Source organism: Oncorhynchus nerka, linkage group LG7 (genome assembly GCF_034236695.1).
Source record: "Oncorhynchus nerka isolate Pitt River linkage group LG7, Oner_Uvic_2.0, whole genome shotgun sequence".
NCBI classification, from domain to species: domain Eukaryota; kingdom Metazoa; phylum Chordata; class Actinopteri; order Salmoniformes; family Salmonidae; genus Oncorhynchus; species Oncorhynchus nerka.
The window spans coordinates 44,809,651-44,873,362 of record NC_088402.1 but is presented as its reverse complement, the minus strand read 5'-3'; the positions used below and the strand labels follow the sequence as shown (position 1 = coordinate 44,873,362).

Genomic DNA, 63,712 nt, shown 5'->3' with positions numbered 1-63,712 from the left:
GTCTGGGCGTATTGTCAAGAAATGGGTTTTGCGAGAGATCGCTTGAGCTGACAGTGACTTGGTGATAACCTACAGCTGGCATTCCATAGACAATATGTGGTGTGTGTGACCCGAGATGGAGATAGCCTGGAAGTGTTTAGAACCATCCCTCATTGTCTCATCTTCATCCTTGCATCTGGGAAACTAAGCCGGGTTGGGAGTAAAACAACATCCCATGCAGATAACCAGGAGATGAACCCAAGGTGGCTTGTGGTGCCCCCCACCTGATCAGCATGGGAGGGATGGAACCAGCCATGACTAAGCAATTTTAGTGTCAGCTATATAAGAACTCTGCATTGTCTGTAAAGGTTAAGCTCTCGGCAACACACCTTCGTGTGCGGTCGACTGCTTCATTATTGCAATAATTAATAGATATTAAATAAAGATGATTGTTTGAAGAAATGACAATGTGTCTCTCAGTATACATGAATTTCCACGACACAGTACAGTAAGTCTTTGGTCTGGCAGCGGCTGGAAGAGTGGGGTTGTTTCAGTAGCTATGTTTCCATTAACTTTATTAACATTTATTTTGTTGAAGACATTTAGAAAGTTTGCATAGAAAATAGAAAATAGACAACTGCCTGGTAGGATGCGTTTCCAACACGGTAGTGGTAAAAATACTGCAGTCCAGACGGATCATAAAGTAATAGGGCTGACTGTAAAAATGTGCAGTGATGAGAAGTTCCCACTGATGGTTATTAGAAATGGAATAATTAATTGTTATTGCATGATTTAAAATGTTTAAAGAATATAAATTATGTTTATTGGAATTTAGCTACCTCTAACAGAATATGGGAAATATTGGGAACTGACATTTTAAATCTGTACAGCCTGTATTACTTATGGGGAGCAGCTTCCTTTTAAGGTGTGAGGTAACTGAGCTCTCTGATATCACGGAGATTGAGCATCTTGATCTTAATGAGAAGGGTAAATTGAATGCTTTTACAGCAGTGGTTCCCAAACTTTATAGTCCTGTACCTCTTCAAACATTCAACCTCCAGCTGCGTACCCCATCTAGCACCAGGATCAACACACTCTCAAATGTTGTTTTTTGACGTTATTGTAAGCTTGCCACACACACTATACGATACATTTATTAAACATAAGTGTGAGCTTTTGTCACAACCTGGCTCATGGGAAGTGACAAAGAGCTCATATAGGACCAGAGCACAAATAATAATAATAATGTTGCTCTTTATTTAGCCATCTTACATATAAAACCTTATTTGTTCATCAAAAATTGTTAATAACTCACCACAGGTTAATGATAAAGGTGTGCTTGCAAGATGCCAATAACTCTGCAATGTTGGGTTGTATTGGAGAGAATCTCAGTCTTAAATCATTTTCCACACACAGTATGTGCCTGTATTTAGTTTTCATGCTAGTGAGGGATGAGAATCCACTCTCACATAGGTACAGTGGGGCAAAAAAGTATTTAGTCAGCCACCAATTGTGCAAGTTCTCCCACTTAAAAAGATGAGAGAGGCATAGGTACACTTCATAGATACACTTCAACTATGACAGACAAAATGGAGAAAAATTGAGAAAAAAAATCCAGAAAATCACATTGTAGGATTTTTAATGAATTTATTTGCAAATTATGGTGGAAAATAAGTATTTGGTCAAAAACAAAAGTTTATCTCAATACTTTGTTATATACCCTTTGTTGGCAATGACAGAGGTCAAACGTTTTCTGTAAGTCTTCACAAGGTTTTCACACACTGTTGCTGGTATTTTGGCCCATTCCTCCATGCAGATCTCCTCTAGAGCAGTGCTGTTTTGGGGCTGTTGCTGGGCAACACGGACTTTCAACTCCCTCCAAAGATTTTCGATGGGGTTGAGATCTGGAGAATGGCTAGGCCACTCCAGGACCTTGAAATGCTTCTTACGAAGCCACTCCTTCGTTGCCCGAGCGGTGTGTTTGGAATCATTGTCATGCTGAAAGACCCAGCCACGTTTCATCTTCAATGCCCTTGCTGATGGAAGGAGGTTTTCACTCAAAATCTCACGATACATGGTCCCATTCATTCTTTCCTTTACACGGATCAGTCGTCCTGGTCCCTTTGCATAAAAACAGCCCCAAAGCATGATGTTTCCACCCCCATGCTTCACAGTCGGTATGGTGTTCTTTGGATGCAACTCAGAATTCTTTGTCCTCCAAACATGACGAGTTGAGTTTTTACCAAAAAGTTATATTTTGGTTTCATCTGATCATATGCCATTCTCCCAATCTTCTTCTGGATCATTCAAATGCTCTCTAGCAAACTTCAGAAGGGCCTGAACATGTACTGGCTTAAGCAGGGGCACTGCAGGATTTGAGTCCCTGGAGGCGTAGTGTGTTACTGATGGTAGGCTTTGTTACTTTGGTCCCAGCTCTCTGCAGGTCATTCACTAGGTCCCCCCGTGTGGTTCTGGGATTTTTGCTCACCGTTCTTGTGATCATTTTGACCCATCATGGGGTAAGATCTTGCGTGGAGCCCCAGATCGAGGGAGATTATCAGTGGTCTTTGTATGTCTTCCATTTCCTAATATTTGCTCCCACAGTTGATTTCTTCAAACCAGGCTGCTTACCTATTGCAGATTCAGTCTTCCCAGCCTTGTGCAGGTCTACAATTTTGTTTCTGGTGTCCTTTGAGTGCTCTTTGGTCTTGGCCATAGTGGAGTTTGTAGTGTGACTGTTTGAGGTTGTGGACAGGTGTCTTTTATGCTGATAACAAGTTCAAACAGGTGCCATTAATACAGGTAACAAGTGGAGGACAGAGGAGCCTCTTAAAGAAGAAGTTACAGGTCTGTGAGAGACAGAAATCTTGCTTGTTTGTAGGTGACCAAATACTTATTTTCCACCATAATTTGCAAATAAATTCATAACAAATCCTACAATGTGATATTCTGGATTTTTTTTCTCATTTTGTCTGTCATAGTTGAAGTGTACCTATGATGAAAATTACAGGCCTCTCTCATCTTTTTAAGAGGGAGAACTTGCACAATTGGTGGCTGACTAAATACTTTTTTGCCCCACTGTATGTGGTTGCAAAGGGCATCAGTGTCTTAACAGCGCAATTTGCCAAGGCAAGAAACTCTGGGCACAGCTCTATCCAGAAATCTGGCAGTGGCTTCTGATTAAGTGGACTGGAGGCAGGGCATGAAAGGGATAACGAATCCAGTTGTTTGTGTGGTCTGTTTTGGGAAGGAACCTGCGTAATTGCGTACCCAGGTCACCCAGGTGCTTCGCTATATCACATTTGTCTGTAAACTTGAGTTCATTTGCACAAAACAAAATCATACAATGATGGAAAGACCTGTGTTAATGCAGACAGAAAAGAGCTCCAACTTCTTAATCATAGCCTAATTTTTGTCCTGCACATTGAATATAGTTGCGGAGAGTCAATCCTCGATTCAGATCATTCAGGCAAGAAAAAATATCACCCAGATAGGCCAGTCGTGTGAGAAACTCGTCCTCATGCAAGCGGTCAGACAAGTGAAAATTATGGACAGTAAAGAGAACTTTAAGCTCGTCTCTCAATTCCAAAAAATGTGTCAATACCTTGCCCTTTGATAACCAGCGCACTTCTGTATGTTGTAAAAGCGTTACATGGTCGCTGCCCATATCATTGCATAATGCAGAAAATACACGAGAGTTCAGGGGCCTTGCTTTAACAAAGTTAACCATTTTCACTGTAGTGTCCAAAACCTCTTTCAAGCTGTCAGGCATTCCCTTGGCAGCAAGAGCCTCTCGTGGATGCTGCAGTGTACCCAAGTGGCGTCGGGAGCAACTGCTTGCACGTGAGTTACCACTCCACTATGTCTGCCTGTCATGGCTTTGCGCCATTAGTACAGATATCAACACATCTTGACCACCAAAGTCTGTTTGATGTAACAAATCTGTCCCGTACTTAAAAAATATCCTCTCATGTTGTCCTTGTTTCCAGAAGAGGATGTCTTCCTTAATTGACCCCCCATAAACTTAACGGACATTCAGTTGAAGTCGGAAGTTTACATACACTTAGGTTGGAGTCATTAAAACTAGAGGTCGACCGATTATGATTTTTCAACGCCGATACCAATACCGATTATTGGAGGACCAAAAAAAAGCAGATTTTTAAAAATGTATTTGTAATAATGACAATTAAAACAATACTGAATGAACACTTATTTTAACTTAATATAATACATCAATAAAATCAATTTAGCCTCAAATAAATAATGAAACATGTTCAATTTGGTTTAAATAATGCAAAAACAAAGTGTTGGAAAAGAAAGTAAAATTGCAATATGTGCCATGTAAGAAAGCTAACGTTTAAGTTCCTTGCTCAGAACATGAGAACATATTTTTCTACAACTTGGAGTACACCTGTGGTTTATTCAATTGATTGGACATGATTTGGAAAGGCAAACACCTGTCTATATAAAGGTCCCACAGTTGATGGTGCATACCAGACAGAAGCCACTCCTCCTTTGCCTAAAGGCACCTGAAGGACTCTCAGAACACGAAAACCAAATTCTTTAGTCTGAACTTTTTGGCCTGAATGCCAAGCATCATATCTGGCACCATCCCTACATAAAGCATGGTGGTGGCAGCATCATGCTGTGGGGATGTTTTTCAGCAGCAGGGACTGGGAGACTAGTCAGGATCGAGGGAAAGATGAACGGAGGAAAGTACAGAGAGATCCTTGACGTAAACCTGCTCCGGATCGCTCACAACCTCAGGCTGAAGGTTCACCTTCCAACAGGACAACGACCCTAAGCACACAGTCAAGACAACGCAGGAGTGGCTTCGGGACAAGTCTCTGAATGTCCTTGAATGGCCCAGCCAGAGCCCGGACTTGAAAAGGCACATGACAGCCCACTTGGAGTTTGCAAACTTTCTTTATTGCCACAAATTATGATTGCCGAATACTTTAAAACTATAAGCTCAACTCTACATTTAATTGTAAAATGCCTACTGCTTGCAACATTTAAATGTAAATGTTTAAATGTGAATCCCAGAAATGTCCCATACGCATATCAAGAAGCTGATAAAACAAAAACAGCATGATCATTAAACCGGTGCACCTTGTGCTGGGGACAATAAAAGGTCACTCTAAAATGTGCAGTTTTGTCACACAACGCAATGCCACAGATGTCTCAAGTTTTGAGGGAGTGTGCATTTGGCATGCAGACTGCAGGAATGTCCACCAGAGCTGTTGCGAAAGAATTTAATGTTAATTTCTCTACCATAAGCCGCCTCCCACATAGTTTTAGAGAATTTGGCAGTATGCCTAACCTGCATCACAACTGCAGACCACATGTAACCACGCCAACCCAGGACCTCCACATCCGGCTACTTCACCTGCAGAGAACGTGTATGGTGTCGTGTAGGGGAGTGGTTTGCTGATGTCAACTATGTGAACAGAGTCCTCCATGGTGGGGGTGGGGTTATGGTATGGGCAGGCATAAGCTACAGACAACAAACACAATTGCATTTTATCTATGGCAATTAGAATGCACAGAGATAACATGACGAGATCCTGAGGCCCATTTTCGTGGCAGTCCACTGCTGCCATCACATCATGTTTCAATATGATAATGCACGGCCCCATGTCACAATGATCTGTACACAAGTCCTGGAAGCTGATAATGTCCCAGTTCTTCCATCGCCTGCATACTCACCAGATATGTCACTTATTGAGCATGTTTGGGATGCTCTGGGTCGAAGTGTATGACAGCATGTTACAGTTCCCGCCAATATCCAGCAACTTCGCACAGCCATTGAAGAGCAGTGGGACAACATTGCACAATCAACAGCCTGATCATCTCTATGTGAAGAAGAAGTGTCACGCTACATGAGGCAAATAATGGTCACACCAGATACTGATTGGTTTTCTGATCCATGCCCCTACCATTTTGTTGAAGGTATCTGTAACCAGTCATGTGAAATACATAGATTATGCCTTCATTAATTTATTTAAATCGACTGATTTCCTTATATGAACTGTAACTCAGTAACTCAAATGTTGCGTTTATATTGTTGTTCAGTGTAGATAAGAAATTTAACAATCGTTTCTAAAGGGATATTTACTACAGGAAATCAATTCCTTCTGCCATATTTAGTTGGGCTTCATGGTTTGACGTGAACTGGCGCCATGCTTGTCTCACTCCACAGAAATGTACGGTGACCAACAAAGTAGAGGAGATCTCCTTTAAGATTATCCATAGATTCTATCCGTGTAATAGCTTGATTTCTAAATATATTCCTGATGTTACAGTGAATGCAGTTTTTGTGAACTAGAAACAATCTACTGAACACTTATTTCATAATTGTTTGTATTGTGAGCTGTTCTGGACAGACGTGATGCTATATCTTGGAAGCAAAATGAATACAACCATTGAAATATCTAAGTTTGACATATTATTTTACACTGACTGAACAATTGAATGTCAGTATGTCATTAATCTTTTTTTTATTAGGAAAAAAATGTCATACACACCTAAATTTATGAAGAAAAAGCCTTCATTTTTACAGATTTTGACAAATTATTTAGAATATTTGAAACGTATGCAAAACAAAATGTCTCATGTATTCGCTAAATGTCTGTATTTGATTTTATATAATGTGGATATGTTTTGATTTAATTATCCTCTTTGTAATGTCTATGTAACCTGCCTGGCTGTTCTGTCTTTTGTGTTTTGTATGTTACTGTTTAATTTAAAATGTTTCCCTTACCCATTTAGAGGCAAATTTCGCAATTTGCGGTCCTGTAGATCTGATCTGAAAAAAATATTGTCCTGTAAAGAAACATTATTTTTTACCCGACATGTTTTTAAAAGTTGCAAGGCAGAGGATGAGCGCTAGTAGCGTTTTTACTAACCATCATGATCTCGCGAGCTTACGTTCTGTCGGAAAACAGACGTAAGCTCGCGAGACCGTGATGGTTCGTATGAGGCTACATCGCTAGCAACAGATATAGATAGGATTCCAATAGTGACAAGGGAAGCCAAAACGAGCAATTGCCAACACGGATTTCCTGTGGGATAAACACACAGGCCTGGCTGCTAAAACGGTAAACAATACATTGTAAATACACGTGTGCATGTAATTGTATTCGTGTTTCAATGACAAGGTAATCCATGCGAGTCAAAGTACAGTCAGTTAGAATCAAAGCTAACAAGTAGCTAGTAAGATGGCGGTCAAAATTAGCTAGCATTAGGGAGCTAGCATTAGCTAACGTTAGCGGCATATTTTCAGAAATAGCCAAACAGTTATTTATTTCGACAAAAATGACAATTTATGCCATTCTTCGCGAAAGCAGTTCGTGTGAAATGGGAGCATTTCTGCGAAATATCAGGTCATCGTTTAGTAGCGAATTTAGCATAGCGTTCGTTATGCAGCCAACTCGACTGAATTCTGACGTCGTAGTTAGCTATATTTGTTCTGAGTCAACACATTGCCATTTGTTGTCATGATGGCTAGCAAACTGACTTGGTTGTCAAACTACACATTTGTCATCCCATGTCTTTTTTTAGTTATCATATTTAGTTAAACTGTCAGTGATTAACCCACGTCATTAAGTTACTTATCTAACGTTTGCATTTAGCCAGGTAACATTAACCAGGTACGTCAGCTAACGTTTTTCTTAGCTACTGCTGTTATTCTAAGGCCATCCCAACCTAGCTACGTTTTTGTTATTGAGTGCAGTAGGCTAACGTTACTGTACTCTTGACATTTGACTGGCTTAACACTTGTGATCGTGAATACTGCCTAACCACCAGTATTTTTATTTAACATTTGTTTAACTAGGCAAGCCAGTTAAGAACAAATTCTTATTTACAATGACTGTCTAGGAACAGTGTGTTAACTGCCTTGTTCAGGGGCAGAACGACAGATTTATACCTTGTCAGCTCGGGGATTTGATCTATAAGCCTTTCGGTTACTGGCCCAACGCTACCTGCCGCCACAATATAGAGTTTGTTTCAAAGCCTTCAAATGTACAAATGCAAGTCCTGTTTAATTGTATACCTCCCCACCACCTGTTCCTCACCAGGTTTGCGTTGGCTACTTTTCTTCCTTTTCCCCACAATGCAGCTGTTTATGTATCCCCCACCCTCCTTTCTGAGTGTAATCCAACCCCTCACCAACTGCATTGAGAATACCAAGTAACAACTCTTGTCTTATCACAGATGCCACACTCAAGACGGTACCCGTCCTCAGAACTGGCCAGCCGGAGCAGCTATCAAGACCGAGACAGAGGACGCAAGCAGAGGCACCGCAGATCGCCCTCTTTTTCCTCTAGCAGTGACCGGGAAAGGGACAAAGACCGAAGGGGGCGGGGAAACAGACAGGAGGGAAGCTATGCTCGCTCTAGGAGGTGTGTTTTCTATGGTTGTATTATATTTGTTCACTTGCATGCTTAATGATTTGGTATGATAGCTTTTGTACTGTATGATACTTTATCTAGTAGAAATGTTTTTCATAGTCTTGAAATCTCAGTAGATTAATCTACCTGTATGGCATTCATTTAATAATGTGTAACTGGAGTTTAAGCAATGTGTCTTCTTAAATGGTCAGGCAGCATTGCTCTAACCCATTGTGTTGGCCCACTTTTGCAGCTACAATAATCGCTCGGCAGACCGCAGGCCGTACGACCGACGCTACTGTGAGGGCTATCGGCGCCTGGACCAGAGCCGCGAACGAGACAGAGATCGCGGAAACAGGGAAAGGGAACATGGAGGAGCAGCAGTTGATAGTTACTACGCACCTGACTTATCACCGAGCATGTGCGACTACCGGCGGGGTCGTGAGAGGGAACAGGAGGAGTCATACCGAAGGAAGGGCAGCAGGCGTAAGCACAAACGAAGGCGGCGTAGAACCAGGTCCTATAGCCCATCCTCGTCGGTGAGTACAGCCCGGCCCGAGCTTGTCCTTTAACCCTCCTACTCTTTCTATCTTTCTCTTCTCTCTCTCCCTCATGTCTTTCTCTCTTCTTTCTCTCCCTCATGTCTTTCTCTCTACTTCTCTTTAACCTTCTCTTGTCCACAGCTCCTGGACTTGGTAAGTAGTACAATCTTTTTTGTTTTGTTTTTGTCAGCAGGATTTTAGTTTTTTTTGGTTTTAGTAATTAAATCCAAATGTACTTTCTACAGTCTTTTCATAAAATGAGTTATGTAGTGAGACATTGTGGATAAAGCATCAGCCACATTTTATCCTTCTGCATTAAGTAGACATGCGAGGTGACCATAGGTTGGGATGTATCACTGATTTTTAATCTCAAACTATTTCTGCTTCATTTTCTTATCATTCTCAGTTTATTTGTTTTCTGGGAAGTACTCTGCTTAAAATTAAGTGAGCAATATTATAATTTGTAGATATTTTTGCTCTTTTATGAATTGGCTTTTTATTCATGAATGGATATGCAGGTTGCTTCCTTATTTGTAAGCAGCACGAGTTAAAAGGTAGAGGGGGAGAGAAGCAGAGGACGAAATGTGATCTTTGACTTGTTCCCTTGCACTATATCCCTATCGTTATATATTTCCTCACGTGGTGTCATACGAATCGCCCAATGACCACCACAACCACTACGTCAACTACAACACCACCCTCCTCCTCCCTCCTCTACCTGTGCCGCCTTCCATCGCCGTGGCTACGGCTGCCCCTGAAAACCCCCTGTCCCCCTGTCGGTCGTGTCGTGACCTGCTGATGCCGTGGGGGCTGCAAACAGCGGAGCGACAGCCGGACGCGGGCACTGAGTGTGAGGGACGACGAGGAAGGGCACCTGATCTGTCGGAGTGGGGACGTCCTGCAAGAGAGATGTACTCACTGCCACTACTCTATCGTAACCCTTCTCCATATGAGTATTTAAAACCATAGAGCATTCACTGACAGGGGAGTGCCTGATGATGCCATGGTAGAATGTTGCTCGCTCTAGCTCAAAAAGCAGGGTGGATTGCACACAATGTTGAGGATAGCGGTTTTAGATAAATATTGCTCGTTGTGTTGAAGATATCTAGCTGTGGTATGTTTTTATATCGGAGATATTCAACAAACAAAAAAATATCTTCCCCTACCACCGCATTTCCTCAACTTCTTAATCATCTCTTGCGCTTTAGTTTAAATTCAAGTCCAGATCTACATTTTTTTTTTTTTTTATGCATTTAATTAGGCAAAGCAATTATGAACGTTTTTAAATATTTTTTCCAATCCCTCATATCTAGCCCTTTCCCTCAACTAGCATGTGTATCTAGTAAACATTCATTGGGCTTCTACAACTTAAGTTGTCTGCAGTGTTGCAATTTTCTCCTTTGACAGTTGCATCTTTCTAATGCTACACTTCATAGTAAATTTAAGAGCATGATAAAAACCAGTTATCATGATCTCATAACACCCACACAATTAATATAGTTTTACCACTTTCTAGCTCATATCCCTTGCATAACTTGTATGTTATCTTCAGTGATTCCTGTTTGGAACCACTCCCCCCCACTAAGTCTACACATTCACACTTATTTCAGGAAAAGTTTAGCTTGAGTGTGTCTTTTTAATTACATAGGTTAACCAGTAAAACAAAATGCATTCCTCACACTCCCTTGCCCTAAAATAGGCACACCACCACATCTGTAGGGAATATACTTTTGTTTTCCTTCCTATAAGCTGCTGGGGGGCACTCAAATTTACTCCCTCATATTTTTTCCCCCCTGTTAGTATGTGGACCCCAATTATCATAGGTTATCTAGGACTGTGGAAAATTAAAAACATTTTTTTTATAGACATCCCATTTATCCACAACCTGAAAAGGGGAATGGGTGCTAGCATTGAAACGCCTAACTTTTTTGCCTTGGTTTCCCTGCTTCTGTCCACATGTCTAATTCTTCTCTTCCCTTCTTTCCCGCTTTCTCCCTCTCTCTCTCTGTCTTCCAGATGAGATTGTCAGCACTCTGGGGGAAGGCACCTTTGGGAGGGTGATGCAATGTATTGACCATCGCCGGTATGTATCTGCATTAAAAATAACTGCTAGAGATATAGACCTCTGTGTAAACTCTGAGTGTGTCCCAAATGGCAGCCTATTAGCTAATCTAGTGTACTACTTTTGATCATAGCCTTGTGGGTCCTGGTCAAAAGTAGTGCACCATAAAGGAAATTAGGTGCCATTTGGGACACAGCCTCTGCCTATATCACCCTCCCATGTATTTATGGATGAGTGGTGTGGCTCTGTGAGTTTAGCTGGCTGGGCAATTATACCCCATGCAAATGTGTGCCATGCTAATGTCCCTGCCTGGGCTCCCTGAAGCATGATGTGAGTTTGAACTTAAATGTGATAAAAAAACAAAAGTCATTATGGGAACATAAGATGTTGCATAATCAACATGAAAAGACAAGAATTTACACATCACAATTGTTTTCTTCTATGAAATAAGGTGGACTTTCATAGTTATAGAATTGGACAAATGTATCATGTTTAGAGATTGCTTTTGAAACCTGCTTTTTCAATCTTAAGTGTATCTGTCAGTCTTATTTTAGCTACCAAACCTGTGACACCAGGTTTCCAAGCAACAGTACTCTTGGTTAATGTAGATTAACCTCTAACAAGACTCACTTCAGCCAATAAGAGCTTTGTGCCATAAGGTATTCCCTAATGTATTGTGTGTTAGGACTGCACCTAAATTGTGACATTGACATGCGCAATACTTTTGATTTATTGCTCAATTGACGGTGTTCTCTCTCTCCTTCTTGCCGCCTCTCAATCCCCCACACACATGTAGTCCCGCCCCCTGTTACTCAAGCAGGCAGTTCCTAGTGCTAGAGATTCACTCTGCGTGCATTGACCAAAGAACAGCATGCAGTCAACAGATTTTTCCAAACCCTAGCTTTCCACTTTGTTTCTTAATATAAGTGCAAGTTTTTGATATTCTATTTGCTTGTGCTCTGTGCAACACGCTAGTTAGTGGGTCTTCGCAAGCTGTCAATGTGCCTAAAACATTTGTTAGGCTAGCCTTTATTACTAATCGCTAGCTAAATCCACTGAGGTAGGGTATATCTTCAGACTTTTGCTCTAATATAGGGTGGTACCAGTGGTCAAATCAAATTTATTTATATAGCCCTTCGTACATCAGCTGATATCTCAAAGTGCTGTACAGAAACCCAGCCTAAAACCCCAAACAGCAAGCAATGCAGGTGTAGAAGCACGGTGGCTAGGAAAAACTCCCTAGAAAGGCCAAAACCTAGGAAGAAACTTAGAGAGGAACCAGGCTATGTGGGGTGGCCAGTCATCTTCTGGCTGTGCCGGGTGGAGATTATAACAGAACATGGCCAAAATGTTCGTAAATGACCAGCATGGTCGAATAATAATAAGGCAGAACAGTTGAAACTGGAGCAGCAGCACAGTCAGGTGGACTGGGGACAGCAAGGAGTCATCATGTCAGGTAGTCCTGGGGCATGGTCCTAGGGCTCAGGTCAGTTGAAACTGGAACAGCAGCATGGCCAGGTGAACTGGGGACAGCAAGGAGTCATCATGTCAGGTAGACCTGGGGCATGGTCCTAGGGCTCAGGTCCTCCGAGAGAGAGAAAGAAAGAGAGAAGGAGAGAATTAGAGAACGCACACTTAAATTCACACAGGACACCGAATAGGACAGGAGAGGTACTCCAGATATAACAAACTGACCCCAGCCCCCGACACATAAACTACTGCAGCATAAATACTGGAGGCTGAGACAGGAGGGTGGTGGTGGACAGACAGACAGAGTGGTGGAGTGTATATCAGAGGAAAAGCCTGAAGAATATTCAAAAATCTTTGTCTGACTGTACCTAAGGTTAGTGCTATGAGGGATCCTTGGGACGTCCATACCTGTAGCCTTACCTTAACCGTTTATCTTTCTCATTCATTGTGTTTTACAGGGGAGGAGCCACTGTTGCTCTGAAGATCATAAAAAATGTGGAGAAATACAAGGAAGCAGCTCGTCTGGAGATCAATGTGCTGGAGAGAATCAATGAGAAAGACCCGGAAAACAAACAGTGAGTATACCTACTACTTTGACCACTGGTGTATTGTTCATTACCAGTGAAGGGAAATATATATTCAACAATTTAAGATTTTACTGAGAACCAGTTCATATAAGAAAATGGGTAAATGTACATTTCATTAGGCCCTCAAATATCGATTTCACATTACTAGGAAAACAGATATGCATCTGGTAAGGGGAAAAAGTAGAGGTGTGGATCAGAAGACCAGTCAGTATCTGGTGTGACCATCATTTGCCTCATGCAGCGCGATACATCTCCTTCACATAGAGTTGATCTTGGCTGTTGATTGTGGCCTGTGGAATGTTTTCCCACTCCTCTTCAATGGCTACGTGAACTTGTTGGATATTGGCAGGAACTGGAACATGCGATCGATCCAGAGCATCCCAAACATGCTCAAGCCCTTAATTAACCAACAATGCTGTTTTCAGAAAAATACCTAAACACCATAGGGCCCTCTTTGACGTATAAAGTATGTCAAAGATAACGGACCTATATATTTTTAAGTAATGTCATCTTTGACCACCAACAATCACCAAAATAAAAGCTAGCCAGTTGGGGGAGAATTAAATTCCCAAATCAATGAATTTAGCAGGTGTGAGAAAAAGATCAAAGCATTAGCCATGGCAAAATGGAAATGGAAATTTGCTTTAAAACGGCAACATTTTCTTGTCTCGGCTCCATGGAGAAGTTTGTAAAATTGCAGGAAATTGGCTTACCAATGTAAAACATTGGGGGGGCCTCTAAAATGTTCTCAAATCAAACAGTGCTGAACATGCCCATTTCCACACCCACCATCTAAGCCCTTTTTTAATCAGAAAAAATGCCCTGTCTCGATCCTGTATCATTTCGTTGTTGTTCGATTAGCTTTTAGTGTTATTTAATATGAAACTCCTCTTTACTCCCAGCCTGTGTGTGCAGATGTATGACTGGTTCGACTACCACGGACACATGTGTATCTCCTTTGAGTTGCTGGCCCTCAGCACCTTTGACTTCCTCAAGGAGAACAACTACCTGCCTTATTCCATCGCCCAGGTCCGACATATGGCCTACCAGCTATGCCTGTCTGTCAAGTGTAAGTTTATATATATATATTTTAAATAGCCTTTTATTTAACCCGCTAAGTCGTTGAGGGCATGCTCTCTTTCACATTACCGGCCTGACATAAGTACATTCAGATGCAATGATACTACCAGTCATCTAGTCATAATTCTTATTAAAACAGCCTGGCTGTCAAGTGTACGTACACTACAATATTACGCTACTGTCTTGTTTGTTTGGCCTTTTATTTAACCAAATGACTTATCAAGAACACATTCACTTCAGCAATTTCAACATGACCTACCGTCAACTGGTCATACAGTGGATTTGCAAAGTATTCAGACCCCATTTACTTTTCCACATTTTGCATTTTACAGCCTTATTCTAAAGTTTTTTTCCCCCCTCAATCTACACACAATACCACATAATGACAAAGCATAACAGGTTTTTAGAAATGTTTGCAAATAAATTACACTTTTTAGTAAACTACTACATTTGCGTAAGTATTCAGACCCTTTTACTCAGTACTTTGTTGAAGCACCTTTGGCTGCAATTTCAGTCTCGTCTTCTTGGGTATGACGCTACAAGCTTGACACACCTGTATTTGGGGAGCTTCTCCCACTTTTCTCTGCAGATCCTCTCAAGCTCTGTCAGGTTGGGTGGGGAGCATCACTGCACAGCTATTTTCAGGTTGCACCAGAGATGTTTGATCGGGTTCAAGTCCGGGCTCTGGCTGGGCCACTCAAGGACATTCAGAGACTTGTCCCGAAGTCATGCCTGCATTGTCTTGGCTGTGTGCTTGGGGCTGTTGTCCTGTTGGAAGGTGAACCTTCGCCCCAGTCTGAGGTCCTGAGCGCTCTGGAGCAGGTTTTCATCAAGGATCTCGCTGTACTTTACTCTGTTCATTTTTCCCTAGATCCTGACTAGTCTCCCAGTCTCTACCACTGAAAAACATCCCTACAACATGATGCTGCCCCACCATGCTTCACCATAGGGATGGTGCCAGGTTTCATCCAGACGTGATGCTTGGCATTCAAGCCAAAGAGTTAAATCTTGGTAGCTCCTTCAGTGACCATTGGATTCTTGGTCACCTCCCTGACCAAGGCCCTTCTCCCCCGATTCCTCTGTTTGGCTGGGCAGCCAGCTGAGTTCTAGGAAGAGTGTTGGTGGGTCCAAACTTCTTCCATTTAAGAATGATTGAGGCCACTGTGTTCTTGGTGTCCTTCAATACTGCAGACATTTTTTTGCCACGTTTTCTTTGGCAACCTCAGATTTGTGCCTCGACACAATCCTATCTCGTAGCTCTGTGGACAATTCCTTCGACCTCATGGCTTGGTTTTTGCTCTGTCAACTGTGGGACCTTATCTAGACAGGTGTGTGGACTCCAATCAAGTTGTAGAAACGTCTCAAGGATGATCAATGGAAACAGGATGCACTTGAGCTCAATTACGAGTCTCATAGCAAAGGGGCGGAATAGTTACAGTACCACTCAAAAGTTTGGACACATACTCATTCAAGGATTTTTCTTTATTTGGACTATTTTCTACATTGGAATCATGTAGTAACCAAAAAAGTGTTAAACAAATCAAAATGTTTTATTTTAGATTTTTCAAAGTAGCCGCCTTGATGACAGCGTTGCACACTCTTGGCATTCTCTCAACCAGCTTCATGAGCTGGTCACCTGGAATGCATTTCAATTCACAGGTGTGCCTTGTTAATTTGTGGTATTTCTTTCCTCAATGCGTTTGAGCTAATCAGTTGTGTTGTGACAATGTAGGGGTGGTATACAGAAGGTAGCTCTATTTGGTAAAACACCAAGTCCATATTATGGCAAGAGCGGGCTTCATTGTCGGATTGCTGCAAATAAACCACTAATTAAAGGACATCAATAAGAAGAGATGCTTGGAACAAGAAATGCAAGCAATGGCCATTAGACTGGTGGAAATATGTCCCTTGGTCTGACTAGTTCAAATTTGAGATTTTTGGTTCCAATCACCATGTCTTTTGGAGACGCAGAGTAGGTGAATGGCTGATCTCTGCATGTGTGGTTCCCAACGTGAAGCATGGAGATGGTGTAGGGGTGCTTTGCTGGTGACACTGTCTGTGATTTTATTTAGAATTCAAGGCACACTTAACCAGGATGGCTACCACAGCATTCTGCAGTGATGCGCTATCCCATCTGGTTTTGGGCTTAGTGGGACAATCATGTGTTTTTCAACAGGACAATGACCCATGTCGTGGATATTTCCTCTATTTACCTAATCATGAGAGCAAACCACACACAAGTCAGAGTTAGTTATCAAAGTCCATCTTTAATTATATGAGCTCAATCACAACCCTGTGACTCTCAGATCAATTCAGTGTCTATCAATGAATTCTCTGAGAGTCCCTCACACATTGCAGCTGAGATCCTTTAATAGCAAAAGACACACATAGCCCGACAGCATAGGCATAATTTATCGTTCAGCTTTGCTCTCTTCTCTTCTCAAACTCGGAACCATAAACAAATCCTCCATATCAACAGGCATATATCAAATCCATCCTATCTTGACAAGATCACAGAGACGCATTGACTGGCACACAGACATTGTGGAGCCAAGAGATACACGCTTGATCTCTCTCCGGCCCAAGCAACTTAGTCTTGACATAGAACAGATACTGCAACCCCGCCACAGTATTATACAAAAACAACATTCTGATGAGAAGTAACTTACAAACATATGATGAATATAAAACATCTTACCTATGTTACCAACCAATTCTGATTATTCCCCAACACACCTCCCAATTAGTGTAAGGGCTATTTGACCAAGGAGAGTGATGGCATGCTGCATCAGATCTGGCCTCCACAATCCCCGACCCCAACCAAATTGAGATGGTTTGGGATGAGTTGGACCGCAGAGTGAAGGAAAAGCAGCCAACAAGTGCTCAGCATATGTGGGAACTCCTTCAAGACTGTTGGGAAAAGCATTCCAGGTGAAGCTGGTTGAGAGAATGCCAAGAGTACAAAGCTGTCATCAGGGCAAAGGGTGGCTACTTTGAAGAATCTCAAATATAAAATCGATTTTGATAACTTTTCTTTTTGGTTATGACATGTTCATAGTTTTGATGTCTTCACTATTTTTCTACAATGTCGAATAGTACATTTAAAGAAAAGCCATGGAATGAGTAGGTGTCAACTTTTGATTGGTACTGTATGTAGAGAATGTATTAATTTTTTTAATGCATTTGCTAAAATGTGTAACCTGTGTTCACTTTGAAATGTTTTATTTAATACATTTTAGAATTAGGCTGTGGAAAACGGACAAGGTCTGTATACTTTCCGAATGCACTGTAAGTCTCACTCCAACAACCCCTATATAGATCTCCCTTTGAGACTGAGAGGTTGGAATGAAAGGCCACCGTTGTTTACAATAAAAGCCTTTAGCCACATGAGGGCATTGTTGGTTCAAACACCTGTCAGAAGAGTAGTGCTCTTTTCATTCACCACCATCGAATGTGGATGTCTCGTTTGTTAGGATATTAACTGGGATTTTCTCCTCACAGTTCTTCATGATACCAAGCTGACACACACAGACCTGAAGCCAGAAAACATCCTGTTTGTCAATTCCGACTTCACCATGACCTATAATGTAGAGAAGGTGAGACGAGAAGTCATGCCTCAGGATAATGGGCTTTCTTCAGAGCCTGTTTTGCGTTCACCAAGCCTGCATCCCAAATGGCACCCTATTTCGTAATAGTGCACTACTTTTAACCAGTGCCTGGTCAAAAGTAGTCTACTTTATAGGTTAAAGGGTACCATTTGGGATGCATCCTGAGTGTCATAGCAGGCCTTAAGTGCAGATGATGAATTGGCTTAAATGTACCAGAGCAAAACAAATGAAGCATTTTCTGTTTGGATACAGGTATGGTTAATGTCAAGGTTACTAGATATCAGAAATGGAGTAATCAAGGCACACTCACTGGCCCTTTCTAAAAGTTGACCTTTTACTTGTTTCATGAGGTTTGAAATGGTGTAAACTTTTATTTATTTATAGGATGTTTTCTGTTTTTAAACCATGTCCTTTTTCACCTTCCTCCCTACAGAAGCGCGAAGAGCGGACCGTGAAGAGCACGGATGTACGGGTGGTGGACTTTGGCAGTGCCACGTTTGACCACGAGCACCACAGCACCATCGTCTCCACACGGCACTACCGCGCCCCAGAAGTCATACTAGGTGAGTGACTTCCCACTTCAGACTCCATTCCTTCAGGCCAGTTGGCTGATCAATTGGATGAGGACTAGGGCTGTTACAGTGACCGTATTACGGCCACACCGGTGGTCACGATTCACGACGGCAGTCAAATTCCACATTACCATTTAGTCACGATAATTAGGCTTCTCCAAGCTCTGATACTGCCGATGTTAGGCTACTAATGACCAAACTTGCTAACTGCCTGGTACTCAGCACTCTATTGGCCCTCTAATCACTCTGACATCAATGCAAATGTTTTCAAAAATGTAATCAAACACTTCATGAGAGCCCATGAACTCATGTTGTGCAACATTTTTATAGGCTATGTGATGGCCTCTTAAGAAGAGGGTCCCATCAGCTTTCTAGGCAAGGCTTACTATATTTATTATTCAACTTTCCTAATATTAAGCACATCGTAAAGAGAAGCAACAGGAGTATAGCCTACCTGGCTGGCATGAAAATGAACCACAGGAAAAGCGTGCTCAATTCGCTAATTAAGTGCATAGATGACATATTTCTTCGAGACCGATCCATGATAATGGGTCATTCTAAATCTAAACAAATTTCACACATACAGTGCAATCAGAAAGTATTCCGGCCACTTCACCTTTTCCACAAAATGTAGAAAGTGAAGGGATCTGAATACTTTCTGAATGCACTGTATATTATTTAGTGTATGTAAAGAAAATATTAAATTAAGAAAAGGCTAATATTCACCCATCACATCATGATGATGATGATGATTAAATGTCATGGTCAAAACATATTGATGCAGTAGTAGCTAAGATGGGGAGAAGTCTGTCTATAGTAATGTGATGCTCTGCCTTAACACTATCAACAAGGCAGGTCCTACAGGCCCAAGTTTTGTCACACCTTGACTACTGTTCAGTCGTGTGGTCAGGTGCCACAAAAAAGGACTTAAGAAATTTGCAGTTGGCTCAGAACAGGGCAGCACGGCTGGCCATTGGATGTACACAGAGCTAATATTAATAATATGTATGTCAATCTCTCCTGGCTCAAAGTGGAGGAGAGATTGACTTCATTACTACTTGTATTTATGAGAGGTATTGACATGTTGAATGCACTGAGCTGTCTGTCTAAACTACTGGCACACAGCTCAGACACCCATGCATACCCCGCAGACATGCCACGAGGTCTCTTCAGTCCCCAAGTCCAGAACAGACTATGGGAGGCGCACAGTACTACATAGAGCCATGACTACATGGAACTCTATTCCACATGCAGTAAAATTAGATTTAAAAAACAGATTAAAAAAACACCTTATGGAACAGCGGGGACTGTGAAGCAACGCAAACATTGGCACAGACACATGCATACACACACGATTACATACACACTATAAATACACATGGATTTAGTACTGAATATATGTGGTGGAGTAGGGGCCTGAGGGCACACGGTGTGTTGTGAAATCTGTGAATGTAATGTTTTAAAGGTATTATCAAGTGCTTGTCACATTGTGAATGAGAGACTGATGACGTGTGTACAGCCTGCGCGATAAACAAAGCCGAGCTAGTGCCTTTTTGTGACTTTTTTCAAATAATTATTCTCATGCAGCTTTAGTGTATTAAAAATCTAAACATATAGCCCAACATTTTGTCACAACTAAAGTTACATGGATAACTCTAAATTAAGCATATAGGAGTACCTATTTCTTTGTTAACCGCTTAACATAGAATAGCCGCATGTGTGCACTCAAATTGTTTAGAGAAAATATTCTATTTAATTCCATTATGTTCAATTGTATTCTTCGTATTATAAAATAATGCCATGGAATTTTAATCAAATCATGTCTGCTAAATGAACTAGTGTAGCCCACAGCCATATGGCATAACCAGATCCGGGCTTAACATGGACAACTAAGAGTATGCTATTCTGTTCTTCTGAAATATACATTTTCTTCATATCATGCTTCTTTAGACCGGTCTAAAATAAATAATTGATTTATTGGGAAGGTGTAGGCTATATTACTTGGATTTATTAGACTGTTTAATGTAGATGTTCTAAAGGTCAGCATCAGTGGCTTGTAGGCAATGTTTGGAAGCCAGGAGATGCCAAATGTGTTTTGTTAATTAATGGTCAAATTACTGTGACTGGCAGTTATTTGCTTGACAATTTCATGACCGCCACAGCCCAAATGAGGACTATTCTAAACTAAGGCTGGTGTAGCCACTACGTTGGCATTGAACTGCTATAGTCTGTCTGGTTGGGTGAGGAGGGCTATTCTGAAACAGAGGGGGGGTGTTCCTTGGCAGTCGCGTTGAACTGCCATACCCTGCCAGTTCTGTTCCAGTCAGGTAGACACTGAACTACTCAGTCAGACACTAAGTGCAGTTGATCGGCTTAACCTCGCTCAGTAGTGCATGAGAATTAGTTGAGTGTGCTTTGAGCGGGGTTGATTTTGTCTTTTCACGTCATTTTAAAAGCTCAAGGTGTACGCTTACCCTTGGCCATGTTATGTGGCTTGGGTAAGGCCTCCCTTGTTCTATCTAAAGAAACTCAAAAGCTGCACACTCACCCTCTTGATCCGAAGTGCTAGTTGTGAAGTGACGGACAATGTTTAGGCAGAAAGCTGCGTGTTGTAATTTGAGTTGTTGCTTTTGATAAATCAAAGCACTGGCGCAATAGTGAGGCTAATGTCTTAAATTGAGCTTTTCCTGCTGTTTTTATTAGGTTCCACCAGCCTACACCAATTCAATATGTGTTGAATAATAAGGGGCCATTTCCTGGACACAGATTAAGCCTAGTCTAAAAGACGAGCTAAATGGAGAATCTCAATTTAAATACTTTTAAATCCAGCATTAGGCTTAATCTGTCTCCGGGAAACCACCCCGAGAAATGTTACTTTCCACCCATTATGTGTTTTGTCCTGCAGAGCTGGGCTGGAGCCAGCCATGTGACGTGTGGAGCATCGGTTGCATCCTGTTCGAGTACTACCTAGGCTTCACCCTGTTCCAGGTAAAACCCCACTTCACTTCCCAACCCATTTCTGTCTATGGCGACAGCTGCCTTCCTAGATTGGTCGATTCAGGTTGACAGGAAGGACTGAACAAAGCCCAGAATAGCTTGCTGCCTGGTCACTCGGATTGGTCAGCCTGGAGTCGGACCAGTATCACACAAACATGTGTACCCACAAATACATTTGCACACGTGCAAGAAAACACGCACATGTTGAGTCGGAGAGAGCAGCAGGGAGAGACAGCTGCTAATCCTATTGAGGATCAACCCTTGGTTGAGGTTGTCCTCCGTGTTCTGAGTTTTGCTTGGCTGTGCTTCTAACACCATAGATGCTAGCTCACACATTCTATTCAAAGCTCTCAACTTCAGCCACACTTTACTCAGCGTTTATTAAAATTGTTTCAAGATAGGTGAGCACTCTGATAATGGTCTGTTTGCATCTAATATCCACAATCTACTTTTATGGCTATTTTATACATTGAATGAGAAATGGGGATGAAATTAAGATTCACCATGGCTATCTTGTTTGTTCATCCCTCCCTCAGACTCATGATAACAGGGAGCATCTGGCTATGATGGAGAGAATACTGGGGCCAGTGCCCTCCAGGATGATACGCAAGACAAGGTCAGAGCTCACACACACACGACCAGGTGCATCTGTGTAGTTAGTTGCAGATCAAAAAGCAATCCAACACACACCCCTATAGCGTCTAGTTGTTGACGCAGAGCATCAAAGTGAAGTTTGGTCCATGCCACATTTTAAAGGGCCTTTTTGTTAGCGATGTTTGTCATTGTCTTGCGTCGAACCCCGTGGCAACTCTTTCCAGGGTGCTGCCCCTGCATGCACGTGCAGACACAAACTGTTCTTCAGAGGATTTTTATTTCTGTACGCCACGCCTCAATCTTTGACAATTTCTCAACTCAGGAAGCAGAAATATTTTTACCGCGGCCGTCTGGACTGGGACGAGAGCTCGTCAGCTGGGAGATACGTGAGGGAGAACTGCAAACCCTTACGGGTAAGAGAGCAGCTCCTTTTCCCTCCTTGTGTAGCACCCCACTACTTTATCTTCCTTGACCTCTATCTCTCATTCACCCTCTCATATCGGATTAACCAGGAATTTCTAAAATCATTCTCTCTTTAGACAAATTAACCCTAACCCCGACTCTAGTATCAACGGTTCCTGATTTTCATTGTTATGCTAATCACATCTCTGTATACCATCTCTCTTTCTGTCTCTCTCTCTCTCAGAGATACCTGTTGTCGGAGGCTGAGGAGCACCATCAGCTGTTTGACCTGATTGAGAGCATGCTGGAGTACGAGCCCACTAAGCGCCTGGTTCTGGCCAACTCCCTCAGACACCCGTTCTTCGAATCAGGGACAGCAGGCGATGCAGTGGGGGGGAAGAGCTGGGAGGGCAATCGCGACATCAGCCGGTGACCCAGGGCCTCCATACTCTTAAGGATAGAGGGATTTAAGGTGGAGCAGACAGATATGACCGCTTAAGGTGGTGTATCACAGCATGAACCTGTTCCCTCCTGCTTACTATACTGCCCCACCTCCACAGCCAGGAGAGGGGCTCATGCTGGCAGCTAGAAGAACTTCAGAAAAAGGACAGTCCTCTTAGTCCTCTCGGCTTCTACTCCCAACAGAAGACATGACGAGATTATTTTTTTTGTGTGTGTTTTTTTTGCCCAACCTTAAACTACCCAGCTCCAGTCTTCCGCATGTAAAGAAAAGGACCGGTCTGGTCTAGGTCCGTTTAAGTGGAACACTAGTGCGAGCAAGAGGGACCCTCGCTACGTAATCAAATATTGTGACCCTTTCGTTTGATGTCAGACAATTGGTGAAGAGGGGCATTGTAACGTGGTTAGTTCTTCCATTTAAAGAGCACTATTTATTTGGAAACCATCGATCTGGACTAATATTAGCCAACTGGATGACATCTTTTGTCACATTGTTTATATAGGCCTCTCCTATTGCTATATTTATTTCTGTTACATAATGCTTTCGAGGAGAGGGATTATGCTGCCATATTAATGTAATAATAGTACTCACGCCTAGACGTGTTTTCGCAGCTGGTCGTCTTGTCTGGGGAACTGACCCACACACACAACGCAAACTGCCTTTTATACTTTATGATAGGCTCAGGCTTGTGATCTGAGAGCGCACGTACCCACAGGGTCATAGTAGTCATGTGTGGCATCCTAATGCCACATGCACACAGCAGCACAGTTTACAGTATTTATTATGAGACGCTGCTGCTGGTCATCTCCCTGTACAGTACTTTTTGTATGAGATTTAAATGTGTAAGACTGTATATATGTATGATTGTTTAGAATTAAAGTTAAGTCCTCCTTTGCCAAGGCTTATAGTGCTGTTAATGTCAGCTTTGGCCTATGGCACAGTTATGCGAAGGCTTTTTGTCTTCGATGCTTGACTGTGTCTTTGTATCCCTGATTTATCTTGTGACTGTAGCCCTTAGGAGGACTTGTGTGTGTGTCTGGCAAAACTAGTGTTGGCATAAGATATAGCAGGCTGTCAGGAAACCCCTTAATAACCCTGGCCTATTGCTCTATTTCATAGTATTTTATTACCAACTCTACTACTACTAACCAAATTAGTCTAGCGCTACAATCTTCATTTTCCTTCATTCTGATCTTCTCCCCACCTCAACCCTATTAGAGGAGGTCCAAGGTCCCTTCCCCTTCAGATGTTCTCCGCCAATGTGTTTTGAGAAGGAATAGGTAGAATGCAAGGAAAGATTGAGGTTCACTCTTGGAATCTCTTCTGAAGTCTGCCTTCCAGATCTGACAGAGCAGGCTCACCCACCGGAAGGGCCAAGGACAAGAGGATCCGCTGTGGCAGCCGCCTGGCAGGTGTACTTAACGTCATGGGTACTCCTCCGTCTGTCACTAACTTGTCATCTCTCTACTACCTTAGTCTCTTTGCCTCTGTCCCTGGCCTGCTTTCCCTCGCTCCATCTGTTTCTCCCATCTGCTACCATAAAAGTTAGAGCAAAGCTTAGCAAAGCAAGAATCTGTAGATATATGCTGGTAAACTAAGGCAGACAAAGTTCATTCAGACCCCTTGACCTTTTTTACATTACATCCTTATTCTAAAATGTAACCCCCCTGCCCCCTTCCTTATCAATCTACACACAATTTTAATTTTATTTTACCATTATTTTACTAGGCAAGTCAGTTAAGAACAAATTCTTATTTTCAATGACGGCCTAGGAACAGTGGGTTAACTGCCTGTTCAGGGGCAGAACGACAGATTTGTACCTTGTCAGCTCGGGGATTCGAACGTGCAACCTTTCGGTTACTAGTCCAACGCTCTAACCACTAGGCTACCCCATAATGACAAAGCAAGACATTTTGCAAATGTATTTAAAAAAGAAAGAAGCCTGATTTGGTGGATTGCTGCAGAGATGGTTGTCCTCCTGGAAGGTTCTCCCATCTCCACAGAGGAACTCTGACAGAGTGACCATCGGGTTCTTGGTCACCTCCCTGACCAAGGCCCTTCTCCCCTGATTGCTCAGTTTGGCTGGGCAGCCAGCTGAGTTCTAGGAAGAGTCTTGGTGGTTCCAAACCTCTTCCATTTAAGAATGATGGAGGCCTCTGTTCTTGGGGACCTTCAATTATGCAGAAATTTGTTGATACCCTTCCCCAGATCTGTGCCTCCTGTCTCGGAGCTCTACGGACAATTCCTTCAACCTCATGGCTTGGTTTTTGCTTTGACATTCACTGTCAACTGTGGGACCTTATCTATAGACAGGTGTGTGCCTTTCCAAATCATGTCCAATCAATTGAATTTACCACAGGTGGACTCCAAGTTATAGAAACAGCTCAAGGATGATCAATGGAAACAGGATGCGCCTGAGTCTCATAGCAACGGGACTGAGTACTCATTTACATAAGGCATTTGTTTAAAATATATATATTTATCTTTGCTAAAAAAATTCTCAACTTCTTTCGGTTGGTCATTATTTAGTATTGTGTGTAGATTGAGGGGGAAAATGTAATATATTTTAGAATAAGTCTGTAATGTAACAAAATGTGGAAAAGGGAAGGGGTCTGAATACTTTCCGAATGCACTGTATATGTAGCAACCAAGGCAGACATTAGGGTGAGAGAGTTAAGTTCACTGGATGAACAAAACTATTTAACCTTTTAAACGTCTAGCTATAGAAATAAATAAAAAATAACCCAAACAACCAAGTTTTATAATTGAGACTGTATTTTTTTTTGTATTACCAACAGTATATTTCCATCAGTCAATGTATAGACATGATCAGGTACAAAGTGGTGGAAGGCTGATGGATCATGGTTAGACGTTTCCACATAGGATCTTGACCTGTTATTGCATCAATGAATCGGTTTACTTCAATTGGCAGCTATTCTAAAGAAAATGCCCCCCCCACCACTCTGATATTGAAAATGAACTGAACTAACCAAATTTAAGAAATGGGAACCGGTCATTCCAAGTCATCATTGAAATCGACATGACATGCTTGTTTCTTTCCTACACTGGTTTGTTTGCGACCCTGTAGGTTCTAATTAAATAAGTAGCGCTTACGTCTTCAGCTAATCTGCCTGAGAAGCTAGGAGGGTCATCTGTTAAATCCCCATAAGAGGGACTAGTGCGCATTTGTCCGGTAAAGTGGCTAGTCTCAACCTCAAACAATGCTGTCACTGTGAGGAATTATTTGGAGTACTTGACTTTATTGGATACTGCAAATAGACAATATTTACAGGTATGTGCAATTAGAAAAGGATGCACGTCACACTTGAAATTGCCTTGCATAGATTTTAGTTTTGATAATGTATTTGTAATTATTTATCCGTATGTGTTGGCTGTATTCGAAATAATGTAGTTGACATTGGTTCTATTGTCGTTGATAATGCCCTTTTTTAAGACTGTTCAACTTGCAATCAGAGACACTGCATACATTTAGTTTTGTGTCGTTTCCCTCCTTTTGAACTCCCGACTCAATCATTATCCTGTCTTTGCTGTTGACAGGTCTGAAGAACAGCCCATCAGTCAATTTCCTCCAGTCAGTCAGCTGAGAGATACTGAAACGCTACTGTAGTGCTCAAAGCAGCACACACACACACACTAGATGGATCTTATGGTGGATCTTAAGTCCCTGGGTGATCCCATCAAGCAGTTCAGCGACTATGTGTCAGGGACGGGGACCAAACCGGACAACAAAATAGGCACCAAAAAGAGCACAGGGGCCAGAAGGAAGAGTGTAGTCGTGAGCACAGGGGCCAGACGGAAGAGCGTAGTTGTAGTCCGGAGGCACAGCATAGTCAGGAGGAAGAGTGTCCCTTGCGCCAAAACTTGCACCAAGCAGAGAGCCGTACCAGACTCCTGGCTCAGTGCATACCAGGCTGACATTCAGAGAGAACGGTAGGGATGGTTGGCCATTGTTTTTAGTAGATATAAAACCATTAAAGGCCAGTTTCCTGGAAGGAAATTAAGCCTAATCCTGGACTAAAGAGTACTTTCAATGGAGATTCTTAATTGAACATGCTTTTTAGTCCAGGACTAGGCTAAATCTGTGTCTGGGAAACCGACCCGTAGAGCTTACATAGATAAGTATCAAACTTTTAGGTATATCTGCTTGGGAGACTAACAAAATGCCACTTAAGCATCTCTAATGTACACTTATTGTGCTACTGTAGGAAACTGAGAGAGAAGAAGATTGCAGAAAGGTCCATCAGAAGGAGGAGTCAGCATTTCAGGAGCCAGCACTGCCTCCCAAAGGTAATTGAGTCTGTGTGCATGTCACGTGTGACTGGTCATAATAACAGAAGGTCACTCATTCAGTAGGCATCTGATCCGAGAGTATATCAATTTAATTTTGAAGGAGTAATGGGTGAAACTTGAAATACAAGAGACCTATTCTAATTGAACTTACCTATGTCTCTCGTTTATATGAAGGGATTACAAGTGTACTGTTGGCCAGGATTTTAGACTTACAAAAGGCATAATTGAACCTTTCTTTTTTTTTTCTGTCTTCATGTAGAGTAAGACAAATGCCAGGAGGAACCAGAAATCTGTGAAGGATGATTCGCTGTTTGGTGCCTTCCAGGGGCTCAGTCTGAACGTGACGGGAGGTGCCCAGAGCTCGATGGCCTCAGGCGGGGACCAGTGTAAAATAATGTGAGGCAAAAGACTTGACTCATATAACCTGGCCTAGGCTTCCAGGGCCGAGGCAACATATCACCTAACACTTTAATCTCGTTCACCAGCAGGCTCTCTGTTGACATGTGTATGGGATAACAATTGAGACTGGGGACGAGGTTACCTACACTTTCCCTTGAGACATTTTGAGAAGACTGAACTACGGGGGAAAAACAACAGGTCTTGTGTTGATGAGAAATCACAATGAAGCCAAAGTTTTAAAGGTAGACTCAACAATATGATGTAGATGCAGAAAGTAAACAGAATATTGGGTCAATTTACGCAACAACTAAGTGCAAGGCTGTTTGGTCCCGTACCTACCACGTTGGGCTCCTGAGTGGCGCAGCGGTCTAAGGCACTGCTAGAGGCATCACTACAGACCCTGGTTCGATTCCGGGCTGTATCACAACCGGCCGTGATTGGGTGGCGCACAATTGGCCCAGCGCTGTCCGGATTAGGATTTGGCCGGGGTTGGCCGTCATTGTAAATAAGCAATTTGTTCTTAACTGACTTGCCTAGTTAAATAAAACCTCTATTTTTTTAATATGGTATTTGACAGTATCAAAATTGTCTATGAAAAAAGAATTCATGCATTTTTATCAATTTAGGGTTAGGCATAAGGTTAGCAGTTAGGTTAAAAATCACTTTTTAAGAAGAGGAATTGTACAAATAGGTGGAGTTTATGACTTTGTTGCTGTGGTAACTAGTTACGACCCTCTAACAGCTTGAAGCAAACCTGTGCGCATGTGCAAATACTGTGTGAGAGCGTCATCTTGCATCCCCTATATCCCAATATCTGCGGTGCTGCTCGTGGCAACGTCATTTTGCTGAGTCTACCTTTTCAGTTGGTTTATTAAAGATGAAGGGGGTAAGTGCACTAGCATATCACACAAGCTCTGGGGGAGGGCCATGCGCCTGTCATCAATGTCTATTTTTATTTGGTTTAATAAATCATTTTTACAGTAACCCTCAAGTCAATCATAAACCTTTTCAATGTCCATATGTATTAAGAAGCTAAGTGTTTGTTTTTTGGGCTTCAGAAATGTGACTGAAAAAAGTGCCTCAGGCCTTGTAGCAAATGTAATGACTGCCAATAATGTACTAGCTGCTAATGTAATAACTTTTGCATTCATAATGTAATAAATGCCGATAATGTAATAAATATGATGAACGCATAACAAGGTTTTTGCGCACAATGTAATAATTATTACATTGGTTAAAGTTACACTATTCACAATGTAATATTCACTCTATTTTTATTTTCGTGCTTCAGTAATAGCTGACTACACACCAAACCACATTTCTGAATCCTAGATCTAAACCTGACTTTAGCAGTAATATCAATACACACCCACAGCCCCAGTCAGTCAGTGAATCAGTCTGTGTAAATGAGGGAGTGAGTGAGCGTGTGCGCACGCAAATGTTTTCTTTGGGGGGGGGGCTACTACTAAAATCTCAACTGATATGCAATGTTTTTTTAATATATATATATCCTGAAATGAGTCAGGTGATGTCCCCGGAACAAACTAAGTACTAGACAAAAACGTGGGACCATGACATAACGTCCTGACCACTTTAGGCAACCATTTTGTGATGTTCCGGGGACATCCTAATGACACATTTTTGTTAGCAGGGACGTTCCCTTGGGACCATCCTGCAAACATCCTAATGACTAGTAAAATGAAAGTCCTGAGAATGTCCTAAAAAGGTCAGTGACTTTGTAACTAAATATTGTTCTGGAGGCAGCTGTGTAGAGTGGGTCAATGTGAGAAAAGGGTCAATATCAGGGGATAACTTTATCTATACAATGAGTATAGAAATCATTAACACCTGCTCTTGGCTCCCAAGTGGCGCAGTGGTCTAAGGCACTGCATCTCAGTGCTAGATGGGTCACTACAGACCTTGGTTTGTTTCCAGGCTGTATCACAACCGGGCATGATTGGGAGTCCCACAGGGCAGCGTACAATGGGCCCAGCGTCATCCAGGTTAGAGTTAGGCCGGGTAGGCCATCATTGGAAATAAGAATTTGAGACATGGATTTGTACAGTGTGTGCCATTCAGAGTGTGAATGGGCACCACATTTAAGTGCCTTTGAACAGGGTTTGATAGTAGGTGCCAGATGCACTGGTTTGTGTCAAGAACTGCTACGGTGCTGGGTTTTTCACCCTCAACAGTTTCCTGTGTGTATCAAGAATGGTCCTCCACCCAAAGAGCGGACATCCAGTCAACTTGATACAACTGTGGGAAGCATTGGAGTCAACATGGGTCAGCATCCCTGTGGAACGCTTTTGATAGAGTCCATGTAGAGTCCATGCCCTGACGAATTGAGGCTGTTCGAAAGGGCAAATGGGTTCTATGGAAATAATGAATGCCTTGGAAGATGTGTTCCACGACACGTGTTGCTAGCGGAGAGGAACTGACATTCCACAGTGTAGCACTATTTTCCAGAGAACGCATGGAGCCCGGAGTTGGTTATCCCTTTTATACCGATGGCTATAATTTAACCACTCAAAATTTTAATTTGCTGATAGAAATGTGTTCAACATCCACTGAAGTAGCAAGCAACAGTAGAAAGCTACAGTAGTTGGTTGCTGTGGTAACAAACAGACTTGCTAGTTTAGCTAACCAAACCATCAGTTCTAGTTTGCCTTAATGAAAATCAAGTTCAACAATACCAATACTGTTTTCATTTTGACCTTTTTCTTTCAAAAGCAGCTCAAACAAAACGTGTCAAAATTAACTAGCCATTGAATTCTACCATGGCAATATACAATGAGTGGGTCTAATCCTGGATGCTGATAAGTTGAAATGCCTATTTACTCTGTTCCATCTCCACAAATCACTGTCTCATCAGCCCAGCCGGGCAATTTACGAACTTGATCTCCACTATAAAAAGCATGTAGACATTAACTCCCATTTTCTTTTCGACTAGCATTTGGTTTTCAACAGCGGAGACTTGTATAAACCTAGCTGTCTGTCTCTCCAACATTTGCAATATTGTTTCAATATTGAAATTCGATCTCTAGCTGTCCCATAGCAATGAACATGTCAGGATGAGACAGACAGCTTTTCTCAGCCAGTCGAAATCATGAATCAGCTGGCATCATTTTTATGGATATATATACAAAGAAATGTCAATAGAAAACAGGTCAAACTAATCTAAATGCAGCTAGTTTGCAGTCTTTCCAGCTTCCGTTTGGAGTGATTGTGTTGGCTGTGTTGTTGGCTAGCTCCTCTGAACAAGTGTCCTGACGAGAGAGCACATGTTCTATGCCAGAAAAAATTGCGCATCATTAACTCATTGTTATGGATCTATCCATATAAATGTCACTGGAAAACTGATCAAACAAACGCAAATGCAGATACTTTGCTTTTATTCTGTCGGGACTGTTTGACATGACTGTAAATTAGCTGTGGTTGGCTAGCTAGTAAGAAAGTGATTAGGAACGTTGCCAGCCAGTATCGCAATGGAACATTTTAGAACGAATGACTGGAGCGATCGCGTCCATAGATGCAGAACAAAAAGACTTAACGAGTGGGTCGCGTCTCTGGCAACCGAACCGATAGAACGAATGTTTGGGTAGCAAGCAACCTTAGATTTGTGTCGGGACAAAATCTCGTGGAAGTATGAATACATTCATCAGTCATTATTTGAACGTTGGTAACCCACTGTAAAAAAGTGACTTCGTCTCAAACAACACCCATGCCACTATATCCTCCAAACACGGGCTTCTCAGGCATGATCGCTTAAGTAGTGCACGCTCTTGAACGCCCTTAAAGCCAGTCAGTACTCAACAATGCCATGGTATAAAATGTAAAAGTCGATGCATAATGTAATAATTATATAGTTCAACTTCATGTGCAAAAACGTTATGTTATGCGTTCAGCATATTTATTACATGATTGGCAAGTTATTACATTATGAATGCCAACGTTATTACATTATTGGCAGTTATTACATGATCAAATGCAAAAGTTATTACATTATGAGCAGCTATTACATGATCAGCTTCTACAAATTCAACTGACTGAAAGTACATGGGGATATCGTGAACAAATGCCGTGGTCAATGCTACTGTAACCGGTGCTATACTGCACCGCTGTAACTCTGCGTTGTGTGTGGTTGATTGAGACTATAAAACGTGGACTTTGGATATCAGGTAGTTTTAATCAAGCAGAACTCACTCTCTGCATCCTGCATCTGTATCCAAAAGGAAATAAAACATTTGTAGAGCACATATGTTCTGAGAATCGTCGCCTCTTTCTACAACAGATGCACAATAGGAGGGACTGGGATCATTCGAGGAGCTAGCCATCGTTCACACATACGAGCTAGCTATTAACCACATGTTGAATTCAGAATGTTGATATCATCCTAAAAAGTACAATGACAAGTGCATCTTAACAATACCATCCACTTATGAGTAACCTCTAAATATACATCATTATTCATGAACAAAACACTGTGTGTGACTTTGTACTTAAAATAATCCAACTTTCCTGAAGACAGAAAAAGCTTGCCTACCTCTCTCAGTGGATCAAAATGATTTGAGCACGAGCACGCAGGGCAAAACGTAAGTACACACTCCCCTTCTCCCAGGATGCAGGCATGCATAATAACAAATCAACACGACATATGAATACAGGAACCTGGTGAAATGCACATAGTACTTTAACAACTGTTACACTACGACACACCCAATGCTACGACGGCACCAGTGCAATTAGTGGAGCTTACTGAAGAAGCGCATATCAGACCGAGAGCCTAACGCTTTTCACGTAGTTCTTTATGAGTTTTAGTTTATAAAAACGATCTTACCGCAGAGGCAACAGTTACATGGATGGTAAAAAAACAAACAGCTTGATTGCCGGTACAACATCAGGGAAACTGGGCAGAAGTGCTTCAAATACAGCCGTTCTGCAACATCTTTAGTTGATGAGCCTCTCATCCGGTGCGGACTTCGTGATTTGGAGGCCCCATGCAGAGACCAGTCTGAACCAGAGAAGGATATTGAAAACGCAGACTGAAAAGATTTGAAATTCCCTTCACTAGTAAAGCTATTTGCATCACCACATGGAAGACAAGGATTTATTAGATTAATAGACAGAGGGAGAGAGATACAGAGAGAGGGTGGGAAGTAGCCTAGCAGTTAAGAGTGTTGGGCCAGTAACCAAAAGGTTGCTGGTTTGAATCCCTGAACTGACTAGGCGACATGTTGAAAGAAAAAGGTTTTGCCCTTGAGTAAGGCACTTAACCCTAATTGCTCCTGTTAGTGGCTCTGGATAAGAGGGTCTGTTAAATGACTCAAATGTAAAATACAGAGATAGGTGCACTCCTGCCATCAAAGACTGTAGAAGACCCAACATAGTCCACAAGAATGTACACATCCTTACACATTTAAAACAAATGAATAGTTATTTTACTTTACTCCTAAAGTTTTGAGTTTTGTTGGTCCTAAGGGTTGAGAAGAAAGGAGGGAGACAATTCAAAGACGGGGATGAGGTAGGATGAATGAGTACTCACCCTTGTCACTAAGCGGAGGCAGCAGGTCAGTGGAGTAGCTGAACTCTTGGAAGGCAGTGTGTCGGCCACATGCAGAAACTGAACGGTCCTGGACAAACTCGGCCATCAGGCTCTCATCCACCAGGGTCATGTTGGCAGTGACCTCATCAGGGAGGACCACAAACATCTTGACATCATCTTGCAGGGAGAAGGGGAGAGATCAGATAAAAAAATATATATTTTTATGAACAGTAAGAAGTATTTTCAACTTTTTATACCAGGTTGTGAGAGCAAATGAACTGTGCGGCCCAGGTCTGAGTTGAGTCCCAATTTCACTGGCTAATGGTTCTGGATCATCATGGAAAGGCTAGTGAGTGCCTCCCCATCTAGCTGGAAGTCCCCCATCCATCCACTTTGACTGAGTTATTGATCTATATATACACATTTACATTTAAGTCATTTAGCAGACGCTCTTATCCAGAGCGACTTACAAATTGGTGCGTTCACCTTAAGACATCCAGTGGAACAGCCACTTTACAATAGTGCATCTAAATCTTTTAAGGGGGGTGAGAAGGATTACTTTATCCTATCCTAGGTATTCCTGAAAGAGGTGGGGTTTCAGGTGTCTCCGGAAGGTGGTGATTGACTCCGCTGTCCTGGCGTCGTGAGGGAGTTTGTTCCACCATTGGGGGGCCAGAGCAGCGAACAGTTTTGACTGGGCTGCGCGGGAACTGTACTTCCTCAGTGGTAGGGAGGCGAGCAGGCCAGAGGTGGATGAACGCAGTGCCCTTGTTTGGGTGTAGGGCCTGATCAGAGCCTGGAGGTACTGAGGTGCCGTTCCCCTCACAGCTCCGTAGGCAAGCACCATGGTCTTGTAGCGGATGCGAGCTTCAACTGGAAGCCAGTGGAGAGAGCGGAGGAGCGGGGTGACGTGAGAGAACTTGGGAAGGTTGAACACCAGACGGGCTGCGGCGTTCTGGATGAGTTGTAGGGGTTTAATGGCACAGGCAGGGAGCCCAGCCAACAGCGAGTTGCAGTAATCCAGACGGGAGATGACAAGTGCCTGGATTAGGACCTGCGCTGCTTCCTGTGTGAGGCAGGGTCGTACTCTGCGGATGTTGTAGAGCATGAACCTACAAGAACGGGCCACCGCCTTGATGTTAGTTGAGAACGACAGGGTGTTGTCCAGGATCACGCCAAGGTTCTTAGCGCTCTGGGAGGAGGACACAATGGAGTTGTCAACCGTGATGGCGAGATCATGGAACGGGCAGTCCTTCCCCGGGAGGAAGAGCAGCTCCGTCTTGCCGAGGTTCAGCTTGAGGTGGTGATCCGTCATCCACACTGATATGTCTGCCAGACATGCAGAGATGCGATTCGCCACCTGGTCATCAGAAGGGGGAAAGGAGAAGATTAATTGTGTGTCGTCTGCATAGCAATGATAGGAGAGACCATGTGAGGTTATGACAGAGCCAAGTGACTTGGTGTATAGCGAGAATAGGAGAGGGCCTAGAACAGAGCCCTGGGGGACGCCAGTGGTGAGAGCGCGTGGTGAAGTACGTACGTGTAAGAGCCAATAGATGAAGCTTAAAAACAACTTCAGGAGATGAAATGAGGCCTTGAACCCCAGCCCAAATGCCTTTGAACCAGGCCAGAACTTCTTTGCAGGGGCTTTGTCAGAATGCGATCCACCTCGCCACCAGTGTGATTGATTTACGTCAATGGTTGTGCCTGTTTTGAATCTTTCCGCAAGGTGGCGCCAACTCTCCATATTTTGCAAATGCTCAGTTGGCCCTACAACGCTCATGTGGTTTTTTAATTGGTGCCGATTTTTTTTTTATTCCAGTAACGAAAACCCTCACTGCTCAAATTACTCAACAAAAAAATCTACACAATCGCAACAACAAAAACAAAAAGCATCATCAGCTCTACTTGAATACACAAGTATTGTCCGTGTCATTTTTCGTAGTTGTCGCTACTAAATTTGAGGGACTGTGTCCCCACTTTGAGGGAATACAATATCTCTGATCTGTTTTGGGCCCTTTTTGACAAGATCACACCTCAGTTAGACAGCCCTTCATGCCACAATGCAGCATCATCACTTACACACTCACGCAGCAGGTCCACATGCTGATATCTTTGTGACTCTGGGAGAGCAAGGGCTGGGATGAATCAGACTCTGAATCCAGCTGTGCTGCTGCTAGTGCTCGCCAGTTGTAGGCTACTGGTGATGATGAGCCACCAACAGCAGCTGGGGCACTAATACTACCACAGATAGAACAATGGATAGAGCACGTCGTCTGGATTCTGGCCGATTCAATCATCTTTAACGGACAACATTTCTTGAGGGTTTGAACAAAAAAAGGGTTCGAGATTTCGTTCCTACTGGTAAACTAATGTCTTGAGGATGGACACTCAGCTTTCTATCCAAGCTAGGAGAGAGCGCAATAGTGCTGAGTGATTAGTGCTTTTGAAGTCTGTTTGATTATTTTTTAAATCATGGTTTTCAATTTCATTTTCGATAATTGTTTAAAAACAAATGCACCATGTATTATGTGGGTTGAATTCTGTAACAACACAGATTAAAACAATGATCAAACGTCCAATGATGATAGTGCCCATTACTGCTTATCACATAACAATAATTTATTAACAATATTTCAACTATGTAGATTACATTTGATGACTTCATTTCCTTCCAAGTCATCTCATCGCTAAAGAGCTGCTGCCTATGCTGTCTGACAAAATCACAATTTTGTAGTTCTTCAAATACATAAGGCATACTTTTATGACTGCTGAATATACCAACTATTAACCACTTAGATCATGTATTTTCAGGTAGAGATACCTTGTGAAGCAACAGCTGCTCTCTATATGATCTCACCATCGGCATTCTCTCTTCAGTAGCAGGCGTAAAAGAAAAAGATCGGACAAGTAGATGCGCAATGAATTATGATCATTGTGGTTAATTACTACGTTTTTAAGCCCTAACTATGTAGAATATTGGCCTGTTGTGACATCACACAGTTCAGGCTGGATCTGATTTGTCTGTAGAGTAACTGAGTTATGTGCGCATTGAGCTCACAGAAAAAACCTGAACGAAATGGAATTCAAATTATTTAACCGACATTGGTCAATTAGTTGTTTAAAAAACAAAAATAACTGGAATTTTGGTTAATCGCTCAGCACTACAGTTCAAGGACGGCTCGTGATGCAGGTTCACCTAGCCTATACAGGAAAGTTGTAAATTCTAAAACATTATTGGTAGCTGACTAGTATGCTGTTGCATCGAACATTTGTTTTACAATCTGCCAATGTTTGAATTTCCAACGTTCAATTAATGAACAACCAGCCAGCAGCTTTGCTACCAAGCTATAGATTGAGAAATATTTAAAATGAGAACATTATGACCAAATAGGCCTACCATTAAACATTTATCCATAAGCTAAAGCAAAGCTATATACATACCCTGGCACCCAGCACCTCGACTTAATCGGTGTGCGTTTCTTTTTCCTTCTAGACCACAGAAAGCCTAACATCGACTCGATAGACATGCAGAAGCATAGACATGTCGCAATTTAAGCACCACGGACAACAACCGGTAGTCTATACTTTGTGAGTGGCTGGCTGGCTGGCTAACACAGTAGACATATTTTAGGGGTGTGGGGACTCCGACATTGCGGGTGTCCAGAGAATCTGGAATGTGAAGATGCATTTCAATGCTTTATCTTTATGCCTCTGTAGCCGAAGAGAACACTTTGGTAGTCATTTCTATATGTATTGCCATGAGTTTAATATCCTCATGTTGTATCCTATATGTGCACACTTGATAGTTGTCATTGAATTGATTTACAACTTACGCACTTTTAGTAAATATACATTTGTATAATTGTTTGCTCTGTCACAATTTAGTCTAGTTGTCTTTGACAAATGAGTAATCGAATGTATTTTCAATGAATGATTATTAAAAGACAAAATGTTGAACAAGATTAAAACGTGGGCTCATCATGCTTCACTTACAGGCAAGAACAAACTGACAAATGCCTTTGCTTTGATCACACTCACAGACGACCTGACTATCTCCTAAGAATATCTTGGACATTTTTATTGTTGTAGTATAACGATTACAGTTCAACGGACAGAAAAACAGCTCTCACAGACTAGGCTTCGAATTTCCATGGTACTGTAGATTGAGTGAAACACTGCTGCAATTAAACATTTGATATGGATGCACAATGCTACTGCTAATTAAAGAACACTACTAGTGGTTAGATGATAGGTATATTATCACGACCAATGCTCAATTGGGGTAACATTTTAATGTATTGGAGAAAACAAAGTCAGAGGGGGTATCATCATGGGAATAGGAGTGGATATTTTTGTCTCTGTCCCAAATGACACCCCATTTGCTATTTAGTGCACTTATTTTGGCTCTGGTCAAAAGTAGTGCATTATATATGGATTGGGTGCCAATTGGGACGCTCCTGTGTAGTGATCACTGTGGGTTTGAAATTGTGATGAGCAAATCATCGGGGCAGCAGGTAGCCCAGTGGTTAGAGTGTTGGACTAGTAACCGAAAGGTTGCAAGATCGAATCCCGGAGCTGACAAGGTAAAAATCTGTTGTTCTGCCCCTGAACAAGGCAGTTAACCCACTGTTCCTAAGCCGTCAATAAAAATAAGAATTTGTTCATAAACTGACTTGCCTAGTTAAATAAAGGAAAAAAATAATCTGGATGGCAGGATACTTCGAGATATGGGGATACTCTTCCTCACTTTACAACCACTGCGCCTGAATAGAGGAGTAAACTACTCCCATTGTCCTCCAAGAGTGGCTGGATATTCTCCTTGTGTTTCACAGTAAGGGGAAAATTCCTTAATAACATGTTATAGCATCTTGTACCTATTGACGAACACAAATACAAGGCAGTCGCTAGCTAAGGATTTCATTATTCTACCCTCAACTAGATTGCCTCGTTTCAGAGTCAATACTTGGTAGACCACAAAATTGGCTTGTTACAAACAAGCTTTTATTTAAAGGTAAAAAAAAGAAAAAAAAGAAAGTAAACACAGCACAAAAAGTCCAGTCAAACTAAGGTGGATACAGAAATGGAAGATTTCCTGTCATCTTGTCTACTTTGAGGCCAGTAAGTGTGATGGTCCCATGGAGGTTGCAGATCACAATTATGTACATAAAAAATAAACGAGCACAAAACTACATTTCTCAGGAGGCTGGATGCACTGTCAAGTGTAAGTAAGAATGTTGGGCTGAGTCTCGATTTCACCAACCTTCTCCCGAAGTGTACGCTTGCTATGGTGGAATTTTTACAATGGTGGAAACTCCCTCCAGCCAACGCTTACACACCACTCATATGCTTTTAAAACATCACGTGGAGTGTGCCAGTATACACTTCTAGAAAAGGGTGAAGAATCGGGATGTAGCCTTTGGGTAGTATCCTTAACCCTCACTTCTCAACAGACGTCACTCTCTCTGCTCCATCTTGACTTTAGGAGGCTTCAGGAAGGACCGGGGTTTCTTCTCTTTTTTAGCCTTGCTCTTGCCTGCCTGGAAACTCCTCCAACTGTCCACTCGCCCATCCCTTGTTTCCTTGTGAAAATATAAGGTAGAGTCAGCGATGCACTAAGTAAACAGCAATATCGGGGACGACTTCTGAAACAACTACAACTATCTGCAGTTCATCCTGCTGCTCGTGGCAACGCCATACCCCTGAATCAGTTAAAACAACTGAAGAGCTAGTTATTCAACAGTAGGTACTCGGTCTCTCCTCATCCCGGGTTATTTTGGGTGATGATCAAAGTTCTGCTCAAAACATTACCACCCACAAAAAAATGACTGAAATGTATTTATAACCTTTTTTCAACATACCTCAAAGTTTTTCTGCCATTCCCTCTCTCGCTTAGCTTTCTCTGCCGTCTCAATCTCTTCCTCTCTTGCCCTTTTCCTGAAAAGGAAAACATGAAACATTGAATTCCATTAAATTCCCTCCTTAAGGACACAAAAAGACAAGCACAAAGACATTAAGGGCCATGTACAGTGCATTCGGAAAGTATTCAGACCCCTTGACTTTTTCCACTTTGTTACGTTACAGCCTTATTCAAAAATGTACACACAATACCCCATAACAAAGCAAAAACAGGTTTTTAGAAATGTTTGCAAATATATTTAACATAAACAGAAATATTACATTTACATAAGTATTCAGACCCTTTACTCAGTACTTTGTTGAAGCACCTTTGGCAGCGAATACAGCCTGGAGTCTTCTTGGGTATGGCGCTACAAGCTGGGCACACCTGTATTTGGAGAGTTCCTCACATTTTTCTCTGCATATCCTCTCAAGCTCTGTCAGGTTGGATGGGGAGCGTCGCTGCACAGCTATTTTCAGGTCTCTCCAGAGATGTTCGATCAGGTTGAAGTCTGGGCTCTGGCCGGCCAACTCAAGGATGAACTTTCAGAGACTTGTCCCAAAGCCACTCCTGTGTTGTCTTGGCTGTGTGCTTAGGGTCATTGTCCTGTTGGTGAACCTTCGTCCCAGTCGATTCCTAAGAGCTCTGGAGCAGGTTTTCATCAAGGATCTCTTTACTTTGCTCTGTTCATCTTTCCCTCAATCTTGACTAGTCTCCCAGTCCCTGCTGCTGAAAAACATCCCCACAGCATGATGCTGCCACCACCACGCTTCACCGTAGGGATGGTACCAGGTTTCCTTCAGATGTGACGCTTGCCACTCAGGCCAGAGTTCAATCTTGGTTTCATCAGACCAGAGAGTCCTGTTTCTCCTGGTCCGAGAGTCCTTTAGGTGCCTTTTGGCAAACTCCAAGCGGGTTGTGCCTTTTATTGAGGAGTGGCTTCCGTCTGGCCACTCTACCATAAAGGCCTGATTGGTGGAGTGCTGCAGAGATGGTTGTCCTTCTGGAAGGGTCTCCCATCTCTACAGAGGAACTCTGGAGTGCTGTCAGAGTGACCATTGGGCTCCTGGTGGACCTCCCTGACCAAGGCCTTTCTCCCCCCAATTGCTCAGTTTGGCCAGTGGCCAGCTTCAGGAAGAGTCTTGGTGGTTCCAAAATTATTCCATTTAAGAATGATGGAGGCCTGTTTTCTTGGGGACCTTCAATGCTGCAGAAAGTTTTTCCCCCCCAGATCTGTGCCTCGACACAATCCTGTCTCGGAGCTCTACGGACAATTCCTTTGACCTCATGGCTTGGTTTTTGCTATCAATGTCAACTGTGGGACCTTATATAGACAGGTGTGTGCCTTTCCAAATCATGTTCAATCAATTGAACTTACCACAGGTGGACTCCAAATCAAGTTGTAGAAACATCAAGGAATCAGGATGCACCTGAGCTCAATTTCATGTCTCATAGCAAAGGGTCTGAATACTAATGTAAATAAGGCATTTGTTTATTTTTTTTAAATACATTTGCAAACATAAAAAAAAATATATATATATATATATCTTTGTCATTATGCATTATTGTTTTCCTCCCCAATTTAAATCATGTCATCGCTGCAACTCCCCAATGGGATCGGGAGGCGAAGGTCAAGCCTCCTAAACATGACCTGCCAAACCACACTTAAACACCCGGCTGCTTAACCCAGAATCCAGCCACACCAATGTGTTGGAGGAAACATTGTTCAACTGACGACCGTGGTCAGCCTGCAGAAGCCCGGCCCGTCACAAGGAGTCGCTAGAGCACGATGAGCCAAGAAAAGCCCCGCCCCCCCGGCCAAAACCCTCCCTTAACCTGGACGACGCACGGCCGGTTGTGATAGAACCTGGGATCGAACCTAGGTCTATAGTGACGCCTTAAACCACTGCCCCACTCGGGATCGAACCCGGATCCGTAGTGATGCCTTAGATCGCTGCGCCACTCGGGAGGCCCAACATTGAATAGGTTTACATGCAACACTAATAATTCAATATTGAATTGATTATGGCATTGGGCAGATTATGCAATAGTCATGAAAACACCTTACTCTGCATAAGTTTAAAGCACACACCGATAAAACACCTGGTTTTCTGATCAATCTTTCAAATTATTAGGACATTTAAACACCTTCAAACGGTCTTCCAGCGGTGTACTTGATCTGCGCATGTGCTAGTGCCAGCCGAGCGAGCCTCCCTCTTCAGTGCCAGTGAAGTGTGTTCGGAACAATGGATGTGTCTTAGAAGTCGTTCACATAAACTTTATACAGCATGTCCAAACTCAGAATCAAATATGCGTCCCAAAAAAGTGTTCACTGCGGTAGATTGTTTATTTTCACCAACGATTTTCTGCAGTTAGAGTGCCACCAGGTAGCCTGGTTTCAGATGGGTCCACGTAAATAGGATAAAGGAAATCGTTCTTCTTGTAAAGCATGTAAACATTTTTTAATGAGCTATTATATTAAATCTGACTATCTACAACAATCCCATTATTGTGTGCATGTAACTGCACACGCTGTGAGTCTTCTGTGCTGTTCTGTATTTCATGGACAATATACAGCCTTCAGAAAGTATTCACACTCCTTGAATTTCTCCACATTTTGTTGTTATACAACTTGAATTTAAAATGAATTTTTGTGTCACTGGCCTACACACAATACCCCATAATGTGAGTGGAATTATGTTTATCGATTTTTTAATTAATAAAAAAATGGTAAAGCTGAAATGTGTTGAGTCAATAAGTATTCAACCCCTTTGTTATGGTGAAGCCTAAATAAGTTCAGGAGTGAACATGTGCTTAACAAGTCACATAAATTGCATGGACTCGCTGTGTGCAATAAGTGTTTAACATAAAATGTAAATGACTACAACACACATACAGATAATTGTATGGTCCCTCGGTCGAGCAGCGAATTTCAAACACAGATTCAACCACAAAGACCAGGAATGTTTTCCAATGCCTTGCAAAGGGCACCTATTTGTAGACGGGTAAAATAAAAGTAGACATTGAATATCCCTTTGAGCCTGGTGAAGTTATTACACTTTGGGTGGTGTGTCAATACACCCAGTCACTACAAAGATACAGGCGTCCTTCCTAACTCAGTTGCCGTAGAGGAAGAAAACTGCTCAGGGATTTACCATGAGGCCAACGGTGACTTTAAAACCGTTAGAGTTTAATGGCTGTGATAGGTCAACAATTGTGGATGGATCAACAACAGTTACTCCACAATTCTAAGTGAAAAGAAGGAAGCATCCCGTTTGCAACAAGGCACTAAAGTAAAACTGCAAAAATAATTACTTTACGTTCTGAATACAAAGTGTTATGTTTGGGGCAAATCCAAAACCACTGAGTACCACTTCACATTTTGAAGCATGGTGGCGGCTGCATGTAATGCTTGTCATCGGCAATGACTAGGGAGGTTTTTTTGGGATAAAAATAACCAGAATAGACAAAAGCACAGGCAAAATCCTAGAGGAAAATCTGGTTCAGTCTGCTTTCCAACAGACACTAGGAAACAAATTCACCTTTCAGCAGGACAATAACATAAAACACAAGGCCAGATATACACTGGAGCCGCTTACCAAGACGACGAGGAATGTTACCAAGTGGCCTAGCTAAAGTTTGGATTTAAAACCGGCTTGAAAATCTATAGCAAGTTGACTGAAATGGCACTATTACCTTTCATGCATGTCCTTGGCTTCCCGCTCCTTCCTCTTGATTTCAAGCTCTGCAAACAGCTTCATAGTCTGCTTGTACACCGCCTGTCTGAACTGACGATCAAGAAAAGAGTGGTTTCCTTAGTAAAATAACAATAAGCCCAGTCTCAAAAACAGCCTTACATCTCTTACAAGTTATATTTAACCACTTGTCAATACCATTTCTGGGTCATCCTCCTCCAAGAATTGAGGCTTCCCATCCTTCTTCAGCTGTTTCTTCTTCTCTTTCATCTGTTGCAATTTAAAAAAAAGATGCAGTTGAAGTGTCATATGCTGTGGCAATACATGAACTCAACTGTAATCGTGGCATCACTAGTATTAATACAATTGTACAGTGAATCTATGTCCCAAATGGCACCCTATTCACTTTATAGTGCATTACTTTTGACCAGAACCCTATAGGTCATGGTCAAAAGTAGTGGACAATATAGGGAATAGGGTTCCATTTGGGAAGCTAGTGTACCTATGAGACGTGTGAACAGAGGGACAGGTGGTTAGTTACTCACATTATGCTCAACATATTCCCTTCCTGCTTGGATCACATCAACTGCCCTCTTCTTCTGTTCTGGGTCCAGCAGGTTTTTGTATGCCTTGTCCACAGCTAGAAATACAGTGGGATTGGGGTTGTTAAGATATCTTTGAATGTATTCGTCTAACTGATGTAGACATACTGTTGACGGCAATTATATTTCTACCTTCAAAGGCTAGTTGTGCTCTGTCTGGATCATCCTGGTTCTTGTCTGGATGGACCAAGATGGACAACTGAAATGGGAGGAGAAATTAGTTGGTATTCATTAAGTGTGAGAATCAACAATATCAAATCAAAGTGTATTTGTTCAATACACAGGACACATTGGGGTGTAAATGGCAGTGGTGGTAAAAGTACCCAATTGTCATACTTGAGTAAAAGTATAGATAGAAAGTTACTCAAGTAAAAGTCACCCAGTAAAATACTACTTGAGTAAAAGTCTAAAAGTTTTGGATTTTAAATATACTTAAGATACCAAAAGTACATTTATTTGATCAAATATACTAAGTATAAATCATTTCAAATTCTTATATTATGCAAACCAGAAAGCAGAATTTTCTTGTTTTTAAAATGTATGTATAGCCAGGGTCACATTCCAACACTCAGACATTAGTTACAAAAGATGCACTTGTGTTTAGTGAGTCCGCCAGAACATAGGCAGTAGGGATGACCAGGTGTTCTCTTGATACGCGAGTGAATTTCACAATTTTCCTGATCTGCTATGCATTCAAAATGTAACGAGTACTTTTTGGTGACAGGGAAAATGTATGGAGTAAAAAGCACAATATTTTCTTTAGGAATGTAGTGAAGTAAAATTATATATATTTTTAAAATGCATTTAATTACATTTACATTTAAGTCATTTAGCAGACGCTCTTATCCAGAGCGACTTACAAATTGGTGCTTTCACCTTATGACATCCAGTGGAACAGCCACTTTACAATAGTGCAGGGGGGAGGGGGGGGGGGTGAGAAGGATTACTTTATCCTATCCTAGGTATTCCTTAAAGAGGTGGGGTTTCAGGTGTCTCCGGAAGGTGGTGATTGACTCCGCTGTCCTGGCGTCGTGAGGGAGTTTGTTCCACCATTGGGGGGCCAGAGCAGCGAACAGTTTTGACTGGGCTGAGCGGGAACTGTACTTCCTCAGTGGTAGGGAGGCGAGCAGGCCAGAGGTGGATGAACGCAGTGCCCTTGTTTGGGTGTAGGGCCTGATCAGAGCCTGGAGGTACTGAGGTGCCGTTCCCCTCACAGCTCCGTAGGCAAGCACCATGGTCTTGTAGCGGATGCGAGCTTCAACTGGAAGCCAGTGGAGAGAGCGGAGGAGCGGGGTGACGTGAGAGAACTTGGGAAGGTTGAACACCAGACGGGCTGCGGCGTTCTGGATGAGTTGTAGGGGTTTAATGGCACAGGCAGGGAGCCCAGCCAACAGCGAGTTGCAGTAATCCAGACGGGAGATGACAAGTGCCTGGATTAGGACCTGCGCCGCTTCCTGTGTGAGGCAGGGTCGTACTCTGCGGATGTTGTAGAGCATGAACCTACAGGAACGGGCCACCGCCTTGATGTTAGTTGAGAACGACAGGGTGTTGTCCAGGATCACGCCAAGGTTCTTAGCGCTCTGGGAGGAGGACACGATGGAGTTGTCAACCGTGATGGCGAGATCATGGAACGGGCAGTCCTTCCCCGGGAGGAAGAGCAGCTCCGTCTTGCCGAGGTTCAGCTTGAGGTGGTGATCCGTCATCCACACTGATATGTCTGCCAGACATGCAGAGATGCGATTCGCCACCTGGTCATCAGAGGGGGGAAAGGAGAAGATTAATTGTGTCGTCGTCTGCATAGCAATGATAGGAGAGACCATGTGAGGTTATGACAGAGCCAAGTGACTTGGTGTATAGCGAGAATAGGAGAGGGCCTAGAACAGAGCCCTGGGGGACACCAGTGGTGAGAGCGCGTGGTGAGGAGACAGATTCTCGCCACGCCACCTGGTAGGAGCGACCTGTCAGGTAGGACGCAATCCAAGCATGGGCCGCGCCGGAGATGCCCAACTCGGAGAGGGTGGAGAGGAGGATCTGATGGTTCACAGTATCGAAGGCAGCCGATAGGTCTAGAAGGATGAGAGCAGAGGAGAGAGAGTTAGCTTTAGCAGTGCGGAGTGCCTCCGTGATACAGAGAAGAGCAGTCTCAGTTGAATGACTAGTCTTGAAACCTGACTGATTTGGATCAAGAAGGTCATTCTGAGAGAGATAGCGGGAGAGCTGGCCAAGGACGGCACGTTCAAGAGTTTTGGAGAGAAAAGAAAGAAGGGATACTGGTCTGTAGTTGTTGACATCGGAGGGATCGAGTGTAGGTTTTTTCAGAAGGGGTGCAACTCTCGCTCTCTTCAAGACGGGAGGGACGTAGCCAGCGGTCAGGGATGAGTTGATGAGCGAGGTGAGGTAAGGGAGAAGGTCACCGGAGATGGTCTGGAGAAGAGAGGAGGGGATAGGGTCAAGCGGGCAGGTTGTTGGGCGGCCGGCCGTCACAAGACGCAAGATGTCATCTGGAGAGAGAGGGGAGAAAGAGGTCAGAGCACAGGGTAGGGCAGTGTGAGCAGAACCAGCGGTGTCGTTTGACTTAGCAAACGAGGATCGGATGTCGTCGACCTTCTTTTCAAAATGGTTGACGAAGTCATCTGCAGAGAGGAGGAGGGGGAGGGGGAGGAGGATTCAAGAGGGAGGAGAAGGTGGCAAAGAGCTTCCTAGGGTTAGAGGCAGATGCTTGGAATTTAGAGTGGTAGAAAGTGGCTTTAGCAGCAGAGACAGAGGAGGAAAATGTAGAGAGGAGGGAGTGAAAGGATTCCAGGTCCGCAGGGAGGCGAGTTTTCCTCCATTTCCGCTCGGCTGCCCGGAGACCTGTTCTGTGAGCTCGCAATGAGTCGTCGAGCCACGGAGCGGGAGGGGAGGACCGAGCCGGCCTGGAGGATAGGGGACATAGAGAGTCAAAGGATGCAGAAAGGGAGGAGAGGAGGGTTGAGGAGGTAGAATCAGGAGATAGATTGGAGAAGGTTTGAGCAGAGGGAAGAGATGATAGGATGGAAGAGGAGAGAGTAGCGGGGGAGAGAGAGCGAAGGTTGGGACGGCGCGATACCATCCGAGTAGGGGCAGTGTGGGAAGTGTTGGATGAGAGCGAGAGGGAAAAGGATACAAGGTAGTGGTCGGAGACTTGGAGGGGAGTTGCAATGAGGTTAGTGGAAGAACAGCATCTAGTAAAGATGAGGTCGAGCGTATTGCCTGCCTTGTGAGTAGGGGGAAGGTGAGAGGGTGAGGTCAAAAGAGGAGAGGAGTGGAAAGAAGGAGGCAGAGAGGAATGAGTCAAAGGTAGACGTGGTGAGGTTAAAGTCGCCCAGAACTGTGAGAGGTGAGCCGTCCTCAGGAAAGGAGCTTATCAAGGCATCAAGCTCATTGATGAACTCTCCGAGGGAACCTGGAGGGCGATAAATGATAAGGATGTTAAGCTTGAAAGGGCTGGTAACTGTGACAGCATGGAATTCAAAGGAGGCGATAGACAGATGGGTAAGGGGAGAAAGAGAGAATGACCACTTGGGAGAGATGAGGATCCCGGTGCCACCACCCCGCTGACCAGAAGCTCTCGGGGTGTGCGAGAGCACGTGGGCGGACGAAGAGAGAGCAGTAGGAGTAGCGGTGTTGTCTGTGGTGATCCATGTTTCCGTCAGTGCCAAGAAGTCGAGGGACTGGAGGGAGGCATAGGCTGAGATGAACTCTCCCTCGTTGGCCGCAGATCGGCAGTTCCAGAGGCTACCGGAGACCTGGAACTCCACGTGGGTCGTGCGCGCTGGGACCACCAGATTAGGGTGGCCGCGGCCATGCGGTGTGGAGCGTTTGTATGGTCTGTGCAGAGAGGAGAGAACAGGGATAGACAGACACATAGTTGACAGGCTAGAGAAGAGGCTACGCTAATGCAGAGGAGATTGGAATGACAAGTGGACTACACGTCTCGAATGTTCAGAAAGTTAAGCTTACGTAGCAAGAATCTAATTGACTAAAATGATTAAAATGATACAGTACTGCTGAGGTAGGCTAGCTGCGTTGTTGACACTACCCTAATCAAGTCGTTCCGTTGAGTGTGAAGTTTCTACAATGCTGCTATTCGGGGGCTAGCTGGCAGTGTTGCTTACGTTACGTTGCGTTAGGAGAACGACAATAGCTGGCTAGCTAACCTAGAAAATCGCTCTAGACTACACAATTATCTTTGAAACAAAGACGGCTATGTAGCTAGCTATGTAGCTAGCTACGATCAAACAAATCACACCGTTGGGACTGTAATGAAATGAAAATGTGATACTACCTGTGGAGCGAAGCGGAATGCGACCGGAATGCAAAAGTTCTATTCAGTAGACGTTGGCTGGCTGTTGGCTAGCTAGGAGTGTCTCCTACGTTAAGGATGACAAAATAGCTGGCTAGCTAATTGAACCTTTATTTAACTAACCAAGTCAGTTAAGAACAAATTCTTATTTACAATGACGGCCTACCAGGGAACAGTGGGTTAACTACCTTGTTCAGGGGCAGAAGGACAGATTTGTACATTGTCAACTCGTGGATTCGATCCAGCAACCTTTCGGTTACTGGCCCAATGCTCGCCCCAAGTAAAAGTTGTCAAAAATATAAATAGCAAAGTACAGGTACCCCCAAAAAACTAGAGAAGTAGTACTTTAAAGTATTTTAACTAAAGGACTTTACACTACTGGTAAACGGTGCAATGAAATGCTTTAGTTGCGAGCTCTCTCTCAACAGTGCAGTGAAACATGAACTCAAAATAACAACATAAGGCAATAAGTGGTGCAATACAAATAAGGCAGTAGAACATTAAAGATGGAATCTGCAGTGTGCGGAAACAGCGCCACTGCCGCCCCACCACCTTTGTTATTGTTGCAGAGCTGAGGCGTGCGAGCAGAATAGTAAAGAAAATTGCAATACGTAGTGCTCTTCTATGTAGAGTCTGACCGATAAATCAGTTGACCAATAAATCAATTTTATTGGCCGATAGCCCTTCACAAAAAGTTGCATCGGTCTTTATTCCACAGATAAGGCGGCGATATTATATACATTGAAATAACAAATACGTCTGCTAATTTGCAGTCGTTTTTTTCCCTAGGGGGTGCTCTGTGTATTGCTCGTTGAACATAATTCTGCCCTAAAACACAAGGTGAGAAGAGTAGGCCTTATTGATTTTTATTTAACTGGGCAGTTAAGAACAAATTATTATTTACAGTGACGGCCTAGAAACAGTGGTTTATTAGCCTTTTTTGAATAAGTGAATCAAAAGTGCTCTATACCAAGCAAGCAGCCCTATCCTCATCACTTCCAATAAAGGAAAAAAGTATTTGATCCCCTGCTGATTTGGTACGTTTGCCCACTGACAAAGAAATGATCAGTCTAGAATTTTAATGGTAGGTTTATTTGAACAGTGAGAGAGACAGAATAACAACAACAAAAATCCAGAAAAACACATGTCAGAAATGTTATAAATTTATTTGCATTTTAATAAGGGAAATAAGTATTTGACCCCTCTGCAAAACCTGACTTAGTACTTGGTGGCAAAACCCTTGTTGGAAATCACAGAGGTCAGACGTTTCTTGTAGTTGGCCACAAGGTTTGCACACATCTCAGGAGGGAGATGTGAGGCCTAGCCAGTCTCCAGACCTTAATCCCATAGAACATCTGTGGAGGGAGCTGAAGGTTCGAGTTGCCAAACGTCAGCCTCGAAACCTTAATGACTTGGAGATGATCTGCAGAGGAGTGGGACAAAATCCCTCCTGAGAAAGTTATCTGCTTATAAAAAAATAAATTTAAAAAAGAGTAGCACGGTGGCGCTGTTCATTGTCAACCAAATTAGGTTGCTGTTACTCCAGTCTATTGCAGAATTCAGCCTTTTTGACAGCATATACGGTGAGGCAAAAAAGTATTTAGTCAGCCACCAATTGTGCAAGTTCTCCCACTTCAAAAGATGAGAGAGGCCTGTAATTTTCATCATAGGTACACTTCAACTATGAAAGACAAAATTTGAAAAAAAAAAATCCAGAAAATCACATCGTAGGATTTTTATTTAATTTATTTGCAAATTATAGTGGAAAATAAGTACTTGGTCAATAACAAAAGTTTATTTCCCACCATAATTTGCAAATAGATTCATTAAAAATCCTACAATGTGATTTTCTGGATTTTTTCCCCTCATTTTGTCTGTCATAGTTGAAGTGTATGATGAAAATTACGGGCCTCATCTTTTGAAGTGGGAGAACTTGCACAATTGGTGGCTGACTAAATACTTTTTTGCCCCACTGTACTAAAGTAGATTTAAAAATTCACACTAGTCCCCTCGTTCGGTGATTGGCGTTTTCGGGCCGTGACAACGGAAAGCCAGCAGGCAGACCTACGGTAGGTTTTAGCAGGGAAGTTTGGTAGGGTGACCTGATTTGTAACTATGAAAATAATTTTGTCAAACAGATCGTGAACCAAAAAGTGTACGTCTTATTCTAGAGGGGCGTCAATAAATAGAAAAATAATTGGGTTAGGGTGTAGAGCAAGATTGATGCCATCTTGTCTTCAGGATATCTTATTATTGATTTACTTTTAGTCTGATCAGTGGAACAATTCTTATTCTTAACAATAGGCTAAAATATAGGGTAATTACTGTGCTTGTCAGTAAGAACAGTACTGTTATTCCCCACACCTATTGTATTATTCCTCTTCTTCACAATTTTGCCAGTGCAATCACATATGCCTGATTGTGTCTTTGAAAATTAATTATATCAGGCTATGTATTTTTGCAGTACTTTGTGGACAGTTTCAAATAAGTCATATAAATAGACATTAGATATTAAATGCTCCAGGTATCTAATACAATTGGACACTTTAGTATTGTGCATATGCTAGGCAGAGATGGTATGGGGACTCACTACCGATCCTATGTTGTCCATGTAGAGCAAGATGATGTCAAGGAGCTTCAACTCGCTGGAATAAACCACCTGAATATTGATATTCACTTGAAGGTTGGGTGATTGAAAATGTTCTTGTTATAACAATTCATTTCTCAAACACCCAGCACTTCAGGGGAAGCCAACCCAGCAAGCAGGAATTTCTTCCAGCCCTATTTTAAAGAGAGAGTTCACCCAAATCACAAAATCTTTGTGTCCTTACCTTGAAAGCAGTCTATAGACAAGGAGACTGCAATCTATGATTTGGTTACCCACTGCCAATTAATATATATATATATATATATATATATATATTAAATGCACTTTAAATTTAATCCCCCAAAAATGTCTAAGTAACAAACTCAGCGAATGATGAGTGTTAACGTTCAAAGCATCCTGAATACACCTTTTTTTTTTTTACATTTTCCACCATGGTCATACGCCTAAGCCATGTCAAAATACATAGAATTGCATTTAAAACAGTACAATTTTCCATCTAGGGGTTGTGCCAGGGCGCAATGAAATTCACATAGCAAATATCACTCCAAGCTTTCTTCAAATGTTGGCAGCCCTGCAGGAAGGTAGTTAGCTTAGCTAGCTAGCAATCTGTACAGACACTCCTCCTTGATACATTACTGTCTGGGCTCTATTATGTCAGTGGGCTTATTTAGTTAGTTTTCTGCAAAAAGCAAGACAATTGGCGCAGATCAATCATTCAGGCGATGTGCTTGCATTCATGATGAGATAAGATGGTTGTTAGTTAGCTAGCTAAATTAGAACGTGTTACTAAAACCAATGCAGTAACTCTTTTACTGCATGAATGTTCAGTCATCAGTGGATGCCATTTGCAGTTGAAATATACAGCCAATGAATTTTGTATTGAATAACAGTAATTTACATTATGGTTTCAGTAAGAAAACATTGTCCTAATGAAAAGCACACGCTAGCTCTTTATAACAAGCTCTCATTGGGTTTCCACTGCCACAATGTCACTTTTTTTTTTGGAAAACAAAATGTTGCTTTTTGGTCTTAATTTAAGGTTAGGGTTAGCAGTGAGGTTAAGAGAAATTGTAGAAATAGGCAGGGGTTATGACTTTGTTGCTAGTGACAACCCTCTCATTGCAAGGTTGCCATAAAGGCATTCATCTCAGTGCTAGAGGTGTCACTACAGACCCTGGTTCGATTCCAGGCTGTATCACAACCGGCCATGATTGGGAGTAACATAGGGTGGTGCACAATTAGCCCAGCGTCGTCCGGGTTAGGGTTTGGCCGTCAGTGTAAATATGAATTTGTTCTTAACTGATTACCTAGTTAAATAAAACAAATATTTTAAAAAAGTGTTTCTTTACATGACCTTTGTAGAGCACTGTAGTGAATCTACTCAATACAAATTAAATCTAGTGGTGACATTACAAACTGCAAGTTTCTGTATAGGTTATGAACAGTGCAGTTTCAGATTCATTCAGCCCTTATTGTTTATTCATGTGCTTGTGGTGCTTCAGCACAAACACTTATGGATTCTTACCCACTGCAGTAGATAGGTACAACTTAAAGATTTGTCTAAGAAGGGAAACTGAACAACTTTTGTATTTACTTTCATACTTATAGAAGATAGTTGCTTTTTGATGGTTATCATGTAAACCACAAATAGAATGTTCTTAAATAATGTTAATTTAAATACTTAGTTAAGAAATCAACATTTAGAGTATCTGTTAATCTTTTGGAGCGTCAATTGTGTTATAAAAAGGTATGTTTTTCAAGTTTACATACACCTTAGCCAAATACACACACTGTAGCCAAATACACTTACTCAGCTACTCACAATTCCTGACATTTAATCCAAGTAAAAAATGTCCTGTTTTAGGTCAGTTAGGGTCACCACTTTATTTTAAGAATGTGAAATGTCAGAATAATAGTAGGGAGAATGATTTATTTCAGCTTTTACCACATTCCCAGTGGGTCAGAAGTTTACATACACTCAATTAGTATTTGGTAGCATTGCCTTGAAATTGTTTAACTTGGGTCAAAGTTTCAGGTAGCCTTCCACAATAAGTTGGGTGAATTTTGGCCCATTCCTCCAGACAGAGCTGGTGTAACTGAGTCAGGGTTGTAAAGGCCTCCTTGCTCGCACACGCATTTTCAGTTCTGTCCACAGATTTTCTAAAGGTTTGAAATCAGGGCTTTGTGATGGCCACTCCAATACCTTAACTTTGTTGTCCTTAAGCCATTTTGCCACAACTTTGCTTGGGGTCATTGTCCATTTGGAAGACCCATTTGCGACCAAGCTTTAACTTCCTGAATGATGTCTTGAGATGTTCATTTTTGATCCTCATGGTGCCATCTATTTCGTGAAGTGCACCAGTCCCTCCTGACGTAAAGCTCCCCCACAACATGATGCTGCCACCCCCGTGCTTCACGGTTGGGATGGTGTTCTTCGCCTTGCAAGCATCCCCCTTTTCCTCCAAACAATGGTCATTGTGGCCAAACAGTTCTATTTTTGTTTCATCAGACCAGAGGACATTTCTCCAAAACGTACGATCTTTTCCCCCATGTGCAGTTGCAAACCGTAGACTGGCTTTTTTTATGGCGGTTTTGAAGCAGTGGCTTCTTCCTTGCTGAGTAGCCATTCAGGTTATGTCGATATAGGACTAATTTTACTGTGGATATAGATACTTTTGTACCCATTTCCTCCAGCATCTTCACAAGGTCCTTTGCTGTTGTTCTGGGATTGATTTGCACTGTTCGCACCACAGTACGTTCATCTCTTGGAGACAGAACACATCTCCTTCCTGAGCGGTATGACGGCTGCGTGGTGTTTATACTTGCATACTATTGTTTGTACAGATGAACATGGTACCTTCAGGCATTTGGAAATTGCTCCCAAGGATTAACCAGACTTGTGGTCTTGGCTGATTTCTTTTGATTTTCCCATGATGTCAAGCAAAGAGGCGCTGAGTTTGAAGGTAGGCCTTGAAATACATCCACAGGTACACCTCCAATTGACTCAAATGATGTCAATTAGCCTATCAGAAGCTTCTAAAGCCATGCCATAATTTTCTGGAATTTTCCAAGCTGTTTAAAGGCACAGTCAACTTAGTGTAGGTAAACTTATGACCCACTGGAATTGTGATACAGTGAATTATAAGTGAAATAATCTGCCTGTAAACAATTGATTAAAAAATGACTAGTTTTTGTTAACAAGAAATGTGTGGAGTTTTTGAAAAACGAGTTTGAATGACTCCAACCTAAGTGTATGTAAACGTACGACTTCAACTGTACATATAAATAATCGGTGACCTTTGCCTCCCTAAAACCTATATCAGTCGGGCTCTACTTTCTTCATGCATGCAATGATGTCAGAGGGTAAAAAAAACAGTGTTCGTTGTTTGCAGTAACTTCTTTGTTGTTGTAATATTGCAAATGGGTGTGGCCGTTTCACTATTAAGAATATCAGCTATAAAGATATGGTGGGAAATATAAAACTATAGAATGTACAGTATTTACTATGGAATGTACTTTCAATGTGACAGTTATTTACTGTAGATAAAGTGAGCAGTACAATTAAATAACAGCAATGATGGTAGTGAGTGAAAGTGTGTATGTATGAAAGTGTGAATGGATGTGTCAAGAGTCAGTGCAAATAGTATTTTAATAGGGTGTGGGTGACTAGCAGGTACAGTATGAGCAGGTGGAAAGCTGGGGTTAGATGTTCAACTGTGTTATGACCTGGAAGCTGTGTTGGAACCGGTAGGTCTAAGACCGGACCCTCCGGTACCTACTGTCAGATATGTAGTATACCTACCGCTCTGAACCTCTTCTTCAACTCCTCATCTGTTGCCTCGGGATCAATTTGTAACACCTGAAATTCAAATGAGGCATTTCACTGGAAGCAAAGTTTACACTGCATAGCTTAAGCAACACAGATCTGTATTTACCTCAAGTGATTCAAACAGCTAGACAAAGTTGCCAGTGTTGTACAAAGGATGTTGCAAGACCCACTGGTTGATCCTTAAATAAAAATAAATTTAAAAAACTCCCCTAGGCCTCACTCCCCCCTATCTGTGATACCTACCGCAGCCCTCATCCTCCACATTTAACACCCATTCTGCCAGTCACATTCTGTTAAAAGGTCCCCAAAGCACACACATCAAATCAAATTTTATTTGTCACATGCGCCGAATACAACAGGTGTAGACCTTACAGTGAAATGTTTACTTACAAGCCCTTAACCAACAACGCAGTTAAGAAAAATAAGTGTTAGGCAATTGTTTTATAAATAAGGTGTGGTGTTGCTACTATGCTGTGTTGTCATGTGTTGCTGCCATGCTCTGTTGTTGTTTTAGGTCTCCATTGTCATGATGTGCCTTTAGTCTCATATATATATATAAAATCCCAGCTCCTGTCCCCACAGGAGGCCTTTTGGTAGGCCATCATTGTAAATAAGTTGTTTTTAACAGACTTGCCTAGTTAAATAAAAATGGTACACTACCCCTTTTCCTTTGAGAAACACACTCTTGCAGTTTACCATCTCGCCCAAATACAACAGTCACACAAAGTTACCATTTAACTTCTGACACTAATGCAGCACCTTCAACAAGTATCTCAAATGGGTTGAAACCTGCTACGATGCACCTATCAGCACAACACCTAAGCCATTATGGCAAGAGGCTTGAACCTCTTAATGAGGTTGCTGATGTTGTACTAAGGACACTTCAATGCAGTTATACACAACAACTGTTCACAATAATAATAGATCAACTACAGCTGCATGTGACAGGAACTAGCCACTTACCTCAAAAGGGTTTAAATTGAAGTAGGATGACCCAGGTCTGAGCAGCCTGTCTATTTGCTGCTTCGAGGTTAGCACAGAGTCTCTTTTCTCTATCTGCTTAACCTGTTGAACAGAGACATGCCATATTAGTTAGGGTCACAGAAGTTCAGTCATGGTCATATTAGCAAGCAAATGGATATTTACATCATCTTGATCCCTTTCACTGGCCAGCTGGCATAGCATTATCTGTCATGACTCATGAGTCCACTTGGGGAGGGTTGGATAGATGGAACTGAGCATGTTTACATTCATGCCAGAGATCCAACCCACTTGCTTACAGCTGCACTAGGGTCAGACAGGCTTCCTGTCTAGATTAAAACACCCCAGAGCTGGTGCGAGATATGGCTCAGAAAATGAAACTCCATCCAGGGATGAGAAATGAGTTTTACTCCTAAAATTGTCCGTTACACCGTGAAGATTGAAAGACTACTCGTTTTTAGAAATCATTCAATCTTCTTGGTGTAACAGTTGGCATAATGGGACAATTCGGAGTACTATATAACGTATTTCTCATCCCTGGATTGGGGTATATTTTCGTAGTCATATATCTTAATCTACACAGGAAGCCTGTCCAACCTAGTGCAGCTAGCTGTAAAGAGGGTCAAATCTGCTGTGCTGGCTAGCAAGAGCACAAAACAGATCAAATACTCAACCATTTCACCACCGTTTAAATGGGAAACAAAATTCCTCTACACTGATAGAATAGCCGCGTAACAAACTATATGCGTGTCATGATCACAGAGAAGTGTACTGGCGAATCAACAACACTACTCGGTTAGCGTTAGCACTTGGTAGCTTAGCTTAGCTAGCTAGCACGTACACACACCGTGTTATGCGAGCTAGCTAGCCCAGTTAACGTTAGCTAACTTTAGCCCCTCTAGCTTTTTAGCTAGCAGATGTTTGTAGGCCTCATAAATGCAGGTCCAGGGGACGAATTATCGGTATTTGTCAAATTCATAATGTTAGGTTACATATCAACACACTGAGGAAGATGTATTTCCTAAATGTATCTTACCTCTGTGTAGAAATGATTGAACAAATCATCCGGACCACTCTGGGTAGAGGGCTCTCCTCCAGCAGCCGCCATCTTGGCTAAGACTTCATTCATCTGACGTCATAATATCCACTATCACGTGACTGTCAATGCAGTTTGAGTTTTTGCGCTCAAATACATTTATACAAATAAAAAAACAGGGACCTTCAATAAATGTCAATGAAAGATAGAAAACATATTGCAAAGATGTATTGTTTCAGATTGTCCTTTGAAACATTTTCCAAACAATTCAATAAATTGCGTTCAACATAGCTAGCTGATGCAAAAGCTTACACTATAAAACGTTTAATAAAATGTTGATAAAAAACTTTAAAACAGGTTAAAATATTTATTATTTTGCTCAAAAAATTATTCGGGTGTTCAAAAATATACCACAACAATTCCACCAATGATCCTTCACGGCCGATGAACAGAAAAAGCAGTTTTCAGTCGGACAATTCAGAGTATGTGTGCGTGTTCCTGGGAAGGGAGCTCTCATCAGATTCCGAGTCCATAGAGAAAATCTTCTAGGGTGGTAAGGCGTGTGTCCAGAGCTGTCAACTTCTGCTCGATTACCTCCTGTAGCCTGAATCCTTGATGAAACATCGACTGCATGTCCGCAGTGTACTGCAGCTGAGGCGGCAGCGGTTGAAATTAAAATTACCAATACTATCTCAATCATTGTTGCAAGTTATATACATTTGTCTCCAAAATAGGAATTAAGATCACGTGTACTGTCTACTAATGATACTGTATGGATAAATATCTTATAAACCCCAGACACATCTATGATAAAACGTATTGGTCAGTCACCTGGTTTTGATTCCTCTTGATGATTCTAAGGCTGATGAAGAGGATGATCAGCAAGACCACAACCAGAGCAAAGGTGACATTGGGCCACTCATGAAGTGCCCAGAACATGGCATCACTGCAAGCGCCATGGACAGATGTGTCCCGAATGCCAACTTGAGGGAACTCCATTCCAACTTGTGACCACGAGGGGATCCCACAGAGATTCATGCACGCCATCTCTGATAGTGTCCTCTTTTTCTTCTCCGGTCAATTGACGAGGCGCATGCTCATGAGAAACCAAAATCGGTATATGCAGACTTGAGAATTTGAAATTCCACAACCCCTATTGTGATGTAATAGTGCTAGACAACTGTGAAATATGTCATAAAAGACTACATGTTCAATAGAAATAGGCACTGTTGCTTTTTGCCAAGCTAAATCATCAGCTTACACATACATCACACCAGTCTTGAAATCCCAAAGAATAACAAGTCAATTTATTTGAACGAAACTGTATATAAACAATTAAAAAAATGGCTATCAAAAGTTTAAGAACATCTACTAATTCAAGGGTCTTTCTTTATTTTCACTATTTTCTACATTGTAGAATGATAGTGAAGACATCAAAACTATGAAATAACACACATGGAATCATGTAGTAACCAAAAACAGTGTTAAACAAATCAAAATATATTTTATATTTAGATTCTTCAAAGTAGCCACCCTTTGCCTCGATGACAGCTTTGCACACTCTTGGCATTCTCTCAACCAGTCACCTGGAATGCTTTTCCAAAAGTCTTGAAGGAGTTCCCACATATGCTGAGCTTGTTGGTTGCTTTTCCTTCATTCTGAGGTCGAACTCATCACAAACAATCTCAATTGGGTTGAGTTTGGGTGATTGTGGAGGCCAGGCCATCTGATGCATTACTCCATCACTCGCCTTCTTGGTCAAATAGCCCTTACACAGTCTGGAGGTGTGTTTTGGGTCATTGTTCTGTTGAAAAACAAATGATAGTCCCACTAAGCGCAAACCAGATGGGATGGCGTATCACTGCAGAATGCTGCCGTAGCCATGCTGGTTAAGATTGCCTTGAATTCTATATAAATCACCAACAGTGTCACCAGCAAAGCACCTCCTCCTCCATGCTTCACGGTGGGAACCACACATGCGGAGCTCATCTGTTCACCTACTCTGCGTCTCACAAAGACATGGTGGTTGGAACCAAAAATCTCAAATTTGGACCCATTAAACCAAAGGACAGATTGGTCATGTTTATTGGCTAAAGCAAGTCATTTCTTCTTATTGGTGTCCTTTAGTAGTGGTTTCTTTGCAGCAAATCGACCATGAAGGCCTGATTCATGCAGTCTCCTCTGAATAGTCGATGTTGAGATGTGTGCTACTTGAACTCTGTGAAGAATTTATTTGGGCTGCAATCTTAGGTGCAGTTAATTGCCAATTTCTGAGGCTGGTAACTCTAATGAACATATCCTCTGCAGCAGAGGGAACTCTGGGTCTTCCTTTCCTGTGTCGGTGATTCTCATGAGGGCAAGATTCATCATAGTGATTGATAGTTTTTGCAACTGCACTTGAAGAAACTTTCAAAGTTCTTGATATTTTCTGGATTGACTGACCTTCATGTCTTAAAGTAATGGACTGTTGTTTCTCTTTGCTTATTTGAGCTGTTCTTGCTATAATATGGATTTGGTCTTTTACCAAATAGGGCTATCTTCTGTATACCAAACCTACCTTGTCACAACTGATTGGCTCAAACGCATTAAGTAAAGAAATTCCAAGGCCCACCCAATTGGGAGCCAGGCCGAGCTAATCAGAATACGTTTTCCGCCCCCTAAAGGGATTTATTATAAATAGAAATACTCAGTTTCATCACTTGTCCAGGTGGCTGATCTCAGACAATTACGCAGGTGAAGAAGCCAGATGTGGAGGTCCTGGGCTAGCATGGTTACACATGGTCTGCGGTTGTGAGGCCAGATGGACATACTGACAAATTCTCTTGAGACAACATTGAAGGTGACCTATGGTAGCAAAATGAACATTACATTCTCCGGCAACAGCTCTGGTGGACATTCCTGCAGTCACCATACCAATTACACAACCCAGCACAAGGTGCTCCTGTTTAATAATCATCCAATTTAATCAGCTTCTTGATATGCCACACCGGTCAGATGGATTATCTTGGCAAAGGAGAAATCACTAACAGGGATGTAAACACATTTGTGCACAACATTTGTGAGAAATAAGCTTTTTGAGCGTATGGAAAATGGGATCTTTTATTTCAGTTAATGAAAATTGGGGGGGGGGGGACACAGCCCAACTTTCCCCTCATATTTTATTGTCTCTGGCTGGTGTCCAGCAGGCTGTCTTCATGTTATCTGGTGGAGGAGCCACAGCGGTGACAGTGCCTGCCCCTTCTGGCACGGACAGCTCGCTTGGCCTCCTCCAGGGCCTCCAGGCGCTGACTGGCCTCCCTCACCCTTGCTGCCAGGCTCTCCTTAAGTTCCAGGCCTTGATATAGCTGCTTAGACAGGGCATCTGCCTCCGACCACTCCTGGATAGGGATGTCGACACATCAAAACATTAATGACCAGAAGAAATCCACAGATTAATTAGTGTCAATACAAATAAATATTTATACAAATGTAAGATTTCATATTTTAGAAAATGTAATTTTTACCTTCCATTTACGCATTTTTCTATAAGCATGGTAGCCAGCAGCAGCTATGACAAAGACTAGCAGCAGAGGTGAGAGGTATGGGGACAGGAGATCGATGTAGTAGAGTAGCCTTTGAGTTTTTTCATCAGCCTGGGCTCGGAAATATGCCAGGAGTTCGTCAGGGGAGATGTCAATGCCCACTGTTGCCCAGGCTGGGAGTTTGGAGAAAATAACAGAGGTCTCCTTAGGAGGAGGGCTGGAAAAGGGCCACATAGAGAAAGCCATATCAAATGTCAGACATTCATGTGAAACATAGCATAGGTTTGGCAACAACTCAATAGAGTCTTGAAAACAAATCAGAATGCGAGGTTATCAATGGAATCCTATTGGAATATTCTATGCAAATGTCAGTGAATAACAATTATGACATCACATCTCAGAGCATCTTCAATGGATGTACCTTTTACACTGTAATATAAATGAAGGGCTCCAATTTCCAATGATAGATGTATAATACAGAACAAAATAGAAAAAGAACAAGACCTTACCCATAAGTCCACTCCATCTCAAATGAGCCCAACCTAACTGGTCCACAGGAAGGGCAGGGTGAGTGCTAGCTTTAGGGAAGCTCCCCTACAGTCTGGTGACAGAAGCAACATATAAAACACAACTACTCTTATTAAATATAATGCTTTAAAATCAGATACTAATACAAAGCTAAATTGTGTACAACATGAATAAAATATCGCTGGTGCAATATAAGGCACATCAGTAAAACAAATTGACACTGCCCTCCTGTGGATTTAAAATGTAAAGACCAATTTCCAGGAACTGTCTTTTGTTGTCGCTTGCCCAGCAGTTGACTAAATTGTAATCTTCAAAGGCATTGGGATCAGTGTAGTTATCAATTACCACAGTAGTAAAAGGTATTCATCATACAGAAAGCCAATGTCAGTTTAGAATTGCCCAATAAAAATATGCTTTGTTAGAGAAAATAAAAGGAATTCTAGTCCCCCTTGCTTTCGTTAAGAAAGCTGCCTCTAGAGATTAAAGAATGTGACAGTGACAGCTGAAGCGATTATCACAACAGGGTGTAGCTAAGTGTGTCCCAAATGACACCCTATTCCTCATGTAGTGCACTGCGTTTGACCAGGGCCCTAGCGGCTGTTTGAAAGTAGCGCACCATATAGGGAATTGTCCAAGTGACAGGTGTTGGGGGCTTAGGCCGATCTCCTTTATAGAAAAGCCTCGAGTTGGACTGTCTACTTTTGTCCATTTCATTCCGTAGATTAACCATCTTATCTACCTCTGAGTAAATGTGGCCAATTGGCTTTAATACTGTGACTTACCACTTCTTGGTCAATCAGGATGACTAGGCTACATCCTAAGTAAGGGGGCTAATAACTTCAAATCATTTGTCTATCTAGACTTACAACAATGCAATTATTTAGAAGCTTCATTACCCTAGTTTGAGGATGCAAGGATTGATGTGGTTGACACTGACAAAAATAATCAATTGAAATGTAGGCCCACATCCATTACGGTAGTATATTAGTAACAACAATAACAAGGAGCATGGCATGACTGTGGCTGGAAGTCCCCCCCTTTTGATTTTAGCAGCAGTTGTAGGTGAGGAGAGACAGTACTCAACTAGCTCACCCGGGCCTTTTGTAAGGAACACCGTTCAGGGTGAGTTCTTTCCTCACTCAAGCGATGCCGCTCTCGCTTCACCACCTGGGTATGTTGGAATAAAAGGACAAAAGATAAACACAAATAATAATATAAATGAAACCAAAGGCATTTGCTCTTAGCATTTCTCTATGGAACAACAGCAGGGCTTGAAGGGTCATTGCTACAGCAGCAAAAGACAAAACGTACAGCAGCAGCACAGACATTACTTTCATAATTTGTGAATCATTTTTATCCTTTGGAGGTTCCCAGTCTGTAATAAGAAATGACTGAATAATTGGGCCTCATGGTATTTGAGTGGAGGTGAGTTGCAACTGATCCAGTGCCTTCAGGGAAGGGGAATGCATTTGAATTCTCGGTTGTTCTGGTCTTCCTGTAGAATCCAATGTAAATGATTTGCGAGATAGAAATTTCTGCATCGTTGTACAAAATGTACAACTATTGTGTTCATTTTTTAAAAATTTGTATACCTTTGGAACCTTTACCAGATCAAAAGAGGGTGGCATATCCTGGAAAATAAAGGGTTATAAATCCTTTTTTATTCAGTCATTCAAACATCACTTGTGCTCTCTGTCATCCAGTCTTTCGCTATTTGACAATTTCATTTGGAATCTTTATTTATTCTTTGAGCAAAAAGCTGACAAAATCTCGTTCCAAATGTGAAATGTAAAATCTCGTTCCAAATGTGAAATTTGAGGTTTAGGAGTAGACTCAAATACTGAATGACACCATTGAATTTGAAGGTATCTGACAATTGAATAATGCTCAACTGAGTTTTATTGAAACGGAACAAACGTAAAAGTTATAAATACAAACATCAGAACAAACTGCAATGGCTTTTAAGGTAAGCCAAACCAAACTAACGGGCAAGTTCAAAGAAAACATAGGAAGTTATAATAATAATATCAGTTTTAAAAAACACAATTGATCTACCTCTAGAAATGCTTGACATACACTTAACATTACAAAACGTTCAATTTTTCTACTTCCTGTGGATTCTTTTCTCCATCACGGCAAAAAATGAATATGAAGCTCTAGCCATAAGCAATTATATACAAGCAAGTCACTATGCCACTATTAGAAACCAGAAATAAGGGGAATACAGGTAGGGGAGGGAGGGGCTTGGACACAAACTTTCCTGCAAGGCAAGATCATGATTTTAATGTCCTCAGACTTTTGAAAATGAATTGTCCACATTTAAAATGCTCATTGTTGGCTTTAAAATAAACAAACAAAATGTTGGAAGGTAAAAGTGATGTGTGTTTTAAGACATTTGTCCCATGTAACCGTAAGAGTAAGAAATGATTCAGCAAAACGGTTACATTCACATCTTCAGGCCAAAATGCAATTCCAGCCAATCATGTGCCAATTCTGGGGGTGTCTGTCCATTTTTTTTCTCTCAGTGAATTTTTTTGTTCCGCGAGGGATGAAGAATAAAAAGTCAATCAAAAAAATTGCGCCAATCTCCTTGTTTTCTCCCCCTGTACTTTTTGTTTTTATTTTGCCAAATACCTTTTTTGATGCGTCTACTTCCACTGCTGCCCATAAGAATCCTGTGAAAACTCCAGGGTGTCATTACTGTAACCATAGTTACCGGAATAGTCGGCCCCTTGCTGCAGGGGCTGCTGGGCGATGGGCTGGGACCCCCAGTTCTGCTGGTTGATCTGCCGGCGCTTGGAGTCAGGCTGGTTGAAGACATCCGCCTTCCTCTTCCCGCCCACATTGCCCCCGCGGTTCCCCCTGGCTCCTCGGGTACCTCGGCCCCTCTGTGGTTGGAATGGTCCCCCACGGCCCCCTCCTCTACCACCCCTGGGCCCGCCGATGGGTGGCCCCCTCTGGGTATAGCCCCCTCGGCCCCGTGTGGGTTGTGCTCCGCGGGTCCTGGGTGGGCCTCCCCTGCTGGGGCGGCTGCCACGGCCCCTCATGCTGTACACATCGTCGTAACCGTAGTACGGGTCCTCGTAACCGCCGCGGTAGTCATGATAGTCGTAGCCGTAGTAGTCATCGTAGTAGTCCTCGTAGCTGTAGTAGTCTGGGGGGTAGGCGGCGTAGCCACCGCCCCCTCTGCCACCACGGCCCCTGCCCCTACCTGGTGGAGGCATGCGTGGCGGTGGGTAGTAGTAATAGTCATCATACCTGCAGAATACAAGAATAACACATAAGGTTCAACGTAATCCCATGACAGGAGATCTACTCAGATATTAGTCAGGCACAGTCTCTCTGTGACCTCACCCTGGGTTTCTGGTGGTCTGGCGCTGAGCCTGCCTCTCTTTCCTTTTCTTGTCAGGGGGCTTGGCCAGGACTATCTCAATCTCCTCTCCCCCCAGCTCCTTCCCATTCATTTCTGCCATTGCCTGAGGAAAGCAGAACATTTGTATCACACATACGAAGGTAAAACATTTGTATTTCTTGAAATGAGAAAATAAAGACTGTATTTTTACTAAGGGTAATCCACCTTCACAGCTGCATCCCTGTCCTCAAAGTGAACAAAGGCGTAGTCTTTGAGCTTCTTCACCCGCTCCAGCTTTCCAAACGCAGAGAAGGTCTTCTCCAGTAGCTCCTCTGTGAC

General features: G+C 42.4%; 3 protein-coding genes and 2 long non-coding RNA genes across 8 annotated transcripts in view; 1 reads left to right on the top strand and 4 right to left on the bottom strand.

Annotated features, from left to right (window-relative positions):
• Window positions 1–6,956: 6,956 nt before the first annotated feature.
• On the top strand, window positions 6,957–23,640 carry clk2a (CDC-like kinase 2a). Of its 2 annotated transcripts, XM_029663737.2 has the most exons (13): window positions 6,957–7,079; window positions 8,197–8,384; window positions 8,626–8,911; window positions 9,735–9,825; window positions 10,931–10,997; window positions 12,905–13,021; window positions 13,936–14,102; window positions 17,615–17,709; window positions 18,155–18,284; window positions 21,199–21,281; window positions 21,827–21,906; window positions 22,207–22,297; window positions 22,531–23,640. In XM_029663737.2, the coding sequence occupies exons 2-13, from the start codon at window positions 8,197–8,199 to the stop codon at window positions 22,717–22,719; spliced, it is 1,584 nt and encodes a 527-aa protein (XP_029519597.1). In that variant the 5' UTR covers window positions 6,957–7,079; the 3' UTR covers window positions 22,720–23,640. The 2 variants fall into 2 exon arrangements, with proteins under 2 accessions (XP_029519597.1, XP_029519598.1); XM_029663738.2 differs by lacking the exons at window positions 6,957–7,079; window positions 8,197–8,384; window positions 9,735–9,825 and having other exon boundaries at window positions 8,822–8,911.
• On the bottom strand, window positions 10,711–12,941 carry LOC135572501 (uncharacterized). The gene is made up of 2 exons (XR_010464348.1): window positions 12,867–12,941; window positions 10,711–12,561 (listed from the first exon to the last, which is right to left on the bottom strand). It is a non-coding gene; the product is annotated as an uncharacterized LOC135572501 (long non-coding RNA).
• A 7,700-nt stretch (window positions 23,641–31,340) lies between the features above and the next one.
• On the bottom strand, window positions 31,341–33,526 carry LOC135572500 (uncharacterized). Its single transcript, XR_010464347.1, has 2 exons — window positions 32,999–33,526; window positions 31,341–32,467 (listed from the first exon to the last, which is right to left on the bottom strand). It is a non-coding gene; the product is annotated as an uncharacterized LOC135572500 (long non-coding RNA).
• Window positions 33,527–37,058: 3,532 nt separating this feature from the next.
• On the bottom strand, window positions 37,059–56,080 carry LOC115131768 (dnaJ homolog subfamily C member 8-like). Its single transcript, XM_029663740.2, has 9 exons — window positions 55,973–56,080; window positions 54,919–55,020; window positions 53,929–53,985; window positions 43,327–43,393; window positions 43,138–43,232; window positions 42,791–42,862; window positions 42,594–42,685; window positions 38,860–38,935; window positions 37,059–38,580 (listed from the first exon to the last, which is right to left on the bottom strand). Exons 1-9 carry the CDS (start codon window positions 56,063–56,065, stop codon window positions 38,455–38,457), a joined length of 780 nt encoding a protein of 259 aa, XP_029519600.1. The 5' UTR covers window positions 56,066–56,080; the 3' UTR covers window positions 37,059–38,454.
• A 5,822-nt stretch (window positions 56,081–61,902) lies between these two features.
• LOC115131769 (heterogeneous nuclear ribonucleoprotein R-like) overlaps window positions 61,903–63,712 on the bottom strand; it is an 11,945-nt gene continuing 10,135 nt past the window's right edge. For all 3 annotated transcript variants that reach the window (XM_029663744.2, XM_029663743.2, XM_029663741.2), the window contains exons 9-11: window positions 63,599–63,712; window positions 63,376–63,497; window positions 61,903–63,279 (exon numbers count right to left, since the gene is read on the bottom strand). The exon at window positions 63,599–63,712 is cut by the window's right edge and continues 36 nt beyond it. In XM_029663744.2, the coding sequence (XP_029519604.1) occupies window positions 62,670–63,279; window positions 63,376–63,497; window positions 63,599–63,712 (846 nt within the window). In that variant the 3' untranslated portion in view covers window positions 61,903–62,669. The remainder of the gene's footprint in view (window positions 63,280–63,375; window positions 63,498–63,598) is intronic.

What these genes read in the sequence shown, in the direction of transcription:
- clk2a (XM_029663737.2), top strand. Translation starts at nt 8,197, where the DNA reads ATGCCACACTCAAGACGGTACCCGTCCTCAGAACTGGCCAGCCGGAGC. An exon ending in TGACCTATAATGTAGAGAAG is followed by an intron (nt 17,710 to 18,154) that starts GTGAGACGAGAA and finishes TCCTCCCTACAG; the next exon opens with AAGCGCGAAGAGCGGACCGT. An exon ending in TAGGCTTCACCCTGTTCCAG is followed by an intron (nt 21,282 to 21,826) that starts GTAAAACCCCAC and finishes TCCCTCCCTCAG; the next exon opens with ACTCATGATAACAGGGAGCA.
- LOC115131768 (XM_029663740.2), bottom strand. Translation starts at nt 56,065, where the DNA reads ATGAATGAAGTCTTAGCCAAGATGGCGGCTGCTGGAGGAGAGCCCTCT. An exon ending in TGAAGAAGAGGTTCAGAGCG is followed by an intron (nt 43,394 to 53,928) that starts GTAGGTATACTA and finishes CTCCCATTTCAG; the next exon opens with TTGTCCATCTTGGTCCATCC. An exon ending in AATGGCAGAAAAACTTTGAG is followed by an intron (nt 38,581 to 38,859) that starts GTATGTTGAAAA and finishes TATTTTCACAAG; the next exon opens with GAAACAAGGGATGGGCGAGT.